The sequence below is a fragment of the Pinus tabuliformis genome, chromosome 7 (genome assembly GCF_031772625.1).
Source record: "Pinus tabuliformis cultivar Carrire ecotype Pingquan chromosome 7, CPIR1, whole genome shotgun sequence".
Taxonomy (NCBI): Eukaryota; Viridiplantae; Streptophyta; class Pinopsida; order Pinales; family Pinaceae; genus Pinus; species Pinus tabuliformis.
The window spans coordinates 867760739-867821686 of NC_142293.1; the positions used below are offsets into that span (position 1 = coordinate 867760739).

Here is a 60948-nt window from a genome sequence, read left to right on the forward strand (position 1 = left end):
GACAGCATAGGATGAGGCTCAGTAGCGGAGTCAACAACAACACAATTTTCCTAATAGATAGTTGCATAGAGAGTTGATTCAATGTTTTTTTATTTCATTTTTTTTATGCTTCTCAGTTGCGGCTGTTGTAGTAGTAGAAAAATAGTGAGAAGTGTTGCATGCAATACATTCCACAGGTGCAGGATAAGGGTGGTTGATAATCCCTTTCTTGGTGAGAAGGAGTGTTGAAAACGAAACAAGAAAATCTCAATTTGACTTTGTCTTAGTCAAACTAGAGAAAACTCGAATTTCCACATCAGTAGAAAGCTTGGAGGTAGTTAACTGAGGTGACATGGAACTTATCACTCAGTTAAATCAAGTTGGAGGGCTTGAGTTCAATAAAGAATGAGTGATTGATAATTTGTAGCAATCTAATTCAGTTATATTAAGCTATGTTCAATTAAACTAGTTCTAAATGTTTGAAGAACTAGTGGAAGATCAGTTTTGTAGTGTGACTTCAGCCTAACTCAATGATCCTCTAGTTAACTAATCAATAAACCCAAAATAGCTAATGCATGCAGAGAATTCGAGTTATGAGTTGAAGTGGAGATTCAAGTCAGTGTAACATTAGTTGTGGCCTATTCTAGAATGTACATGTGTTGCATGAAATGAGACACTCAACATTGGCAATTTCTCAATCAATTGGAAGAAATTTCCTAAATAATAGGGGCCTAATTACCAAGGAATTGCACAAGAAAATAGGGGCTCAAGCAGAGGTAGAAATTAACCAAGTATGGGTCAGAGCTTCTTAGTGAGAAGAGAGATAGGTTATCCAGTTGCAGGGTGTGCTCAGTCGATAAAAGTAATTGTAATACATCTCTATTCATCATATTAATGCAAACAGGCATTGGGTTTTAGCAGATTGCTTTTCCCGGGAAAAATATTGTGTGCATGTGTGTTATTTCTCATTGCATGTTTGTGATTGATGTTCTAAATTATGAATTACTTTCTGTGGAGTAGTATAGTAGGTTTGTGTCTTGGGATTTTAATTAAAACTTCATGAGCAATAGTAAATCTACATCATAATTTCTACATGAAACTGCACTACAAAGGTTTGAAGAGGGCGAAAATTGAGTCTTGAGTGCAATTTTGACCTTGTAATGTTGTGAAGAAGGCCAAGATAGCGATATAGAGCTGATCAAGAGATTAGGGAAGTGTTATACCACATCCTTGAGGTTCAATTCTATGATATAGAGCTACATAGAGGGTCCATATAGCATTATAGAGGCTAGAAATGGTATACTTTGAGGGAAACATCAAATTTTGACTAGAATTACATATGTAACACTACATTAAGGGTTAGTGATGTGATACAACAATGGGAATAGGATCAATGTTGTGCTATAAAAGGTTTAAAATCACTTAAAACTAGCAAGGAAACTCAAATAAAGACATTCACTAAGGATTGCCTCAATATGCTAAGAGTTGGAAGGCTTCTTTGTGCTACTGGATAGTTCAAATAGCCTTAGTCAAACTCATAATTTTTCCTCGGTTATCCTAAGTCATTGTAGGGATGATGATATTACACAAATGTTGGATAAACCTTTCCAGGTATCCTCTGAACTTGTTTGAAACGGTTGGCCCCTCAATTCCCTCTAGACCTAAAGCATTGAGAGGAATTGAAGAGGGTTGTGATAGGGGCTACAAAACAAATTTACTATTTGAGGTTGTCTAATACTTGTATATAGCTTGCAAAGTGTCCCAATCATCCATTTTGGCACTAGGAATACATGAAAATATTAACACATCCAATATATATTTTATAGCAAATGGGGACTTGTTATGATTTTTTTAAGGTTATTTTTTTGATTAATTTTAAGGATTTTTGATAATAATAAAAAAATTAGAAATTTTCATTTGTGTAAATGAGTGTCCACTGTCTCTCAACAATCCAAAAGGGTTGTTATATAATTTTTCATCTATATTTTTTCTTTCTCAAATTTGGTGGAATTCGCTTACATGTCCATTTTTGTGGTAATTCAATTAGAAATTTATGTTAGAAACCGTCTAGAATCATTTGGTTCTTTTGTTTGTTATTTCATTTTCATTTTCGTTGAACATTGGGGTTACTAATAATAAATTGGGAATGTAAAAGAATAAATTGAATAATAAAAAATTTTAAAATAGTGTAAGGGTTATTTTAATGAATAAAATATATATGACACTTTAGAACACAAAAAAAAGTCTAAGATATTAACATGGTCATCATTTTCTTTTATAGAATGTAAAATCCATAAGAAAAAATTATGAAACTAATATCTTTCTCACCATAAGTTATTTCTTTTATAAAATGTAAAATTTATAAAAAATAAATAAAAAATTCATCCATATCTTTCTTATGTTACATTAAATTATTTAGTAAAAGTTAATGTAATAGTAAATGAAGAGTAATAAAGAAAAAAATGTGGCAGCATAACTACATTGCTTTTGTCCCTTGAAAATCATGGAAATTCTGGCAATATTTTGATAAAATTCCAGAAAGATTTTTGTAAATCCAAGTTACTGTTGTCAAATTTCAAAATTTTGAGTGCCCCAAAAGTTTTTGATGGTGTTAAATCCATTTCCACTATCAAAAATATTATTAATTTCTTTAATTACTCAACCATCCTCGCCCACTTCACAAATGAATACAAATAAGCATGGTTTTTGCAACAAAAATTATATCTCAGAGAACGCAGATTTGCCATAAAAGTTACTGTAGTTCGTTTAACGACAAAAATTCATACAAAATAAAATAGCTATTTTCCCTTAGAAGGTCTCTTTGTCATCATCTAATTTTTCATGCTATTCGGTGTCTTAATTGCGATCACGAACAATCCTGAGATTCTAACTAGTAAAACATAGCGGATCAACACACAGCCCCGGGAAGAGGCAGTTTACTCCGCTTCTGTTGAGACGTGGGCCGTGGGAATAACTTTGACAAGGACTGCAGGTTGCATCTGACAATGGTATCTATGAAGGTGTTGATTTATCTGTGGTTAGGTTGTACAGACACATAGACATATATATACACATGAGGAATGGTGGCCTCTCTAATTGGGTTTTCAATTAATGTTTTATGATGTTTCAAAGTGGTTAACCGCATCCGGCAGTCCTCTTCTCATGTTCTGTGATGCTCTTTTTTTTCTATGTCACTCTCTTTTTTCAACTAACAAAATTTTTAGAAACCTTTTAACAACTTGGATTGAGTTACTAATCCTCGAAGTCCTAATATTCCCCCTCCTCCAATAGAAAAGAATCTCAACCACATTCTCTTATATGAGGTAGTGATCCAAACACTTCCCAACATGTTTGTCACCAGTCGGAGAAAGAGAATACGAGCCAATGCCAGCGAAGTGATGATCTGCAAAGAAGTTATATAAACGATCAACAAGAGGATCAATTCTATTGTGTACTCCCCAGGATTCCTAAGCTAAAAGGGTGGCATTAAAATCCCCAGCCAAGATAAGCCCACCAATATTGAGTAGATTGCGATGTTGTATCATGTCTCCAAAAATAGAACGGTTCCTACAGGGAGCATACAAATTAAGAAAATGGGAATGACATAGAGACCTCTCATGTGACCAGATAATAGGATGCCAACAATGAGATTATAAGCATGAAAATCCTCCCATTCCGGATCCCACATGGCTATAAGGCCCTTTGAAAGTCCAGTAGAATCCACACCAACTATGTGCCATGTACGAAAAATCTCGAGGAAGTGTGTGATTGCCCAAGACGAAGCGCCAAGAGATGAGAGTAATAGAAGGTCAAATGTGGCAGATCAAGTGACAGACACTGAGTTGTGTCCCCTTGAAAAAAAGCTTTTACATTCAAAATTAGTGATGGTCTAAAAGATGATATATTGCTGGATATGTTTGTAGAGTGTTGCAAAAAGCCACTACAAAATGAAAATGAATACATTTGCAAATAAAACAAAAACAAAATCATTGGAGAGTGCATTTGTATAGAAAAACTACGATGTTAGTTGCAGAGAAAATGGCTAAACGTGGATGCCCATCTGATCATGTTCGACATCATCCATAAAATTAATGACTCTTTTTGCTATTGCTACCTCAAGGAGACCGCAGAGAGATATGAATTCAGTTTAGTTGTTTTTTATTTTTAATATATATATATATATATATATATATATATATATAATACTTTAAAAATATAGTTTTGTATTTTTCATTTTATTTTAGTTAGTATAATTTTTTTATGGCTTTATATTTGTGAGATTTTTTAAAATAAGTGTTTAGAATATTTAATTAGTTGTTTGGTTCAAATTTATAAAAAACAATAAATTATTTATTAATTATTTTAAAAGGATAATAAAAGTGTTGTGTTTAAGTAGATATTTTTAGATATTATAATTTCATTTTTTATAAACAAAGAAATTAGTACATTGTAATATCTTGAAGGAAAACTAATAGTAAATATGCAAAGCAAATATAGACAAAAAACCATAAAACAGTAACAAATAACTAGATCACAAATTGATACCAAAACTGAGTTATTGTACTCTTTTTATTAATGAAAATGGGTGTACAATAAGGTGCTAGAAGTAGTGCACCTAGGCTTGCTCAAGGCAAGCTAGCAAAGCCGAAAATGACAAGTAAGACACCCTCTTCCAATTTACTGCTATGTTGCTCAAGTATTGTGTTGTAGATGTCTAGAAATACGCTCATGGCTGAATGGAACTGCTCTTAGGGCCTCCTCAGGTCCTCAAATAATTCCGATAAATTAATCCCAAGCTCTCCACCAATAACCCATAAAAACCCACGAACGAATTTTCCAATGCTTGACTTCAGAAATTTGGCCCTATTTCCCCTAACTCCTCTAACTGTTGGCTAAATTGGGACCCTTATTTGACCCCTCATATCTGCTTAGAAAATTCTAGGAATTTGGGATTGCGATCCTTGCCTAGAACCCAGAAAAACCCAAAAAGGGTTTCCCTTGGTTCCAACCTTAAGAACTTTACCCTTCATAGCCTAGCTTTCCTGCAATTTCGAATTTTGTTGCTATGACTGACCCTATTAATCTCTACTCTCGTAACTCCAACAATCCTCCTCAAATGGCCCCCCAAATGATCGCCTAGCACCCTAGTTCCAAACTCCACGGATAGTGATGTCCCAAAGAGTCTCACTCCAAAGACTACATAGTCATGGAGGAGATGACACAGTCTTGCATGTTATGAAATGAGAGTTGCGTGTAGAATGTTTCTCTTGTATGTAGCTTCCCTCTATACTCTTGAAATTGATGGTGAAGTAGAACTCCCTCCTTGGGCTGGCATTCGAAGTCCATCAAAGCAAGGGTTGAGATCTCCACTCGGAGACACTTGTGTGCTAAACAACACTGCAGCCTTGGCTTTAGCTCAAGCGTGCTATGCCAAAGACACAATTTCTGCATAGATGAATGAGTGACCAAAATGAGTGTCTCATGCTCTATTTATCAAGGAGCCTCCAAGATGCCCATGTGGGCCCAGCTCGACTTTCCCCCACCACCTTCACTCCATTGAGAGTGTGTTTCCCATGTGGGCCGCAATTTTCTATGAGTGGCCCCCACATATCACTAGTGGCTTGATTTTCTCCTCCATCCTCTAATGTTTGGCCTCACATTTGATCAAAAATACATGTAGGGCCTCTAAACCCACACTTCCTAAGTCGTAATGTGAACTAATTCAAAAATGGCCAATAACTGATATTTCCCTTAGCAATGTTGCTAAGTGGGAATATCACATACATTGAGATGGTACCCATTTCAATTTTCAACCATTATTTGAAATTTTTAGGATATTTCATATTTGATATTTGCAAATGCACCCACACTTAAAGGAATGTGTTGCAATTTTAATACATCTAGTAAACATTGAATGTATGATTGTTTATTCCTAATTGGTATTTATAACAAGAATCTTTTTCCCCATATACAAACCTCTTTTTCTTTGCCAAATTCACATGGTGAGTGCTTTTTCTTTGTATTTTCATTTTCATAACCATAAAGAAAACATAGGCCTGATCTTTTAGCTAGGTTTTTCTGCATGGGGGGGTGTGCGGGGTTTGCACAATACATCTTGTATTCATTTATGTGAATTATGTGTTTATTTCTTCTTTCACTTTTATATTTCAATCATTTTCATAAATTTGGGCATTAAGTTTAGTAATAATAGATTTGAGATATAATGAAATAGATTCAAAAATAAAATATTTCAAAATATTACATTAATTTTTTTTTCTAATGAATGGAATATTTATAACACATTGGAGATAAAAATAAAAAAAAATATCCTAAAACGTCAACATAGTCTCCATTTTGATCATCTATACTACAAAGTACAAAATCCACAAAGAAAACTTTATATTTGTTACCTTCCTTAGAAAAAATTATGTAGAAATACTTCTTACAGATTCATTGTAATACCAAGCAAAAGATATTAAAGAAATACAAAATCAAATTATGAAGATAACTTGATGAAGTTAAGACAAAACTAGAGTATATTTATTCTCATACAATAAGAAAAAACACGGGGCCTTTTCTTATACCATGGGATTAAAACCTTTTATATTGTGAAAGTGAACATACTTATTTTTGATTTAAGAATTTTCTTAGTTTTTATATGTCAATCTCTTGTTTATTTAATAAATAAATAAAAACCCTTCCAAAAACCTTTTTGATGTCTTATATATTCAAGACACATTGTTTATTGGCCCTATTTCTATGTGAATTGCAATGGTTGGCTGAAAGGTGGGATTTTTTGTTGCTGGTAAATTTCTTTTATATCGTGTAGAGCACTACTTATGTTGCAAGAATTGGAAAAAAATGAACACATATAAAAAAAATGTTGGGGAGAGCATTTGTATAAAAAAATTGAGTTATAAGCTGTAAAGGAGTTGACTAAACATGGATGGTCATTTATTCATGTTCTACTCGATCCATAAAACTAGTCACCAGAAACGTTCCACCTAAAAACTCAAGTGCTTCCTTTGAGAGTTTTCCAGTGGTGTTATTTAGTTCTCAGAGAAAGTGAGTGAGTGATATCTAGTTAAAAGTAGAAAGAGCATCTCTGATGTTCTACATGATTTTCTATAAGTAGATGTTCTTGAGGGAGATCCTATTGTTTTCATATTCAATAACTATGTTTAGTCCTTTTAATGTTGTTGCTTCTAGGAGAGTGCAACGAGCTATGAATTTATCTTGGTTGTTTATGTTCCAACCAAGGGCATATTTAAATGTACACGAGAGGACTATATGATAAATAGTACCATTCCTGCTAGACACATGAGTGGATTCCCTTGAGCTTCACCATTGAAGAAACCCCATGATGGATAACCTAGAGTGAGTGGTGGCATTATAGGAGCATGACACTTTTTAGATTTTGGTTCAACCATGTATTCTTGACACAATTTCTTAAACAGTCTTGTAGTGACCTCTACAATGATTTCCCATGGTCTAAAAATATTAATGTTCTTGGCCATTAGAGTATTTATGAGGATACATGGTCCGAAGTGGCTTAAAAATTAACACATTTATTTTAAACTAATGCACACTTGGTTCTACCCACAGGGCTTTGGATTTACGGTGAATGGGTGTACTGTTAAGACACTCCTTGCGATAGGTCACCAGTTCAAATCCATCGTGGGTGCTTAGGTAGTATTATATAGAGAAAAAAAAATGCACACTTGGTTCTAAAAATAACATGTATGCACTTTTCTATGCATAAAAAAAGATATATGACATCTCATTATTTCATGGACCAAGATTTCCATTGGAAAACTAGTTACCAATATAGACGTAATGCAAGAGTGTCCTTCATAAAGGTTATCAACTAATCTGGTAAAGGTTTCCAACTCTAAAGGCTTCAAATATTTTATGGCCATTTAGTTTTAGAGGTAAGTCAAATTTTTTGTTCTATTTAAAAAATCAAAATTTTAAAGGGTTTTTTTAAATTGCAAATATATTTTATATCATTTTAATAGCTGAAAACAGAGAGACAAATAAAAAAACCAACCCAATAATAGAGTCACAAGAAAACATTAACTAGGAGAAAAATACCAAACAACAAACACAAATTATAAAAGATTTAAATGAATTAAAACTATTGATTGAAGAGCTTTATAACAAGAGGGAACCATCAATAGTTTTATTCGCTACGTCCGTTAACATCATCATTACCTCTATTTACCATGCCCATCATCGATTGAAAATTATGATTGAATATAGGAGTAATATGAGAGAATTATACTCACTGTTATCATTGAATAATAAGCTAAAGATTTGAATATCACCAAACAAAAACTTGTGGGGTTATTTATTGAACCAATATTCAACCAAACCTATGATCCTAGGAAGAGATGTATTTGCAATGATTGGTGTGCATTTGATAGATGGAAAGATAACTAATTGGGTCAATCATTTATGTTTTTTGTTAAACCAATTTGTTATAATACAGAGGTACCATTGTATTCTCTTTGCAAATAATAGGCCATGTTTACAATTAACCTCCATGTGGACTATTTTAACATTAGAGATTTCCAATGGGTTTGCTTTGCCTCCCCTTAGAATCAACCAAATGTTAGGCATAATCCATTCATATGGCCACCTACTCCTAGGTGTATGCCCAACCTCCCATAAGCACTTAAGCATTTGGATTGTTTTGACGACACAAGCACTATGATAACGTGTCTCACATGTAGTATAGTGCAATATAGTTCACTTGTGTAGCCTCCAAATGAGATACATCAAAGGATTATCTTAAATTTTTAGGTGTCGACTCTTTAGGACACATTGATTATAGACCATCAACTCCACATTAGTAGGCTAATGATTCTGATTTAAGTCGAGTAGAACTATATCTATGATCTCATTGTAGGCATACTCGCAATGGCTCGATGGACAATCCAATCCATGGAAATCTTATTAATCATCTTCGTAAAGTTTTTATTTGATGTTAAGTCATTGGTTATATATTTAATTGTACAATTGACAAATATTCAATAAATGTAACTTTAAAATACTTCTTTTCACTATTATTGTTTTAGCATATAGAGATGTTATGAGAGAATGACTATGAGAAGATGTCAGTTCCTTTAAACTTGATGTCACCATGGATGCAATATTTGACATTGTGGCACCTCTGCACAAGTATTTAAATAAATTTATGTGTGCCTATTTCAATGATAACTTAGCAAGATTTTAATTTTATTTTTTTTGGTTTTAAATTTTTTCGTGTTTTTTTTAATATTAGGCCCTTTATATTGCTATAAAAAAAGTATAGACAAAAGTAGTGCAAGCTACTATTATACCACTTGGGATACCATACTAGTGGCATAAGCTCACAATTTTATAGTTGCATATCTCATAGGCTACTAGATTGTATTTTAGACTATAAAATGTACCAATAAAAAAAACACAAGATAATAGACATGATGATGGAAGAGCCACAAAAGAAACTTGTCTTGAAACATCAGGTTCACTTGGTCATTACTCTATTACAGAGTCCATCGAGTTCATTGGGTTCGGTTCACTATCATTGTCCGAGGAAGAAAAATCAAAGTTTTTCAATTTCTTGGCAATTATAGAAATTCTCCTATTTTATCCTATAACACATGTTTCATTGAAATTGGAAAAATTATATTACAAGGACTTCAACAATAACACATTTCATGAAATTTGGAATTATATAGTGGATCTAGAATTTAGAACATTAACAAGACTAAGTTTGAAAATTAGTTAGTTCACTACTTTGAATATATCTATTCATCATTTTTTTCAATAAAATTCTCATCATAAATTATATAAAACAAATTTATATAAAATTGCATAAACAAATCTTTGACATCTTAATCTAAGACTCCTTACATTAATTCTTCTAATATTATTTATGGTTCCTATTAAAAATTTGGGTAATCCTTTTTTATGAAAAGGATAATAATTATGTATGTTAGTATTATGAACTAGTTTGGATATAATTTGATATAGAAAATACCATATTGTCACAGTTGTTTTAATATTCTAGTATAAGGTTGGCACAATTTTGAAGTGTCAATAAAATTTATTTAATAATAGAAGTATACCAATATGTTTGTTACCATAACAACTTTAATTCTAGGTACTATCGAAAGTTTTGTTTGCATTAAGTATCATATTTATTATATTAGGAGGTTGAAAACATTTTATAATTGACAAGAGAAAATATTATATAAGACTCATTTTATGTTTAACTTTTTTATTTTAACAATGAAAACCAATTATAAGATAGAAATTATAGAAAAATTCAATTTGGAAAAACTATATCACAAGGACTTCATAAAGATCAATTATTTTGTAAACCAAAAAAAACAATGAAATGAGTGCACCAAGGTGGGAAAAATTTTGTTGCGCGCCCATGACCTAGCCTACACCTCTGCCTCTCGCACTGCCTCCTACAGCTGCCCTGCCTGGTAGCCTGCTGCTATCAATCTGCCTCCCTTCCCCCTGGCTTCCTTTTGGCTGGATCCTATCACGTTGATCTCTTCCTTGCTCCAGGCTTGATAGCCTTATGCTACTGAGATTTCCTCTGCCCAATGCCTCACTAGTCAAGGGACGTATCTCCTTCTCCAAATGAAGAATCCAACCATGAAGCAGCTTTTTCCTCCTTAATAGCAGATCGTGGAGCTCCAAAAGCCAGGCCAGTTGCAAGTAAATTTGTCGAAAAACTAGATGAAATTCCTGAGATATCTTTACCTCCAACTCTACCTCAAAAAGTAGCGATTTCCCTGGTCGAACAGGGACTGGTTGGGCAGTTCACAGGTCTGTGACCCTCCCCCAGAGCAGTCCAAAAATGGGTGGAGAGAAACTGGAGCACCAACATACAAGGGAAAATTGCAATCAGGTTCTGTGGAAGGGGATACTACACATTTTTATTTGAATCTAAAGAAGACGGGAATCTTATCTTCAAGAATGGACCATACTTTATGGACTCAAGAGGCCTATATCTAAATAGGTGGTCTCCAGACTTTGATCCTGAGATGGACATACCAAACGCAGTGCTGGTCTGGGTTAGGTTGCTGCATCTCCCTCTTCATTGCTGGGGGGATGAATCAATCAAAGCTATATGGAACACGGTGGGCAAGTATATTGATAGATGTGAACCAAAAGACAACATGCACACTTGTGCCAGGATCTGCGTGGAAGTAGATATGGGAAAAGGGCTTCTGAAGGCAATCAAACACAAGGTGGATCAGTGGATGCACATCCAACAGCTGGACTATGAACAAATCCCCTTCAAATACAAGGTATGTCACGAGTATGGTCATTTTGCAAATAGGTGTGGCAAACTTAAGGAAGTGGAGATGGTTGAGACAACAGAAACCCATGAAAACAACTGGGAACAAGTGAAAAGGAAGAAAACTAGTAATAAACAAACTACCCAAAACTATCCTCAAGTACATGGGAATACTGCTACTTCCTCAAACCCCCTCATCAACCCTGATTCTCCAGTCGAACCATCTTCTAATCCCTTCAAACTTTTGGATGAAGATCCTCCATCTCCTCGTTCCCCTCCCCAGTTCAATGCTACTACTAGTGCTTCCTCCCCACCCCCCAGCTTCTTGCCTCACCCACCCTCCATTGATAAAATCCTCACTAGAAACAAAGTCAAAGAAACATCCAATGCTTTGGAACAGCCAAAAAAAGCCGGGAGGAAATCCAACAAGGAACTTAGAGATGAGGCCACAGCAAAGGATATGGCTATCAGAACTCAACAGCCAATGGACACTTTCCTTGGCAAACAAAAAGGGAGTGGGGAGAAAATGCAACCAAAGTACAAGGTTGAAAACCACCATAAACCAAGTAAATAATGATCTTGGTCTCTTGGAATAGCAGGGGGTTGGATTCTATCTTAAAACTCAATGCAACAAGAGATCTAATAAAGCAAGAATAGCTGGATATTTTAATGATCGAAGAGACCAAAATCAATAACCAAGAGTTTCAAAACTTGATAGCAACTCAAAAAAATTATGAAGGAATAGCAACAGACTCAAACAGAGCCTCAGGAGGCATTGATATGTTGTGGAATAAATGGAACTGGAAAATTATCAGCCAAAAACTGAACAACAGCTGGGTCAGGACAGATCTAACAAAGAAGAACACAAATGTCAAATATACGGTCATAAATATCTACTCACCAAATCACTATAGAGACAAAGCCTTATGTTGGGAGTCTCTAAAAGAAGAGGTACAAGATGTTCAGATAAACAATCTAGTCATGGGAGGGGATCTAAATCTGATTCTGAATATAGAGGAAAAGCTGGGAGGCAGATTCATAGGAGATCCATCAAGAGCAGTCTTGGAGGATATTATTGCTAAACATAAGTTGCTTGATATCCATCCCAGCAACGGAAAATTCACATGGAGCAACAAAAGAATGGGTGTTCATAACATAAAGGAAAGGCTTGACAGAATCTTGATTCAGGAGGATATAGCAGCAAGCTTTTTGTCCATCAAGAGCAAAATCGTGCATGCCTTGGCATCCGATCATAAGCCGTTTGTGCTCATCCTGGACAAGTGGGAAAATCAGGGTTTGACCCCATTCAAGTATAGCAAAATTTGGGACAACAAGGAAAGCTTAAGGAATTTAATAAAATAAAGCTGGGATGCAGAGGTGTTGGGCTCCCCACAGTACATTTGGGAGACCAAGCTCAAAAATGTGAGAGAAAAAATAAAAACGTGGGCCAGAGAAGAAGCTCTCAGGGACAAGAAACAAAAATCAGAGTTGCAAGACAAGCTGGAAAAGTGGAACAAAGAAAAAGAAAGTCAGCAAGTTACTGAACAAGACAAAGCCCACGAAACAGAAATGTTTGTGGCCCTCTACCAACAAAATAGAAACGAAGAGGAGGAACTTAGACAAAAGTCCAGATGCCTTTGGATCCAAGCAGGGGACAACAACATTGCCTTTTTCCACAACAACCTCAAGATTCGACGAGCAGGCAACCAAATTGACAAAATCCAAGTGGAAGGGCAGGAAATCAAGGGGAGAGAGGAAATAAAAGAAGCAACGTTTAACCACTTTAAAAACCTCCTCACAGCTAGGGAGCAGCAAGTGGATAGCGCTGATTTTCTTCAGCAAATTAGCAGCAAAGTTAGTGAACAGCAAAACAGTGAGCTTGAGAAGGAGGTAATAGTGGAGGAAATAAGGGAAGTTGTTTGGAGCATGAATCCAGAAAAAGCTCCAGGCCCCAATGGATTCAGCATCGCCTTCTACAAGTGCCATTGGGAGACAATTAAAAAATATCTGGTACGTATGATTAAGAATGTCTTCAAAAAACACAAAGTGGGGGAAAACACGAAAATTTCTCACTTGGCCCTCATCCCTAAAGAGCCAAATCCTATCTCCTTTGATAGATTTAGGCCAATTTCTTTATGTAACTCCTCATATAAAATCATCACCAATATTTTGGCAAACCAACTAAAACAAATCCTTCCTTGTATCATTTCGGAAAACCAAGGGGGCTTCGTCCCAAAAAGGCAAATAACTGACAATGTAATCCTCATTCAAGAAGCCATCCACAGCAGCATCCAAAACAATGAAAGAGGTATGGTTATAAAGTTGGATATGGCTAATGCTTTTGACCGTGTTTGCCATCGCTTTCTTGTTGCAGCTCTCCAAAAGTTTGGCATTTCAAACAAGTTTATTAGGATCATTGAAGCATGCATCTCCAACCCATGGATTGCAACATTGATTAATGGAAGGCCCAGTAGATACTTTCGCAGTACTAGAGGACTGAGGCAGGGATGCCCGCTCTCCCCATTTCTTTACATCATAATGGCAGAAACGCTTAGCATACAGCTGGAGAATCAGTGAATGAGAAGGGAGATTACTGGCATTAGAATTGCTCGAGGTGTTAAAGAAATTAATCACTCTCTCTTCGTTGACGACACCCTCTTGATTGGGGGCGCATCTAGTATAATTTCTAGAAGGTTCAAAAAGGTGTTAGATGACTTCCTAGCTGCCTCTAGAGGTCTTTTGAACAATAAAAAATGCAGAATATACACCTGGAATGTGCCAAATAACATCATGCAAAGGATATCCCAAATACTGGAAATTCTAGTACAGTAAAAATGGAGCCATTTCATATATTTGGGGTTACCATTGGCCAAAGAATGGATTAAGATAGACACCTGGAATAAACAAATTGAGAAAGTAAAAGGGAAAATCCAAAGCTGGGGGATGATGTGGTTAAACTTGATTGGTAGAACCATCTTAATCAAAGCTCTCCTTTCGGCTTTACCAATCTATCATTTTGCTTTAACTTTGGCTCCAGCTAGCATTCGTAACAAATGGAGCTTATAATCAGAGCCTTCCTTTAGTGGGAGGGGCGAGACAAGACTCCAAAGAGTTCAGCTTGGTTCGGTGGGATCAAGTGACTCTTCCCTTCGAATATGGAGGTATCTCCATTCACCTCCCAAACATAACAAACAAAGCTCTTGGTATTAAACTAGTCTGGCACATGCTAATTGGGCAGGATCAGTGGTGGGGAGAAGCCTTGGCCAGGAAATATCTCAACGGGCAGAGGTCCTCGCTGATTAATGGGCTGATCTTGGATCGTCCTTGTACCCAAATCTGGAGGCTTATTAAAAAAACCATTCCCCACATCAAAGATCAATTCTCAAGAAATCCTGGAAATGGAGAAAACACTTCCATCTGGAATGATCGAATTATGGGAACAACACCATTAAAAGGACATCACAATCTGAATGATCTCCATGACTAGTTGGAGGAGAAGGGTATATCTTCCTTATCCTCCATCTCGGAGTGGGATCAAAATAGATGGACTGCTTGGAAAAAGCCTCCTTTACCAAATCGCCTCTCTGATCAGTGGGAAGAATTGAAGGCCCTGCTATATGGCTCAGCTCTGATAAACAAAAAGAATAAGGACAGTTATATTTGGGACCCCAGCAGAGGAATTTACACTGTCAAATCTGGTTACAACTTCCTTCATAATTATAGCAACTATGATAATTGGAGCCTCTGGCCTGCTGTGTGGAAGAACGCTTGTCTTCCTAAAATCAAGTTTTTCGCCTAGACCCTGCTAAAAGGGAGGATTCTTACTGCTAAGAATTTGAGGAAAAAGGGCATTCATGGGCCTTCAATGTGTGTTCTTTGCCAATCAGAAGAAGAGAGCACCCAACACCTCTTCCTGAACTGTCCCATAGCTAGACAGTGTTGGAAGCAAGTTATCAGCCCCCTCGACTTGAATATTGAGTCAATTGTGCAGCTGTCTCCTTTACACAAGAACTGGGCTCACAGCTACCCTTATGCTAAGCGAAACAAGGCTACTATTATAAGTTTTTGGAAGTGTCTCCCCTCACCACTTTGCTGGCACATCTGGTTGGCAAGAAACAAGTGCATCCCCAAGGGCAAAAAACCAAGTTCAGGGACTATTCTTTCCAAAACTTGGGCCCAAATTGCGGAAATGATCAGCTCCAAAGGTATGCCACCCCTGAATCAAACCAGTTGGACACAAGTAGAAAAGGATTTGTACAATAAGATCCCTATGGATGGCCTAGCCAGGAATTATATACCGAAGAATGTTGGAAACAAGCAAGAAAATTGGAAGCTACGGGGTAATGAAAGGGAAATAGAGGGGTGGATCAAAAATAAAAATAAAAACCCACATCCTCTTCTTTGATGGAGCCTCAAAGAACAACCTCGAAAAAGCTCGGGTAGGTGGGCTAATTTTGGATTAGCAAGGTGAAACAATTTCAACGTTTGAATGGGGGCTAGGAACTCTATCAAACAATAGAGAAGAGGCTTATGGTTTGCTAATGGGAACCAGCATCCTCACAAAGCTCCAAGCAAAAGATCAAATTATTATTGGAGACTCTACTATTATAATAGCAGCAATGGATGCTGGAAGAGAATTTGAAAATCAAGCCTTGAATAACATAAAAAGAATTATTGATAATTTCAACCTGCTCAAGGAAGTTGTCTACAAACATGTGTTAAGAGTTCATAACCAAGCATCAGATGCCTTAGTCAACAAGGCAGTGGACAGAGGGGTAGGGACAACAAGAGAAAATAATGATGTCTATGAAAAACCAATACCATAACCAATCTTCAATGGTGATCTGGCCCATAATACAAGATGTGGGAAAAATCATCACACATTTGAAAAAAGAGGAAATTAGTACAATGCAGACTCAAAGCGTGATTATCCATCAGATGGTTGACATAAAAAACAAAGAAAATCCACCTAGAGCAGCGCGGAAAATCTCCCCTGTTCAAAACAGTAAGCAGAGTATCCTTATGTCAAAAAAAATTTGTCCTCAAGACATGACAGAGGTTGGTAAAAGTCTCATCAAGTGCATGGGATCTTGTTTTGTTCACGAATTGCAATGACTTCACTGTCAGGAGGGTTCACAAGGAACTCCATATCAAATCCTATTAGAAGCAATCCTCATAAGAAGAAGTATCTCACAACGTTAGTAGAAGTTCTTCAGGTCACAGTGTCAATAATAGGAGGTTTTCGGGGAGTATCATAAGCTCCCTCTTTTCCCATCTCTGCGTCAGCAGAGGTATCATTGTTTTGGTTATTTGGCTTAGCAAATTTTCAGCTAACATCCTGTTTTCTCCTGTGGTTTCATTTAGCATTGTTCACAGGGTCTCTCAAGCTTCTTCAGTGGCATTCTACTTTTTGTCCTCCACTCAATTCCTCTTCTCGTCCCTGAAACTTCATTCAATATCCTAGTCACTCCTCTCCCCCTTCTATCATCGGACCTGTAGGGTCCAAAATTATATGTGATCTCTCCATCTGGCTGACTCTTCCCTGTTGTCTCATCCTATCTCATTTAAGTAGCTTCACCCTTAGGCAATGGCTCCAGTTATTCTTTAATGAAGGTCTGCATTCCAAGCACTCCTCGGGCAACTTCAGACTTTCGAAGAAAGAAAAAAATTCGGCCAAGAAATTGAGAACTGCTGCCTCCTACCCATTCACGTTCAGAAGACCTCAAACACAGAACTGCAATAAGGATAAGAAGAGCTCCTCCCCTGTTTTCAATATGTCTGGTAATCCTTTGGAACAGATTGAGAACAACAATAGTTGCATGCTCTGCAGGGCAAATTGCTTCATGATTGGTGCTTCATCAAAACTCTCAACGAGCTCAGGGCTGAAATGGAAACTGAAAATAAATCCAAGAAGAAAAAGTTCAAGAAGCAAAAAGCAGAGATCAAAGGGCTAAAAGAAAAATGTCAACATTTGGAAGAAGCGGTGAGCTTCATAAAGACACTGAATCAAAGCAAGCAAGGCGAAGCCTCGACCAAGCTCAGTAACAAGAAAGACAAGCCCCCAGAGGATTCTGTTAATCATTTTTGGTGACCTCTTTGATAATTTCCTATGCTATGTAAATTTTGCTTACTGTTAGGACAATTCGTCTGACAATATAGTTGCTATGTATTTCAAATACTAAGAAGCAAGACCAATGATTTGGAGGACAAGACTGTGTTCCCCTTTTGCACCTCCCTCACCAATATTCCCTCTTCACATGTACTGGGACCTTGTCCCCCCATTGTTGTTTTATAATATATCAGTACCCGATCTTGTCCAAAAAAAATAAAATTGTAAACCAAGCTAGATCCATCTTAAATCCAAATCTACCAAGTGCCAAGAATGATCAAGTCTGCTCCTATATCATGCCTAAGAAATATTGAAATAGAAAAAGGTATCAATATACTTGAAGGGAAAATAATCATATGGAATATGGCGTATAAGTTTAGGAAAATTTATGGAACTTTAAAGACCAACATGGAGACGGAATGTACTTCTCTAAATATCTTTGAGAAAACATAATCCACTAGTTGCGTATGAGCTTTGCTGAGAACGGATTGGCTACCTTATGAACTAGAACAACAATAAAATTAAGGTTTATGTTCTACTTTAATATATTTGTGTAATTTCGGTGAATATGATCATATATACTTTTGTGTTGAATTCATAAGGCCATTTATCATGAAATAGGAATTGACCTCAATTGTAGATTTATCCGCAAGCTGGAAGCATGACATATGTAGCTTAGTGGTAGAGAAGCTTGTAGGCTTAAGGCAAGTCCATGTTTTGATTCGTAGCCTTTCTAGTCTCAGTATGGTATTAAAGCTAGGTGACTAGGAGGTATTACCTTGACATGCAGCGTTGGATGTGGCAATCCACACTTGTACAACAAATTATTTCTTCTTATGAAATGTGTATGTGGCTTAGTGGTAAAATAATTGTCTACATGGGGGTTATGTGTATCCCAGTGGAAGATGAGCATATTGGCTAGGGGTAGGCCCTAGGTTCAATCCCCAACCTTTCCAGTATCAAAGATGTGTGGCTAAGAGAGTCCTAACCCAAAGTGTGGGTTAGGGGTGACTCTTAGTGGTAGAATGAATTTCTAGCGGGGGCTATGTCCTATGTGTATCTTAGTGGTAGATAATTCTAATTTCCATGGGTAGGTCCTTGGTTCAAATCCCAACTTGTCTAGTTTTCAACATTGTATTAGAGGAATTGTGTGGGTTGGGGGAGAGTGTAGGGTGTATCAATTTGAACTTATATAATTAATTTCTAAGTGTGTCTACCTTGAGGAGTGCTTGATGTGGCATGTCAAAAATTTCTACATCAAACCATTAAAGGTGCCCTTGATGAAAGGGGTATGTAGCTCAGTGGTAGAGAAGCTTGTTTGCTTTGGGTAGGTACCCAATTGAACTTGTAATCTTACTTTTTAACAAATTTTAGCTCTAATACATATAAAAAATGATAAATATTTTTAAATTGTCTATGATTATTTTAAAACAAGAAACATAATATGGTGAGGTCCAACAAAATTTTAAAAAAAGTTGTATAGAAAAAGTGTGCAACGAATACACCATGACCATGTGATAGAGTGGGGGGAAACAAGGTATAATTAAGAAAATAGATGAAATGGAAATTCAAGTTTCTATATTTCTTAATTTTGGTTCATTATAAATACATTAGTTCAATGAGTCAATACTAACAGGCTAATAATTAACAACTCTATCATCTCTCGCCTTGAGAGACCAAACTTATGGTAGGAGAAAATTTGGAGTGTGTTTGGATGTTAAAGGTTTTTAAAGTGTTCAAAGTGATCCTCGTGTTGGATGCACAACATGCCCTTTTGCTAGGAATTTGTAATTTAATTAAAAAGTATTGAGAGTTCAAAAAAAAAATTATAATGCATGTGCTGAACGTTGGAACAATATTCCTGCAAGGTTATGAATTAGAATTTGCTCAATAAAATTGAGGCCTAAGAATTTTTTTTTATATTTTTTATATTTTTCAAGTGTAGGTTATAGTCAAGGTTGAGGTAGTTTGTTGAGTTTCATTTCGTTTGATGAGGAAAATTATTCTTTTGAGTACTAGTGGTCTCTAGCTTCTCTTACAGTGTTGTTACCAACCTTTTGACATTATCACAAGTTCATCCTTGATAACTCACATATTTTGTTTAATTTTTTAGAAAAGTTTAGAGTCTTATTTGTGTATTCCCTTTTGGAATATAGGTCAATAGTGAAATCGGTTTTACATTCTCCTTTAAGATTGAAACTATATTTTAATTCAGAATTGAACCACTTTTTGTTGTTGGGTATTGGCATAAATGTTTGGTTGAGTGTAATAATTATATGTTCTATTATTGTATCATTATAATGTTATTTTCTTCTTATATTTTTTTTCTGGATATTTACATGCAGGTCTGCAACCACCCGTTCCTTTGTTTCTCCTATTTATGACGAAAATGTGCCAACAAGATTACTTTTCAGAGAGGTTTTATTTGGTACAACATCAAAAAAATTGCATGACTTGCGCTTCATTTCATGGCTTTCTTTTGTACTTTCTATATGAATCATTTGTATACCATTCATAACTTTCTATATCTGGCAACTGTCACTTATGAAGAGCCTTGTGGAGGCTCAGAAACTGTTTCTGACTTGTAACTCTAGGACATATATTTCTCCAGCTCTTTTGTTCATAGATTGCTTGCATGGATTCCTTGTGTTAGCTTTAATTGTATTTATATTTTTGTGTGCAACCTATCTACGTGAGTTCTTTAGACAGCTTCATGAAATTGAGAGGAAAAACCCTCAGTGGGAAGATGATGGCGTCAACTGGAAAAGTGGGGAAAGTAGGAAGACGTCTACCTATACCAGATGGAGCTCATATTCTTGGGGGAAATGGTGAGGGTGGTGAAGCTGGCTAGGAAAACATTAGTGTTGGGAAATTGATTAGGAGAAATGCACAAAATTTAGTGGCTCGTGTGGAAGCGCAAGTTGCATGGTTTGAGGAACATGTTGAGAAAATGTTTAATGGTGGAGATGATGCATATGGTATTGAGGATGTGCCATTTGTTGAAATTGTGGGGATGCAATGTACCATGTTTCATTTGCTTGAAAATGAAATAACAGTGAGTCCATTTCCCTTATGAGAAGGTTGTTAAATTTAATTATTTTGGGAAAGTTTACATGTCCCATTAAATTTCATATATTTCCCCTATATGATTTAGATCCTTTTTAAATGACAATTTTGTTTGCTTAGCATTTTTAGTTAAATGATTTTGTTGAGATGTTTACCTTGCAAGTGTTGGCTAGTAACATGGTATTTCTTGGTGTTGTAATATTTCTACCTTTTCAACTAGGACAGAAAGTTCTTTCCATTACATCTCAATGTTTTGTCACTACATCTGGTGCATTACTTACAACAGGAATGTCTAGTGATTCAGGATTAGATTTGGCCTCTCTTCGACATCACTTTAAAGAATAGTCTCGATTCAGTTGAAAATATGTCAACAAGCGCCCTGACCAAGGAGTTTCTTCAATGGAATATGAGCATTGGTGTGCTTCAATCTGACGATGGTTTAAATTTTACTAAAACTGGGGGATTAGTGGAAGTGTTGACAAAAGCCTTTCTTTATTCTTTACGATTTTCTTATTTGCAAATCTTTCTATTAGTTACATGGTTATTTTGATTTTTGTTTTATGTTATATTGGCTTATAACCTTGATATGCTAAAATAGAGGTGAGCCTTTGACAATGAGTAGATCTATGGTATAGCTTCAGTGGTAGAGGTTTTTCCTCCTCTTTCAAGGTTGTTGCTATATAGAGGAAAATACATTTTTCACCATGGTTAAGGTTTCTTTTCTTTCATTAGTGGAGATTGGCTTTTTCCCTTTATTATGTGGTTGGTGGTTGGATGTGTCCACCATTAGAATGCCTGGAACAACATTGTCTCATAGGGTGGGCTTTTCCTTGGAGTCACCTTTAACAAGTTCATTCCTTCACTGGCTTGTTTGGATTTTGTATATGTTACAAATAAACATATTTGTCAACCTTCTTTGAGAGGTTTTATCATTCTTTCTAAGAAAATTGTTTACTTCATGGTCTAATTTTGTAGCAAAAGTTAAATTTATTTACTTTTAGTTTTTATGTAGATGTCTTTGAATCTTGCAAAAAGACTGATGCATTGTGATTAACACTATATTACATATTTCAAGTATCAAATAACATGCTTGTGTGATTTGTTAATCAACAAGTACTTTGTCCTAGTGTCCTATACTTTCTCATAAATCCTACTGATCCAAATTATAATCCATTCCAAGATCTCATTAATGATCTAATACATAAACATGCACGAAGGATATTGCTATTTATGTAAGATTGATTGTCTTTTTGATATGCCTACCAATCAAACTTGCAATTTTTTTTGCACCTTCCCTATACCATTTGGATACATCGTATGTTGATAAGTAAATTTAAAATATGTTTTGTTAGTTAGTATTATTGGTTGCTGGTTAATGTGAGTTTATTTCATCAAATAGATTTGACCTGTTAATTTTGAATTTGTTGTATGATGTCATATCCATTTATAGAGATCCCAATAGAAATGTTTTTTTTTTCATATCTATATTCAATTTTCCATTGGTAACTTCAAGCCTTGAGAAACTTTTAAGACTGTTCTTTTCCACTGGTTTTTGTTATTGGTTGGATGCTTGGATTGTTTGACTTCTTCTTGCCAAACCCCAAGGACAAGAATGCTCAAGATGGTTTGAATGGTCAATAAATAATATGGGTAAGATTACAAGATGTTCATCATTATCGTTTCCAAGAATAAAATCACCATAGATTAGACTTCGTGTTGCCAAGAATGTTGGGAGGATGGTACATGAAAATGAGGGTGCGACTTTTGAAGAGAATGATGGAGATGAACAATATGATTCAAAAGAGTAGGTTTCTTCCCTTGGAACATCCTTTTAAAAATTAGTTCATTTATTTGTTGTCTAAAATATTATGAGGATCCTATTTTGCAGCAATGGACTTCCTTAATTAAAGATCATATTTTTAAGAAACTAAGTATGTAGGAATTATTTGTTGACAATAATGTATTTGTAAATTCAAATTCTTTCAGTAAAAATCACATGAAAATTTTTTATTCTACATGTTTCAAACCATCCAGTGTGGTTCATCATCTTTGTCCTGATGATGAACCACACTATATGGTTCGAAACGCATAGACTCAAAAACTTTCATGTGATGTTTTACTGAAAGAATTTCAATTTACAAGTGTTGATAGTACTAGACCCACCAACATTTAGGGGATCTCCATAATATGAAGTCCCAATTAGACCTCAGACCATTTGGTGTAGGAGTCCCATCCGGAATATGTCTCAATTGTTGATGTAGTGGATTTTAATGATTTGATTTGGATACAATAATGCATACAGTGATCTATTATGACTTTCATGAGAATATGTGTGTGACCCTACACAAATTCAAGTGCAATGCATGAAGGTTCTACCACATGAAAGGGAAAGTAGGTGAGCCCCTTAAAATCCTCTAATAGTACACAACTTGAAAGGAACACATGAGCATAAATGACATCAAAAGCTAATATGAGAAATAATTCACAAGTTAAGAGTGATGAATTAAAACTACAACACACATTCAACAAGATTTGTACCAATGAAAATGAGATAGTTCATAAGCATAAGTGTAAATTAAATAACATACATTGCAAACATAACAAGATTAGTCCTACTATATTACAACATATGCATGAAAATGTGTCGTATTTAAGCTTTTTATTAAGTGAAAGTTCCAATCATACATATACCATTGATAGGCCACTAGCTCCAATAGTGGAACGTGAAGTCAACATCACTTGCTCCTCCAAATAAATATACTTCCTCTATGCCATGGAGAATCCAAAGCTCTCACAAACTCCCAAGCTCCTGATTTTAAGCCTAAGCCTAGCCAAAATCTTGGCTCCCAAAATCCCTTTACGTGAGTTATGAGGTTATATGTATAACAAGAGGGGGTGACTCTTCACTTCCCCTTTGTGACTCTTTCACTTCCCTCATGACTATTCACATTCCAATATTGAAACTCTGAATTCCACTTACAAATTATTTACAAAATAATATTACAATTTACAAACGTACCCATATAAGACAAAATTCGGTAGACTCAACTAGATAGCCTAATAAAAAAAACACTATCATGCTTGAGTTTGGGGAAACTCTAGCTCAACAACTTCCACTTGATGTCTTTCATTCATGTGTCGGTGCCAAGCTTGGTACTATGTGATGACATCCCCAAAATATCTGATGGTGTCTAGCTGGAAGTAGACTCTAGCCTCCATGGCATCTGGGTACAATGATTTGGAACTAGTTTGAACTTCCTTCTAGAACATGAGTAACATTATTCTCACTTGAATATGGACACTAATTTAGTTATTCATATTCTATCTATTCACCTCCAAATACTCCTTAGTGGTGATCTATCTAAGCTGCTCCAAGTATTATTTTATCTCCTTCCAAACCTGATTCCTGGGATTGGCTTCAGTGAGTGAGCCAATTGATGGGATCATGTGGGACTTCACCAAGAAATCCAGATCATTGTATAACCATGCATATGAGGCATGAATGTTACCAATGAATGAGGTGAGTTGTTTATTTTTCTATATCAGCATCTGAACTCTTGCTTTCTGCAGCTCCACCTCTTGCTTCATTTTCTTCCCTAGGTAAAGTAGTTCCATTTTGTATCGCATTAACCATTCATGCATGATGGCGATTATAACTTGCACATTCCTTAGATTTTTGACAAAAAATTTAGAATGTTGCTAGAAGCCATGCAAGTGAACAATTTCCTTATGCATGGTAACAATCCTCATAAAGATTCGGCATGGTCTCTCCATATGTTGATACTTCACTCAGTATCGATGCCCTCATTTCCTTTAGATGGACCTCTGTGGAAGTTTCCTTCTAATTTGTTGTGCAGAGTTGTTCAGCCTCTTGCCTGGCACCCTACAATTTATTTTCCAATTTATTGTTCTTGGCCATCAAATATTTATTGTTCGACTTTTCTGCACTTGTGAATGCCAATTTGGTTGTGAAAATGGCATTGAGATTCTTCCCGGTGTCTACCATAATCATCCTTTCTCTAATGAATGCAGGAGATGTGAGGTCATCCAGAAAATGCTTCTTACGTGCTTGTACAATATTCTTTTGGAGTTCATAGTATGACATATTATACGTGTCTATAATTGGATCATCATCAAGAGGAACAACTTCCCCTTTCTTACCTGGAGCTGACTCTGTTGTTGGAGGTGGTGGAGAATGAATGGTGGCCTATTGTGTTCTTAGCATTAGATTAACATATTGATTATGTAGCTCTGGTCCCTCCTCCATGTCTATGATCTCTATCCACTCTTCAACATGCTGATAAAAAATCATGTCCTAGATTTTTCCGCTCTCCTCCTCTGCTGGTTTTCTGTTTTGTTCTTATTCTTCAACTTGTTTCTATGTTGTTTCTTCTATTATATCTCTTCGCCTTTCTTCTTCTTCCTGCTTCTCCTTTTCTTCTTTTTCTTTCAATCTACTTTTATTCCTCCAATCTCCTTTGTTCTTCCCGCTTCCTTTGTTCTTCTATTGGCATCCTGTGTTTCCTCTTTGCCTATGTTGATAAAGCTACTTTCATAATAGTTGGATCCGCTTTCATATTTTGGCTCCGTTCTCCCCTTGGGATATAAGAAAACTTTCTCTTTCCCTTATCCTACGTGGGGTTTCTCCCTTCTGCTGGCACCACTTCTGTAGTAGATTTTTTCTACAAAGTCACCTGTGAAGTTCTTGCAAAACTGACTGGCTTGTGGGACTTGGAGGAATTATAAAAATTCTTCCATAGATCCTCCTTAGGCCAATGAAATGTCTCACTAATCCACTGGAAGTGAATTCTCACACAATGGTCTCTGCAAATACCATGGGAATCATATGGATTAAAGTCTAGAGTACCAAATGCAAAATCCTCTATTACCTTTCCTTTAGTATTTATGACTTTCAGGTTCTTCATCCTGTACAATCCAAATTTCATTGGAACAGTTGGTGAAGGTGATTTCTTCTTCCTGTATAAATCTACTGATGACCCTATGGAAAAATTATATCAAACTTCTTGCATGACAAACTTGTAGTATATTCTGATCTCTAAACACTCTAAGGAATGTGCCATCACGTGAGGAAAATCATTCTGTGATCTTTGATATTGCTTCCATTTCCCCATGTGACATTCAAGGTGGTTCTTCCTCAAATATCATCTTGTATAAAGGAATGAGGATGTGGTGAGTTAGCTTCTCCATAATTACTTTGTGGCTACAATTTGAAAGCAGTTTGAATTGAATGTGCATGGCAGGGTCTCGAGGTGTCCAAGTCCATTTCATGCCATGGAATGCATTGTGTGCGTAGATTACATCCAGTAAATATGAAAACATGTAAAATCTCACTTTCCCTCCCTTGGGAGGATTTAGAGTATTTGCTACATGAATATCTAACTATCAAGGCAACAAGTCTGACGAGTTGAATGGATTCCCCTCATTCACAACCTAGTTCAATCATATTTCCCACCCTTCAGGAAAGGTCTCCATGCTCCACTAACCGTAGATTCTGCAAGCTATGATGATAAACAATTGATAGGCCCTCTCGAGAGATTTTGTCCTATATTTGTTGGTAAATGTTTGTCAAAACTTTGATGGCTCTTTAAAACAACCTATAATAATGTATTTCGTTCCCACATAGTTGTTAGTGGCATATAAGTATGAATCCATGAGTTTTTCTGGCCAAGGCAAATGGTAAATAAGACGATAATTTTCTACCAAAAAAGTAGCAAGCTTTTTTCCATTGGCTTTGTTCAAAGTCATAGTTTTCACATCAATATGTGAAACAATTTAGCTGATAACATATTCACATGGGAACGTTGGATATCTGCATGAAACCCCATGTAGACCTCATTTCTGGACATTAATGTATACATACCAATCCTCTAGATCTGCTTGGAGCTCTTTACTGAAAAAGCTTCGTTCAATTTATGCCATGTAAGATCTTATTCCTTTTCCACAAAGATTTGAGTGTCTGAGTATACTGGAAAGTTTACTTGCATGCTCTCAACAACTTCCCTGATATCTCTTTTTGTGGTACCTTTTGAAGCAACTCTCTTGGGTTCCATGATAACAATGACTGCTAGAGAGAAGTGCTCAACAAGCACGATACCCGTAGGAGGAAAAGGAAATCACTGCATGATTACATTAGATTTTGCAATTCAACTTTCAATGTAATATTAGGCAGCAAACACATGGCCTGATGAGAGAGATTACACAATTCTCATGAAAAAGGGAGGGACATTGGCTAAGGGAACTATGCATTTCATAGCCTCAACAGCCAACGATGCAGCCTGAGGCTTGAAACTGTGCAATGCACAGTTCACCTTGGAAGTGACAGGAAGAGATTATGCATTTTGCAATCTCAGTGGACAAGGTGGAAGTACTAAGCTATGGGACTTCGCAATGCACAGTTGAGCTACCCTATACTATATATTTCATAGTCACAGAGGCCAAGCTCTCAGCTTGAGCCTTGGACTTGTGCAATGCCCAATTGGGCAAGGTAGTGCATGGCCAAGTGAAGTGCAAATCTCCCCGGTGAGGGTGTAAGAAATAAGAATATCTAAGTGATAATGCAATTTAAAGTGAATATATGTCTAAGTATGTATAGATTAATGTGAATCAAGTGTTGAAACTCAACAAATAGAAGGAAAAAAAATGTTCAAGGAGAGTTGTCAAAACGATGATCACCGATGTGCACAAACAAGAAACCTGATGCAACACTTATGAAAAGTGAATGAAAAACTAAATAAACACTTCTAAAATATAATACAAGTTAAAACGATTAGAGAAATAATGAATATAAACAATAAAAACAACACTCATAGAAGCGAAAGGACAACAAGCGACAAAGAAAATGAAAAAAGACGATAAAAGAGAAACTCACCCAAAAAAGTGGCGTAAACTCCCCTGAAGGCTCCTTGATCTCCTTGGGAATTCTAGAGCTCCAAGGTCAAATTTTCAAATAGTATCTAGGGGTTTCAATTAAATAGATTTGTGTGGATTAGGGTTTATGACGTGCATGCCTAAAATCAAGGAAAAAGTGACACTTGGTGGAAATTTCTAAAAATGATTATTGTGCCACCTTTAGGAAACTAATGATGAATCCCTATATTATTGATCTAATTTAGAATATTAGTTTGCAGGGCTAAGATTTTCCTCATATTATAAAAAAAATTATTTCATTGTGCTTAAGGCTCATGAATTTTTGCAAGTAAAATGAAGAGTTTTTATGTTAAATTTATGAAAAAATTAACATAAACCAGAAACTAAATGATAGCATAAACATGTATAAAACATCATCAAAAATGCATTACAACAAGCACATGATAAAGGATCTCACCCCTCCTGGGCGACGTCTCCTTGGTCCAACTTCCAATGGCTTGGGTCTCTCTATTATGATGAAAAGTGTAAAAATTTGTGTATACAATGCTCAAATGCTTCTAAAACCTACCCCAATCATTCTAGCATACTAAAAAATGGCCATGTAGCCTCTTTTTACATTCAATATGGTGGAAAAATGAAGAATTTATGACTTCTCCTAGTTCTCCCGCTATTTGTTTCACAAATTGCTCCACATCTGACAGGAACCCACAATTTTGCTCCAAAAATCCACTAACTGAGGGATAATTTTGCCGCGTAGCGAGCCATAATTTTTCAGCACCGACTGTCCATCATAAATTGCAATCAGAAAATTCTAGAGGGTCTTATGGTCTATGAACACGGTGAGCGATGTGCGATTCCAATATGATGGACCCGACAAAACATTAACTACAACCTACAACCTTATCGCATCCGGGATATCTCAATCAGCGGAAAACAGGGGCATTAGATATGGAGGACTTTGCAGCATGCTGCAATATGAGATTGTGAGATCACATCACAACCTGGTACCTATTGGTGGCCGATTCTATAATGCTGACCCTTCACTGATCTGCGATTGTGATCCATCACATTGCACCTTCAATCGATTCTTGAAAACCTTCCCACCTGCCTAATCACATCGCACCCTTCCCTACTTGGGGGCCAATTTTTAACGTTGAACTACTTGCGATTTCAATTTGTGACATGCGGGGGCCTAGGGGGGCTTGCCACTTTGTGCCTCCTGATTTGCTAAAGGACCTTTCCACACCATTCAATCCTGCCATGTGAGCAAGTCAAACTTGAACTTTGACTTACTCTAACTTCTGCATACAAGCTCGGATTTGAGTGTCGTTCACACTATTGGAATCAGAATGATGATATCTTCAATTTGAAGCTAAGTTTAACAAGATTCTAGCACTTTTATTTTTGAGCCTAATTTTTAGCACCTGATCACTCCTCCTTGTTGGAAGCCTTTTGGACCCCAAAAGGATCCCTTTTAATTGTTCAGCAAGTGAGGGTTTTAGTTCCCTCACCTTTCCAACCTCTATCCATTTGGATTTTTAAGGAATTGTACCCTTCAGCACCATTCAAAGATAATCAAGACTTCCCCTTTTTTATGTCCTTGTTCCTATGTCAAGTATAGTGTCTTGTTGAAGCACATCAAGGAATTGTGGACAAAAGTCTTCAATAGATGGAATTTGAATATTCCCTCCTTGATATTCAATCAAAGGAGGCTCATACAACCTTAAATTCTCAACATTAACAATAGCATAAATTTGCATATATGAAGGAAAATCCATCCTGAAGGCATTGTTACGAATCTTTTCCAAAATTCTGAGTGGACTATATCTAATTAGTTTGAGATTTTTACCTTCTCGTTGGCACCTCTCTTCATTAATGTGAATCCAAACTTCATCACCAACTTCGAACTTGTGATCTTGATGATTCTTGTCGTACCTTTCTTTGTACTTGCCTTGGCTTTTCTCAAACTGTTCTTGAACCTTTTGGTGTACTAATTGTATTTTTTCAATGAACTTTCTTGCTTTCTCTATGTCTCTATGGCCTTGAATAGTAACATCTTTGCCAAAAATAAAATAGGAAGGATATTTAGGAAAGTATCGCATGCATGCCTCAAATGGAAAAGTTTGAGTGGAAGAGTGCTTGGCTCGATTTTAAGCATGCTGAATATAGTGACACTGTTCATCCCACAACTTAGGATGCTTACTGCAATACCCACGCAGAAGATGTATCATTGTTTTATTCACTACCTTTATTTGACCATCTGTTTGTGGATGAAAGGTTGTACTCTTTATTAATTTGGTGTCGATGAATCCCCAAAAGTTTGACCAAAAATTTCCCACAAAGCGAGAATCTCAATCACTAACAATGGATGTGGGCAATCCAAAATGCACCTAAACATTCTGAAATAATAACTGAGCAGTTTGTTTAGCGGTAACTTGCTTTTTACATGGCATCAAAATACACATTTTTCTAAACCTATCCAAAACTACATACAAATAATCATGACCTCTTTTTGATAATGGAAGAGCTCCTACAAAATCCATAGGAACACTCTCCCACGGCCATGAAGGAACCGAAAGTGGTGTGTACAATCCTTACTTCCTATAGCTAGGCCTACTAATTGCACATAATGAACATCCTTTAATAAAATGAGACACACTTTCAAGCATACGAGGCCAATAACAATACTTTTGTAGATGTGCACCATCTTACTTACACTGAAATGACCAACGATAAGAGAAGTATGCACCTCCCTTATGATGTTAACTCTTTCTCCCTAAGGAATACAAAGCTTACCAAGATGGTACAATAAGTTATCATGCAAATGATAATCCAATTCCTCTACTTGGCTACCTTGACTCAAGATTGCATAAACATCCTGAAAGTCATTATCTAATGCATATTGCTTAATATAACTTTCATGTAAAACATAATTATGCTTGATTAAAGTAGCTGCATAACAATCAGCCTAGAAAGAATATCAACAACTTTATTGTAGATACCTTTCTTATACCTAATTAACAAGTAGAATTATTGAAGGCAACCCATCCATAGGAAGTGCCTTAATTACTGCAACTTTGATTGAGATTGCAAGTATTGAAATGGTTGATGATCAGTGTGAATGACTATTTCCTTACCCATCAGGTAGTGTTCCCATTTTTTCACAATTTACACCAATGCATACAATTCCTTGTCATATGTAGGATAGTTAATCACTGAACCATTAAATTTTTCCGAATGAAAATGGATAGGCTTACCATGTTGCATGAGGATTGTAGCGATAGCGTAGTCACTAACATCTGTTTAAATCTCAAATGATTGTCTCAAGTCTCGAAGTGAGAGTATGGTAGTTGTACTGGTCTTTTCCTTCAATGCATCAAAGGTCTTTTTCTGTTTGCCTCCCCATTGAAAATTATTTTTCACGCTGGTCAATGTATACAAAGGAGCTGCTATAAGAGAGAAAATAGCAATGAATTTCTTCCAATATTGGGTTTCTCCCAAAAAAATTCTTACCTCTGTAATTGTCTTAGGCCATGGCCAATTCACAATGACATCAACCTTGGAGGGATTTATTTTCAACTCACCTCCTCCAACAATATGACCCAAGTAAACCAAAGAAGTCCTTCCAAACTCGCATTTTGACATCTTCATATACAAATTTTCATTTTTCAAGACATCAAGTACTTTTCTTACATGCATGACATTTTCAACACAGGATTTACTGAAAATTAAGATGCCATCTAGGTATACTATGACAAATTCAACAATAAATGGCCTCAACACATCATTTATCACATGCATGAATGTAGCAGGAGCATTACATAAACCAAACGACATAAATAACCATTCAAACAAACCCTGTTTTGTTTTGAATGTTCTTTTCCAAATGTCTCCTTCAACTATTCTAATTTGATGGTAGCCACTTCTTAAGTCCATCTTAGTAAAATACTTTGCATCTTTCAATTGATCCTGTAAATCATTTATTTGAGGTAGTGGGTAACGATTCTTTACCGTAATTGTGTTCAATGCACAAAGGTCCACACACATGTGCCATGTTCCATCCTTCTTTGACACCAAGACAATAGGTGAACCACAAAGTGAGGAAGATGGTATTTGCGTCTTAATTTCTACGCTTTCCATAACTAGCATCCTGTACATGCTTATCTTAGGAAGAGGAAAATCGTGTTGTAACTATATCTCATGTTAGATTCCTCTCTTGGGAGGAAATCCCTTTGGTTCCTGCAAAATTTCATCATATTGGTTAACTACGTCAACCATATCAAATTTCAAATTTGAATCACAACCTTTAAAAGATTCATTATCAACATCATTTTTGGGTTTGATCATAAGAAGCACAAAATTCTTGCTCGAATTCATCATTCTTTTCATCTACCCTGCATTAACAAGAGAAAGGTTTTTTTTCTTATTCTAAGCTCTCACAATATATTCTACTCCATTTTTTAATAAATGATATTTGTTTTCATGTAGATGGAAGATAGTGTTTATGTCATAAAGGTAGAGGCTAGCCAAAACGATGCCATAGATATATAGCGACATAGCGTAAAGATCCACTTCATCTATGAATTATGCAGCGATAGAAAATTCCAGTTTACACTTTCTCGTAACCTGCAATTGCGCAATGTCACATACCCATCCAAGTGCATATAGTTTATGATGTCGAACAATTTCCATATTTGAACTCTTGACAATGTTTTCAGAGATAAGATTGGCTTGAGAGCCGCTATTGAACAACATATCAATCTTGTTATGTTTTGAGATCACCCTTATGTGAAACAATTTTATTCTCCTCTTTTCATTTGGAGTTTCATTTTGTGAGTCTGAAGAACTAGTGCTGGCAATGGATTCTTTCCATTTTAACCCCATGACTGTGATTTTAGTTTCATCACCTGAAGCAGATCCCAAATCTTGTTGAGTGGTTGCGGTTGTCTTCTGTTTTCCCTTGTTGTTTCTTTTTGGTTTCATTTTGGGATGAATCTTCCAATAGTGAGCTTCATTTTGACCCTCTCGGGAATAGTGTTTGCATGTAACTTTCTGTCCTTCTTTTTTGATAGATGTATTTTTCTTGGCATTTCCTTTGAAAGCATTTTCTTTTCCCTTATTTTGAAATGGATTTTTACTATCTTCTTCTGAGGTGTTTTTCCCTCTTGCCTCAAGATGAGTGTCTTACACACACACATCATCTATATTATTGGGATTAAACATTAAGATAGCATTCCTAAGGTAATTTTGTAAATCCCCTATGTACTTCAGAAAAGTGTCATGTGACTGCAAATCTACACCTAACATCACAGGCCTTTTTTTGAATTCTTGGATGTAATCTTGCACAGTTTGACATTTAAGTTTTCTAAAGTTTTCTGAATTCATAATGGCTTTCTACATATAAGCTATAGGGTAGAATTTTTTTTAATTGCAACAATGAAATTATTCGAAGAAATTGAGATCTTAACATGATTTTTAATCTCCTCTTCGATCTTTGATTCACACCATACTAGTGTTGCACCCTTCATTCTCAAGGAAGCTAACTAAATCTTTATGTCATCCTCTTGAAGGTTTTGAATCCTGCAATAGACCTCTAATTGGCGAATCCAATTATCAAGCTTCTCTGTATTCGCTTCATCATTATACATGGGCAACTCGAATTTAACATCAAGTTTTTGAGAAGGTGATTTACCAGTTCCTTTTGAAGAATGATGATGAGTATGAGTAAGGGTTGTATTAGTGGAAGAGTGTGAATATGCTCGTAAAGAAGAATATGAAGAAGATGGTGGAGAGGGTGGAGACTTTTCTCCATTTCCATTACCTCCTCCTGAAGTGCCTTCTCCCTTGAGAGGTGTGGAACTTTCTGCTTGCAACCTTCTATTCTTCTCTTTATAGAGGACCTTCACCATCTCTGTCACATAAAAGAAAGCCTTTATGAAGGCCTTCTCATCTTCTGTCATGTTTGTAGCTTCTCATTCATGAAACAGGATCTTTGGAGTCTCAACAACAATTTGAGGCTAAACTGGTGTTGGAGATTGTGGCAACCTTGCTCTCCTTCCCCTTTACCCAACTTCAGGGCTTCCAACCAGCTTTCCTTCACCACTTTTGAGTTTTAACCTTGTAAGCATGCCATAAACTTGGAAACATTTAAACCCTCTTTCCCAAAGAAAACCTCGTGCCCTAATACCAAATTGATATCATTTAGAATATTAGTTTGAAGTACTAAGATCTTCCTCATATTATAACAATTTAATAATGAAGAGTAAAATGAGGCGTTTTTATGTTAATTTTATCAACAATTTAACATAAACCATAAACTGAACAACAACATAAACATGTACAGAACATCATCAAAATCACATTACAACAAGAACATGATAAATGAGTTCACCCCTCATGGGCTAAGTCTCCTTGGTCCAGCTTCCAATGGCTTGGGCCTCTCTATAATGCTAAAAAGTGTAAAAATATGTGCTTGCAATGCTCAAATGCTTCTGAAACCTGCTCCAATCAGTCCAACATACTCAAAAATGGCCATGTATCCTCTTTTTGCATCCAATTTGGTGTAAAACTGAAGAATTTATGACTTCTCCTAGTTCTCCCTCTTTTCGTTCCAAAAATTACTCCACATCCGACAGGAACCCACAATTTCGCTCCAAAAATCTGCTAACCAAGCAAGAATTTTGCTGCACAGCGGGCCATAATTTGTCGTCACCGACTGTCCATCGCAAATCAAAATCAGAAAAGTCTGGCGGTCCTTATGGTCTGTGGACGCGGTGAGCAATGTACTATTGTGATACGGTAGACCCGATAGAACATTAATTGCAGCGTATAACCTTATCACATCTAGGATATCGCAATCGGTGGAAAACTAGGGTCTTGGATATGTGGAACTTTGCAGCGTGCTATGATTTGTGATTGTGAGATCGCATCAGTACCAGTTACCTATCGGGGGCCGATTCTGTAACATGGTCTCTTCGTTGAACTGTGATTGCGATCCATCGCATCATGCCTTTGGCCGATTCTTGAAAACCTTCCTACCTGCCTTATCACATTGCACCCTTTCCTTGCTTGGGGGCCGATTTTTAACACCGACCTCCATGTGATTGCGATTTTTGATGTGTTGGGGCTAATGGTTGCTTGCCACTTGGCACCTCCTCATTCACTGAAGGACCTTGCCACATCATCCAATCCTTCCATGTGAGCAAGTCAAACCTGAACTTTGACTTACTCTAACTTATACATATGAGCTCAGATTTGAGTGTCATTCACACTGTTGGAATCAGAATGATGAGCTCTTCGATCTGAAGTTAAGTTTAACAAGATTATGACACTTTTATTTTTGAGCCTAATTTTGAGAACTTGATCATTTATAGAGATTTCTTTCTTCACTTTTTTATTTTTTAATTTATGGAAAATATTCCATGCACACTACCAATGAATATTTCACAATTCCTGAGAACTGGGAAACTTCTCAGCTCAATGCATTGCATAGTTTCTAAGCACAATGGATGGATTTCATAGTTTTTTAGCATAGTGTTGGGTTTCCATCCATGACTACACAATTCTCAAGCTCAAGGATGAGCTACCATTCTAATTGCCCAATTTCCATCATCAAGGTTGGCTTGCCTTCCAAGATAGTGCAGTTTCTGGAGGCAAGCCTAGGACTGCTGCAAGGTCAAGTCAGAAGGTTAGCTTGTAACATGAAAAATTTAGATAGGTATGAAAACAAGCAAACATAAGCACCGATGAAAAGAATAAGTCTTGATCAAACCATGAATACTTGACGATAGTAAAATATAAGCTCCTATGAACAGAGTCGGAGGCTCCAAAATCAAAGCATAAGAAATATTTTGGAGGGTGGTTGTAGTATCTACAACACTTGGCACAACATTGGCAGAACCCCAACTCTGTGTATGGCCTTGTCTCATGCAGAACAAGTCTAATGCTTTTGGAAGTATTTTTCAGTTGACTAAATACCATAGCTTCTTCAATTAGCTTGTGTTAAATATATATTCCTTACCATTCTCTTCATCGATTACACACTTAACCAAGCCAAGTAAAAGTAAGTTGTTTCAATTGGTGATGAGGAGTATATAGATACACAAGTGAAAATAATTGTCAGAGTCTTAGTTTTCATCTTTGGTGTTGCTCTGCTACTAGTAGGCTTGGGAAATACCTTGATGGAGTCACTTTAGGAACATAAACATTTCTCTGATGCTAGTGACCTTGGACAATACTACATCGGAGTTGCTTGCTTCACCTCTCTACGCAAGAAGCATTTCTCTTCTTTCACCCTTATTTTATATTTTTTCCCTTTTTCATTTTTTTCAAAGAACTGTGCATAGGCACTTATTTATTTAATGAGGCAAGAGAGGGATCCTGACTTATTGATAGAAAAAGAGGTTGTCCCTCTAGAGAAGGATATTTATATATAACTATAACACACTTTTTAAAGTTTTCCTCCCCTCCTATTACTCTACTTGTATATATTTAGCTGACAAGGAATCAAAAAAAAAAATATCGATTAGAGTAGGCAGTACTAGTTATAGGTTCACGCATCGTGATTCCGATATGGTTTTCTCCGGGATAGAACGTATTTTCCATCAGAGTATCATCAACTAAAGGAATGCAAGATTCACACAAAGAGATGGAATAAATAGATAACCAAGCGTTGATAGTAGCACAACTTCATCTTAGACTTCACCATGCTTGCTCCAAAAACCAAACACGGTCTCGTGCGGAAGCTAGCCTACGACTGAAAAGAAATGAAAGAGAAGAGTGGAGCAAAAAGTAAATTAAAACAAAACAAAACAACGAAAACAAACAAAAATAGTCTTACTCCTAAACTAACCAAGAATAGGCGAGACCTACGTAAAATGAAATTTGCACTGTAACCATTGATGCATCGGTTGGACTATGTAAGCAAGGGAATGAATATCAAGAAAGATATTCAAGCATAGCATAAAAAAAGAAAGATAAGACAATACATATCAAGACATTCTAATTTTGAAAATGCACGCAGAAAAGTATGAAGAAAAGCGCATGTGAAGCATTGTACAAATGCATTATGGCGGTTAGAAACATTGCAACTCAAAGGAATGCAAAGACAAACTTCAAACTCTGAAAATGGGTAGACATGGAGAAATAAGAAAACTTTCACTTTTCAATAGTTCTCACCAGTATTGCTCCTCCAATGACTAAGTGATAGGATCGTGCAAGTCAGATTGAGTGTGCGAAAATTGTGAAACAAAATGATTTTCAATTTGTGTGGAGGAGTGATGAGGAGCCTCTAAAAATACGTTTCTATTCTGATTAGAATTGGAACTAGTCTCAAGACTAAGAGTACCTAACATAACCATCATCTTAGGCTGAAGTGCTTCGACAACTTGCGAAAGTTCCAAATCATCACATGATATGTCATCAAAGACCAGTGGCTTAGAAAAATCGACAATCTAACAATTAGAGCCTTGACGAGATGAATGGGTTAAAAGATCATGAAAAACACGATCAGAAAGTTCCAAATGAGAAACAAAGGCATCCTCTTGATCTGATGAATCATAAAGAGGGGAAGATTGAAAACAAGAAACTTCACCCTTTATTTCTTCAGAATGATGAGATGATAGATTGGGAAGAGAAAAAAGAGAAAATTTATCCTCTTTGAATTCGGCTAAAAAACTGGCATTCCATGATTTTTGAGAGTGATCGAAAGTAATAATATCATCAGAAGGTAATCCTTTGTAAGATTCAACAGGAATGAAAGAATCACAAAAAATGTATGGGTAATGAGGGAGAGGAGCATAAGGAAAATAATCAACCTTCATCATAAATTCTTGTTTAGATGTGGACTCCCACACATAGTCATCGTGAATGATATCGCAATTTTGATTCTCAACACCAACTCCATCCACAACTTGATCCTCATGAACATCAAAAGAAACATTCGAAATGGGTGACACAACAACTCACAATCCAAAGTACCAAAGGAACCAAAGGATGGAGGATGAGGAGATAACACTTCATCACAAACATCAAACTCACAGTTCAAAATTGCACTAGAATTCTGAGTATGTGGGGTGGGAGAAGATGGCGGTAAATCAGTAGATGAATTCTAAATTTGTCCTACCTCAACCCACAGAAATGGATTGCTTGATTAGAGGAGAGGGAGAGTCACTTGGTACAACAACCTCGTCTATTGTAGATTTAGAAGCTCTAATACCGAGGTATGTTGAGAGAATTTCGAAAGATTCATATTCGTACAGATTCATCGAAATGTGAACAAGAAATTTTAACGTGTCTTTCAATAAGGGCCAATCAACATCATCTTCGTAAAATTCAAAACAAAAATAAATTGAATGATCGTAAAATTCATCAAGAGATTCAATAGGTTCTTTTCGCAATCGCATAATTTTGATAAACATATATTTATAATCATATCTATCAAAGGTGCGGTAAAGCTCTGTGGAAAGGTGTTTGAAAGAGTGTATAGAGGTGACAGGCAATGTGTAACTCAATTCCCTTATGAGCCCTTCAAATGTGAGAATGAACAACCTACAATAAACATAATTGTAGTCAATAATGTTTTTGTGCAAAAATCGAGAAAACGAGAGGTGTGCTTGAAAAAGGTTGTTTCACCCTCGCCATTGAATTTAAGATTTGACAAGTCATCAATGATTCTCGCTGTCACTTTCAGATTTGTGGTTCTAGAAAAATATGTCGGTTTGTGATTTGGGGAGAATCCATTAATGGGCGTGGAAAGTTCAAACTGACCTCATCGGATAAGCTTGTCATCTGGCCCTCCTTCTAGCACCATAAATGTTGATAGTTATGAACCTACCAAAATTTTTCAGATCTTCCCATTATGAAGTCCCAATTAGACCTCACACTATTAGTGTAGTAATACCATCTGGAATATAGCCTGGTTTCGGATCAAGTGGGTTTTAATAATGTGTCTTGGCTACAATAACGAATAGAGTGAAGTATGATGACTTTGGTGAGAAGAAGTCTGTGACCCTACAGAGAGTCAAGTGTGATGCATGAAGGTTCTACCACTCAAAAGGTAAAACAAGTGAGCCCCTTAAAATCTTGTAATAGACTTACTCACCTTAAAAGGAACACACGAGCATAAATCACATCACAAGCTAATATGTGAAATTAGTCAGTTATGACTAGCTCTCATGGAAATGGTCATAGATGAATGACTTCCTTAACACAGTTGAATCCAAAAAAATAATATCTAATATAATTCACTGTGAAAATCCCTCAATAATTAAATTCAAAAGAGTGAAGGGAACTCTCCCTGAATGGTTCATGAGGCACAATACTTGTTAAGGTTTTGTAAATGTGGTAGCAAGCTAAGTGGGCTTGATTGTGGGGAAAAATCCATATTGAAGCGCCCCTGAGCGAGAGACGATCTAGGATGGGTGACCTCCCAGGAAATCCTGGTTACTAGGTGCAAGCCTCGGAAGTGATGATTGAGGCTACTTGATTCATTTCACTAGTTTCAATCCCACTTCTTCACCCCTGTGAGCATCACCCGATCCAAAGCGTGCTAAGTCGAATATTCAAAAATCATGAGAAATTAGTTAGTTACGACTACCTCTCATGGAAATGGTCATAGATGAATGACTTAATTAACGTTGTTGAATCCCAAAAAATGATATCTAATATAATGCACTGCAAAAACCCCTCAATACTTAAATTCAAAAGAGTGAAGGGAACTCGAATTGAATGGTTCATGAGGCACAATACTTGCTAAGGTTTTGCAAATGGGGTAGCAAACTAAGTGGACTTGATTGTGGGGAACACTAAATAATTAAGCGTGCTTGACCTAGAGGCAATCTGGGATGGGTGACCTCCAGGGAAGTCCTAGTTACCAGGTGCAAGCCCTGGAAGTGATGATTGATGCTATGTGATTCATTTCACTAGTTTCAATCCCAATTCTTCAACCCTGTGAGTATCACCCAATGCAGTGAGTGCTAAGTGGACTATTCAAAAGTCGTGAGACTAATGAGTGCTAAGTGGACTATTCAAAAATAATGAGAAATTAGCTAGTTACTACTACCTCTCATGGAAATTGTAATAGATGAATGACTTACTTAACGCATTTGAATCCCAAAAAATGATATCTAATATAATGCACTGCAAAAACCCCTTTAGAATTATTTCCTTCTTCACCACTCTGGAATGGCTTCTTCTTGCCTTCTTCTTGTACATTTTTCCCTCTTGCTTCTAGGTGTGTAGCTTGAACACAAACTTCATCAAGATTCATGGGATTAAACATAAGAATGTTGTGTCAAAGATAGCTATGAAAACCTCCTATATATTTCAACAAAGTATCTTTTGACTGCAAGTCTACTCCTAACATAAGAGCTCTTCTCCTAAACTCCTGAGTATAATCTTGCACATTTTGACCTTTTAACTATCTGAAATTTTTCCAATTCATGATATCCTTTTGCATATGGGCCAAATGGTAAGTTTTATTTTATAGAAGCAATGAAATCAGACCAAGTAATATAGATCTTACCATGTTTTTTGATCTCGTATTTAGTCCTTTCTTCCCACAAAATGAGTGTTTCACCCTCCATTCTCAATGTAGCCAACTAAATTTTGATATCATCCTCTTGAAGGTTCTAAATTCTACAATACACCTCCAACTGACAAATCCAATTATCAAGCTTCTCTACATTCACTTAACCATTATACATGGGCAACTCAAATTTAACATTAAGCTTTAGAAAAGGTGATTTACCAGTTGTTTTACATAATGCTAATGAGTATGAGTAAGGGTTGTTTTAGTGGAAGAATGTGAAGATGCTTGTGAAGTAGAAGATGAAGAAGATGGGGGAGAGGGTGGAGTTTTGTCTCCATTCCCATTACCTCCATTTGCATTACCTCCTCTTAAATAGCCTTCTCCTTTGGGAGGTTTAGAACTTTCTCCTTGCAATATATTATTCCTCTCTTCATAGAGGACCTTCACCATATCTGTCATATCAAAGAAATCCTTTCTAAAGGTCTTCTCATCTTCTATCATGATAGGTTCTCCTTCATGAGACATGGTCTTAGAAGACTCAACTGCAAATTTTGAAACTTTAGGATGTACTGGTGTAGAGGACTTTGGCAACCTTTCTCATCTTCCCCTTAAACCAACTATAGGGCTTTCAACCATCTTTACTTCACCTGTTTTGAGTTTTAGCCTTGTTAGCGTGACACAAAACTAGAAAACAATACTCCTTCTTTGCACAAGAAAATCTAATAAGCAAAAACCAATCCTCTGATACCAACTTGATCTAAAATGGTGCAGATTAGTAATGTTGTGCTAATTCCCCATTTAGAATAAAACCCAAGATGCTTATAATTTTCTTATCAAGTGCTTAAGGATTCACCATTTTTGCTAATTAACTGATTCCCATGAGATTTTCTTATGTAAATGTTATAAACAACGTTAACATAAAACATATGATGAGCAACAACAAAATAACAACAAATAAACATCAAAATACAACACACAACAAATAGAATTGATGAGGAGTTCACCCCTCCTGGTCTATGTCTCCTTGGTCCAACTTCCAATGCTTGGGCTTCTTTATTATGCTCAAAATTACAACAAAAGTGTGTTTAAAATTCTCAAATTGTCTTTGAAACCCTCCTAGTTCTCCCACTATTTGTTCCACAAATTGCTCCAAAATCGACATGATCCTACAAATTAGCCCCAAAAATGCTAACTGTGCAAAAATTTCACCGCACGTCGAGCTATAACGTGTCATCTATATGGCAAATCACAATCGGAAAATTTTGGTGCGCTTAAGGCCTTGTTAACTCAGCGGCAATGTTGCAGTAGCGATATTGCAGACCCGACGAGACATTAAACTGCAATTCATAATATCTCGCATCTGAAACTTATCACATTTCACAATTTGCGGATAACCATTGGCAGTCATAAAGTGGAACTTGTGTTTACCTGTGATATTGCATTGCGATCTGCGATCCATCAAATCACACCCTGGTACCTGTGAGGGTCGATTCTGACCTCTTTGTGATATGCAATATGCAATCACATCGCAACCCTGAACCTGTTGAGGGCCGATTTGTAACACCTTTTTCGCCTATAACTTGTGATTTGTGAAATGCAGGGGCCAATGGCAAACTGCCACTTGGCACCTCCTCATTCACTGAAGGGATTTTCCATGTCATCCATTCCTGCCATGTAGACAACTCAAACTTGAACTTTCAATTCCTCTAACTCTTGCATACGAGCTCGTATTTGAGTTATGTTTGCATCGTTGGATTCAGAATGACAAGATCTTTGATATGAAAACTCATTTTAACAAAATTATGACACTTTGATTTTTTAGCATAATTTTTTATCACCTGAACACCAAGAAGAATGGAAAGCATGTCACTAAGTGAAACTTAAGGAGTGGCTATCATCAAATTATAATTTTTGAAGGAGACACATCGAAGATGAAATTTAAAACAAAGAAAGGTTTGTTTGAATGGCTAGTTATTCTTTTTGGTCTTTTCCATGCTCCTACTACTTTTGTGTGTATGATGAATGATGTATTGGAGTCATTTCTAGATGAGATAGTCTATTTAGATGACATCTTAGTTTTCATAACATCTCTTGATGAACATGTCATGCATGTGAGAAAAGTACTTGATGTCTTGAAGAAATAACAATTGTTTTTGAAGATGTCAAAGTATGAATTCGGTAAAACTTCTTTGGTGTGCTTGAGGCATATTGTTGGAGGAGGTGAGTTGAAGATAGAACCCTCCAAGGTCAATGTCATGATGAATTGGCCAACGCCCAAGAATGTCACTGGAGTAATAAGTTTTTTGGGAGAGACCCAATATTGGAGAAAGTTTATTGGTAACTTTTCTTCTATTGCATCTCATTTGCATGCATTGACTAGTGTGGAAAAGATCTTTAAGTGAGGAGGAAAGCAACAAAAGGAATTTGATGTCTTAAAAGAAAAGATTAGTTCATCTCATGTACTTGCAAGTGACTATGCCATGGGCACAGTCCTCATGCAATATGGCAAGCCCATTTCATGTCATTCAAAAATTTTCAATGGTGCAGTGACAACGTTGCAACAATCAAGGCACTTTCAACAGATGGGATCCTTACAATAATTCCACTTGGTCAGCAGGTATAAGAAAGGCATGTAAAAAAAGGTTGATGATATGCTTTCTAGGTATATTGTTAGTGCAGTTACTTTAGTCAAGCATAATTTTATTTTGTAGGATATTTATGATCAGCAATATGCATATTTTCAAAATGTACATTTAAGCTTGAGTCAAGAGAACCAAGTAGGGGAATTTGATTACCATTTGCGTCATAATTTGTTGTACCATCTTGGTAATAAGGATGTCTATTGACACCTAATCATCAGGATTTGGTGAATAACTGAAAGTAATGTAAATAAATAATAGAAAATATGAATAGTCACAGGGAGATGAAATGAACAGTCTCTCCCTCATGTATATAATAATGACCAACCTAAATGCATATCAATGAATTGTTTTGACGAGTTACCTCCTGGTCTGACATGGTATTAGAGCCAACGCCATTTTTGGCTTCCATCTGCTTTATAACTCCTTATTCTACCAATGGTATTCTGAATCCTATGCAGAATGGCTAGCCTGGTAGCTCTGACGCTTCCACTAGCTTGAACGCATTATTCTCTATTATTCTCTGCTACGCTGCTCCTGTCGCTGCTCCACATACATTGATAATGCTATTGCATTCAATATTACCTTACCGCCATTGTATTCAATACATTGATAGCATTATTCTCCGGTCTTACCACCATTGTATTCAATTTCGCAGCCTTGGGTCTCCATCCCACGCACCAGAAACACAACATTATTGATAACGTTGTATAATACCACACTGCGCTTATTCAAGTATGACCACGGGAGAAAAATTAAAGCAAAGGCTATGAGACCAAGCATGACACCCACTCCATCCATTACATAAGGAACTGGGGAATTTGTTGCCGATATTTGGTTCCTTCCTGTGCTCATATCATTTGTCATCAAACAAATGATAGAGAACACTCAACCCAAAACTGATACCTTGTTCTGGTGATGGTGCCACTTGGACATGGTGTATGATGCTCAGAATGGTATCTGATGTGGTAAACATTGTTTTGAATCTGTTGTGGTATACATTGTTTTGAATCCACATATACCTCCCCTTCGATGTGCTCCACCCATGGCTCTATTGTCGCCATATAGCTGACTCCTCATATCTTATTACATATACCATACTCTGATATACCAACAGTCCTCCCACTCAGTCATATCTTTGCATGCCATACCACCATATGATATTATGCATTCAATGAATTTGGTTCCACTCTCATTTTAATACACTGTTGTTGTTTTCAATACATCATTTTTAATACATGTGTTGGCCCTCCTCCATACATAGTCCTCTGATACATTTATGTTGAATGCTATAATGTTGTTGGTCTCACAACAAACGTGGAGGTGAATGCATACAGCCTATAGTGTTGAATCTGGAATGAGAGGTGTGAAATGGTGCAGCTCACACCATTGGTCTGAGCTTGCATACCTTCTCTCTACGTTTCTTTGAGCTGACATACTCTTGGCAATCATGGTGGGACTCTCACCTCTAAACTCTGTGCATTGACGTGAAGCAATAGAATTTTTGAAGGGATTCATTTGGTAAACTCAAATACATCAAATTTTTTGAAGGGATTCATTTGGTAAATTGAATTTTGTTTTCATATATACGGTGGTCCAAAATATTACCATGCTATGGGTTTTTTTTAATATAACTATGGTGTAATATTACACAGACCACCAGTCCTCTATGTTTCATTATAATATTATCTTTCAATATAGTACTGTCATACTAGTGCCCCTTTGAATCCACCACAATGTTGTTTTCATATAACACGCTATTGGGCTCCCATAATGTTGTTTTCATAACATAGTTAACACTCCTGCGTTTGACTATGTTTAATATATATTGTTTGTAAACACCACCATGGGGCCTGAACACACTTTGATATCCACTCTAATACCTCTATCAGAATTGTTTTTTTAGCAGCAAAAGTTTGTTTTCTCCACAAAAGCGCATTTTTTTCCAGCAAAAGTATTTCTACAGCACTTAGATTTTACAATGCATTCAATCATATCTTCTTCTGAAGAGACTGTGTGCCTTGCTCATAAAGAAAAGAATCCTGCCCAAGATTCTTCCAGAGGAAGAGATGGTTGAAGAGGAAGAGGAAGATCTTTCAAAGGTAGGGGGGGCAGACACTCTCAAGGAGAAAAGTTAGATTTGCACTACATATGCTGCAAAAGAAATGGATCACACGATGCCTCCACATGCAACCTTGGTACAAAATTGAGCAGCAAAGAAACCAACCCAAAGGTAAAACTAATGACACAGACAAAGGTAAAGCACCTAAATCTGCTCATTATGTTTTGGCACAATGTAATATCAGAGTAAATGAAGACTTATTTAACGGTTCACTTACTTCTTGGAAAAATGATTGGTTGCTTGATTCAGGAGCAACTTGCCACATGACTCATAGAAAAGATTTTTTTTAATAATTTACTGACAATATTGATGGCATGGTATACTTTAAAAACCAATCAAAACCCAAGCCATTAGGGCTTGGCACAATTAGGCTTAATTTGCCTGGTCTTCCAGACTTTCTTCTGCATCATGTTCTATATCTCCCACAGCTAAAGGGAAACTTGCTTTCCTTGGTCCAAATCCACCAGCAAGGTCACTCCATTCATATGTTTGATGGCAAGCTTGAGGTGAGAAAATCATCTGACCACTCACTTGTCACGAGGGGAATAGAAGAAGAAAGGCTTCTCAAGCTGCAGGGTACCTCTGCTCATGCACAACATTTATCATACAATTATCAATATGAAGAAGGTACATTTCCATCAAGTTGATTATGGCATTTGAACTATGATAGCCTCCGCTTGTTGAAGAAAAATGGTGTTACTCGTTTGCCTACAATTCCTAGGAAACTTAAGCAATGTGATGCTTGCATTCTAGGAAAGCATAGAAAACAGTCTTTTCATGATTCACATTCAAGAGCACATAGAAAACTTGAACTCATTCATTCAGATTTATGTGGTCCAATGCCTGATCCTTCTGCAAATGGAAACAAATATATGATGACATTTATTTATGACTACACCAGAATGTGTTGGGTTTATTTATTGGAGAACAAATCTAATGCTTTTCAAACATTCAAGAACTTTCATAATTGGATTGAAAATGATGCACAATCTCATATTGGCTCTATTTGCACTAATAATGGAAAAGAATACACTTCAAATGAATTTGAAAACTATCTTCGCCAACATGGGATCAAACATCAAACAATTTTGCCTTATAATCACCAACAGAACGGTGTAGTTGAAAGAATGAATAGGACAGTATTAAATATGGTGCACTCCATGATGTCTTTCAAAAACGTAAAATTGATGTTTTGGGCTGATGTAGTTCTATGTGTTGTATATATAAAGAAGAGATGTCCATCTAATGCTATCAGAAACAAGACTCCCTATGAAATGTGGTATGGACACATTCCTTTGGTAAAGCATCTCAGGGTCTTTGGTTCCACCTATTATGCCTAGATACCAAAGGTACATAGAAACAAACTTGGTGCAAGAAGTTGTAAGTGTATCTTCCTGGGGTATTCAAACACCTCCAAAGCATGCCATCTCTATGATGAAGTCAATAAAAATTTTGTTGTATCTTGAGATGTAATCTTTCTTGAAACATCCAAAACTGACAATGTTGTTGAGCAGCAACTTGATTGCTTGGATAGATTCGCAAATGCGAAATCATTTCAATAATTTGATAATCAGATTCCACTTCTTGAAGGGGGGATTCCTATACTAGATCAACCAGTGTAATCTTCTTTTGAAGTACTCTCTCCCCCGCATGAAACTCCAACAACCGATGATACTTTAAGTGATGTGATTGATAGAATTGGGAGACTCAATCTTGATTCAATCCCAACTCAATCAATGGAGCATCCTGGACCATCTAAGAAAGGTCCCCCAAAGTGGCTGACAAAGACACTTGAAAGTGTTCATCCTGATGAGGTTGGAAAGACAGGAACTAGAAATTCAAACCGGCAAAATGGAGGTGATGTAGATGACTCTGATTCACCTATTGATATGGATGTTTCTTATGATTGTGAATTGAATTTGTCTACATATTTCGAACCAACTTCCTTCAAAGAAGCTTCTTCTCATGATGAATGGCAAGAAGCGATGCAAAAGGAGTATGATGCCCTGATAAAGAATGGCACTTGGAATCTGGTTGATCCTCCATTAGGAACCAAACCAATTGGCTGCAAGTGGGTCTACAAGAACAACTATAAAGCTGATGGCTCACTTGACAAGCACAAAGCCAGGCTTGTGGCAAAAGGTTTTGCACAGAGGGAAGGGGTCGATTATGAGGATACTTTTGCCCCCACAACAAAATGGCCTACCATCCGAACACTCTTTTCCCTAGTAGCTCAAAACAGTTGGAAAGTCCATAAAATGGATGTAAAATCTGATTTCTTGAATGGAGATCTAAAAGAGAATGTTTTTATGTCCCAACTTGAAGGAATTGTTGTGAAAGGACATGAACATAAAGTATGCAAACTTGTGAAATACTTGTATGGCCTCAAACAAGCACTGCGAGCCTCGTATGAAAAACTAACTGAGCATATTCTGAAACTCAATTTCAAACATTATGATCTTGATGATGAAAATTTTTTTGTCAAGAAGGTTGGAAGAAAAGTTGTACATCTTGTGGTATATGTAGATGATCTTTTGATTATAGGGAAAAATGAAAGCTACATTGAATCCATAAAGAAAGAATTGAGGAAAGGTTTTGAAATGACTAATTTGGGCTATGTTCATTACTATCTTGGTATTGAAGTAACTCAATATCTGAAGTCCATATTCCTTTCTAAAAAGAAGTACATTGGAGATCTATTGAAAAAGTTTGGCATGACAGAATGCAATCCTCTTACTACTCCAATGGAACAAAACTTAAAGCTCACATCCATTGAAGGAAAAGAATTTGAGGATGCAACAAAGTATAGGCAGCTTGTAGGAAGTCTCAACACTAACTACTACTAGACCAGACATTTCATTTGCCATTGGAATCCTCTCCAGGTTTATGCAAATGCCTTGTGAGGGACATTGGTCTACTACAAAATGAGTTCTAAGGTACTTGAAGGGAACTCAAGACTTTGGAATCAAGTATACACAGGTGGATGACTTCAGCTTGATTGGATACTCTGATTCAGACTTCGATGGAGACAAATAAACTGGGGTAACTACTTCAGGTTATGTTATGAGTCTTGGATCAGGAGCTGTCTCCTAGAGATCACGCAAACAATCAGTTCCATCAGATTCCACAACAGAGGCAGAATATGTGGCAATAGTTGAGGCAACAAAAGAAATTGTGTGGCTCAAGAAAAATCTTGAAGATTTGCAGGTAAAACAAGTACAATCGACTCCACTCATGATTGAAAATACCTCGTCAATAAAGTTGACCAAGAACCCAAAGTTCCATGATCGAACGAAGCACATCAATACTAAATATCATCTGATTCGACATCATGTTGAGGCCAAAACAATCCATCTCCGCCATTGTTCCACTAATGAGAAAATTGCAGACATCTTCACCAAAGTGCTTGGAAGAGAAAAGCTTGAAAGATTCAAAATGATGCTTAGACTCACCAACATCCCTTCAGATTAAGGGGGGAATGTTGACACCTAATCATCAGGATTGGGTAAATAACTGAAATTGATGTAAATAAATAATAGAAAATATGAATAGTCACCGGGAGATGAAATTACCAGTCTCTCCCTCATGTATATAATAAAGACCAACCTAAATGAGTATCAATGAATTGTTTTGAGGAGTTACCTCCTGGTCTAACAATGTTTCTATTAATGGTGACATGGACAAAGACAAGAAGTTCATTGAATGATTCCAAATGGCACCTCAACTAGTTCAAGATCATCTTGAAAAAATCCAAGGCAAGTACGAAACAAGGCGTGACAAGCATCGGGTAGATCACAAGTTCCAAGTTGGTGATGAAGTTTGGTTTCACATTAACAAAGAGAGGCTCCAAGGAGAATGTAAAAAACTGAAACCAATCCATTATGATCCTTTCAGAATTCTAGAAAATATTGGTGATAATGCCTTCAGGTTGGATTTGCCTTCATATATGAAAATTTATGTTGTTGTTAATGTTGAGAACTTAAGGTTGTATGAGCCTACTTTGATTGAAGATCAAGGAGAGAATGCATATATTCCTTCCATTGAGGATTTTTCTCCTGAATACCTTGATGAACTACATCAAGACACCTTTCTTGACAAAAGAACAAGGTCTTCAAAATGAGGGAGTGTGGACTACTTTCGAGTGGGGTTGAAAGGAACAAATCCTTCCAAGGCCAAATGGTTTGATATTGGAAAGGTGACGGAACTATACCATCACCTGTTTAACAATTGAAAGTGATATTTTTGGGTCCAAAATCTTCTAGTGGGGAGGAGTGATCAGGTGCTCAAAAATTTTCTCAAAATTAAAATTTGTTAGATTGGTGTGGAACCTGAACGACCGTGTCGTGCTCGTCATTCTAAATCTAGTGCAACTTGTTTTGTGTGAAACAAAATCCATATTCTCCCAAAAACATATTTTGTTCATTTTCAAAAACTGGTGAATTTGGCAAAATTGTGATACCCCAGTTAGCAATCCATACTGTTGATGTGTCATACTGACTTGATTAGCTTGTTCGGTGGACCAATCAAGTCACACCACTTGTCATGATTTTATTGGTTTGGTTGGCATTGATGTGGCAATGTTTTATTGGTGGCATGTTGGCCAACCACATGCTGCCATGTGGCCCAACTAGAGGCTACCACGTGGCAGCACAGTGGCCACCAAAATTTTTGGTCATGCTTGAACTCAACTCCGTAGGGATCGATACCATGACCTCTCAAAAAATAGTGCCATGCCCTAACCACTTGGGCTAACCATGGTCCTTGTTAACCATATGACAAAAACATATTTGAAATTGAAATTGGCAAAGGTGTTGGGGGAAGGGGCCAGGGCTTAGCCCCAACCCCCCATTAAATGTTTCCATGTGACCACTATGACGACCAAGGACCAAATATAGATGGGTTAGCCATGAGGGGGCAATCTTGGCCATATGATGTGTCAAAAAAATGGCGGACGAAGGAGTGGGGGGTTGACCGGTAGGGGTGGGTCATTGGCCTCAGCCCTCGGCACATGGCCCCTACGTGACCCTATTTTTCATAGTTAAGGGCTTGCTGGCCATTTTAATGTGCCCACGTTTTCCACCGAATTTTGGCTAAATTGACGCTATGTTAACAAAATTTAGGGCGAAATTGTAGGACCGATGCCAAATTTTGGGGAATTTGTAGAGCGAATAACAGGAAAGCTAGGGAAACTCATAACTTGTTGATTTTTTGTCCAATTTGGGAGCAGGAAAAGGTTAGAAATGCATTTTTGTGTCTTCTAAATCCATTGGAATAGGTTTCAAAGCCATTTGAGCACTTTAAATGTATATATTCACACTTTTGAGCATAATTGAAGAGGGCCAAGCCATTGGAATATGGACAAAGGAGACGTAGCCCAAGAGGGGTGAACTCCTTCATCATGTGTTGTTGTGTTAATGTTTATGGTGATTTTTATGCCTAATATATGTTGTTGTTCATTGTTTTAATTATTTTAATTTTCTCACGAAATTTACATAAAAACACATAAAACCTCATGGTTAACTTGTAATTTACCTCATAATCCTCAAGAACTTGTTTATGTTCTAAATTGGAATTTAGCACAACAAACACTAACTTTCCCATTCATATCAACTTGCTCCATTGAATTCGTTGTCTCCAAATGAGGCCGACTAAGGGTATATATACAAGTTTTATCATGACCTCTAGGTCGACATGATCTCTTGGATGGAAGCCAACTTCTTCTTCTAGATACATCTCTTTGTTGTAGGTCGACATCATGAGGGCTAGTGACAAGGTCTTGGAGCATGAATTTACATAGACAAGTGTGACTCTTTACAATGTGTAACATGACAATGACTCTTTTATTCTTTTATGACTAGATCAGAAAATTCCTATAGGCTCTCAATGGGATCCTTGACTAAAAAATAAAATATCTTGCTCATGAAACCCATGATGGAAGCATTACAATAATTTTATTTTTCTTCTTTTTAGCTCTTTACATAAAAACACAAATATATGTCATTATGAAGACCCAAACTAGTTACAGTTTTTCAGCAAGAAGTCATAAGGTGAGTTTGAATCCATCCAAGAGGGGAAGAAGAAAGAATTTACCAAAATAAAATGCTTCAATTGTCATGAATTCAGGCACTATGCTACAAAGTGTCCACACAAGAAGTCTAGCAAGAAGGAGTTTGCAGTAGCAACATCAAGTGAAGCATTGGCTTCACAGTTTGAGCTATATTTCACCCTTATTGTATGCATGGACTTCATGAACATTAATTATTTTCTAAACCAACCTATATCCATCTTAAATCCAAATCTACCAAGTGCCAAGAATGATCAAGTCTAGAGTTGAGATGTATCTAAGTTGGTACTCTTGCAGTCTATAATATATTTCCCCAATCCTTTAAATAGAATTTATCCTAACAAACACCACTGAAAAATATCATGGTCTATGGAATACCATGGAATCGTAAACAATCATCGATAAACCCATCAAATGATTTCCTCAAACTTATCTTAACTATTTTATTACGTAAAAATTCAATGCAAACCTCTCCATATCCTAGTAAACATTGACATTTATGGGCATCAATGTTTACATGGGGTCCTACCATATTGGGTTGTATAGCACCTTTGGGTGAAATCACCATATTAATTGAAGATACAAATATTTTTAGTAATTTCAAACCAATTAGTAACCATGAATAGGCCAAACATGGGACTACTATGCATAACAATAGTAATACACACTAGTCACCTGAAAGTAGCTCTTAGTAGGTTAAATCATATTAGTATGTCTAACATCAAAGCGAGATATTATATTTATGGATAATAGACCATATCCGTTGATGTTTAATTTTTGTTCCTATTGATTCTCATCCCCAAGTTTCCCATAACCCAAGGAGGTCAGTGGTTGATCAAAATATGATGGTGTTACCAAGATCTCAATGTAGGACTTGGCACGGAGTGCCTCCCTTGCAAATTTTGCATTGAAACTACTCTACTAGAAAGTTACACTATAATACGTTTTTTATCTTAAATTTTCTACCACTTAGTGCATTTAGAAATTTTCTACCCCGTGGACTTTATTTATACAAATTTAATAAACATTTATAGTGATATTAAAACGTTTTCATTTCTTTTGTTATAGTGATATTAAAATGTTTTCTTATTTATATATTTATTTTTCATGGATTGTGTGAGGGATTTTCTCAACATTAACATTTTTTTCATGACATTTGATACAAAATAAATAATTTATATTTAAAATTAATTATGTACTTTAGCATTTCATTTTTCATTATAATTTCTCATCATTTTTAATAGGTTTATTTTTAATCCTATGTAATGTAAAAGTTGCCCATTTTATTAGAAGAAATTAGTTAATATGCTATTGTTTCTTTATCAATTTATTCATTATATATTATTATTGGTACAATAACCAGCCTAGATCCATCCTATATTCAGATCTGCTAAGCACCGAGAGGGATCAAATATTATTTTACTCAAAAAGAGGTTTGCATCGTGAGAGATTTGATCCCTCTCAGTGCTTAGTATTTCCAGATATAAGATTAATCTAGGCTGCTCCTATATCATGCCGAAGAAATATTGAAATAGAAAAAGGTATCAATATACTTGAAGGGAAAATAATCATATGGAATATGGCATAAAGTTTAGGAAAAATTATGGAACTTTAAAGACCAACATGGAGATGGGAAATACTTCTCTAACATATCTTTGAGAAAACATAATCCACTAGTTGCATCTGAGCTTTGCTTAGAAGGGATGGCATACCTTATGAACTAGAACAACAATAAAATTAAGGTTTATGTTCTACTTTAATATATTTGTGAAATTTCAATGAATATGATCATATATACTTCTATGGTGAAGTCGTAAGGCCATTTACCATGGAATGGGAATTTACCTCAATTGTAGATTTATCCACTAGCTAGAAGCGCGACATATGTAGCTTAGTGGTATAGAATCTTGTAGGCTTAAGACATATCCATGTTTTGATTCATAGCCTTTTTAGTTTCAATATGGTATTAGAGCTAGGTGACTAGGAGGTATTAACTTCACATGGAATGTTGGATGTGGCAATCCACACTTGTAAAACAAATTATTTCTTCTTATGAAATGTGTGTGTGGCTTACTGGTAAAATAATTGTCTACATGGGGGTTGTGTGTATCTCAGTGGAAGATGAGCATACCAGCTACGGGTAGGCCTTAGATTCAATCCCCAACCTTTATAGTATCAAAGATATGTGGTTAAGAGTGGCCTAACCCAAAGTGTGGGTTGAGGGTGACTCTTAGTGGTAGAATGAATTTCTAGAAGGGGGTAAGTCCTATGTGTATGTTAGTGGTAGATAATTCTAATGTCCAGGGTTAGGTCCTTGGTTCAAATCCAAACTTGTCTAGTTTTCAACATTGTATCAGAGGAATTGTGTGTGTTGGGGGAGAGTGTAGGATGTGTCAATTTGCACTTATATAATGAACTGCTAAGTGTGTCTACCATGAAGGGGGTAGAGAATCCCAGTAGTAATGGGTAGGTCACCAATTTGATTCCTAGATGGCCTAGTTTTCAACATCACATCAAAGCTAAGTGGCTTAGAGGCATTGGCTACAAAGTGGCTTAAGAGGAGTGTTGGATATGGAAATTCGAACTTCTATGATGAATTGTTAATTGTGCCCACTATAAAATGGACATGTAGTTTAGTGGTAGAGTGCCCTATTGGATGGTGACTTATATCTCAATGGCAGGGCATCTCATTAGTTGTAAATGTGTAATTGCCTTAAGTTTGAACCAAAGTTTGCCTAGTTTTCAACATGGCATGAGATCTTGGTGGCTAGGGCTCCCTGGCTGATGTTTTTCTTGAGGCTTAGTGTTGGATTTGGAAAACCGCACTTACAGAGAAACTCAGTAAGGGTGCTTAACATGAAAGGGGAATGGAGCTTAGTGGTGGAGAAACTCTATAATAGGGCGTAGCTCCAAGTCTGATGCTTCTATTTTCCAATTTTTAACTTAGTGTTAAATCTAGGTGGCTAGGAAGCCTCATCTATGTGCCTTGAGGAGTGTGTGATGTGGCATGTCAAAAATGTCTACATCAAACCATTAAAGGTGCCCTTCATGAAAAGGGTCTGTATGTCAGTGGTAAAGAAGCTCGTTGGCTTTGGGTAGGTACTTAGTTGAATTCATAATCTTAATTTTTAACCAAATTTAGCTCTGATACATATAAAAAATGATAAATATTGGTAAATTGTCTATGATTATTTTAAAACAAGAAACATAATATAGTGAGGTCCCACAAAATTAAAAAAAAGTTTGTGTAGAAAAAGTGTGCAGCGACTACACCATGACTATGTGATGGAGTGGGGGGAAACAAGGTATAATTTTAAAAATATATGAAATGGAAATTCGAGTTTTCATATTTGTTAATTTCCGTTCATTATACATATGTTAGTTCAATGAGTCAGTAGTAACAGGCTAATAATTAACAACTCTATCATCTCTTGCCTTGAGAGACCAAACTTATGGTAGAAGAATATTTGGAGTGTATTCAGGTTTTCAAGGTTTTTAAAGTGTTCAAAGTGATCCTGATGTTGGACACACAACATGTTATTTTTCTAGGAATTTGTAATTTAATTAGATAATATTGAGAGTTAAAAAAAACATTATATTGCATCTCTTGAATCTTGGAACAATATTCCTCCAAAGTTATGAATTAGAATTTACTAAATAAAGTTGTGGCCTAATAATTTATTTTTTATTTTTTATACTTTTCGAGGTTAGGTTATAGTCAAGGTTGAGGTAGTTTGTTGAGTTTCTTTTTGTTTGATGAGGAAAATTATTCGTTTGAGTACTAGTGGTCTCTAGCTTCTCTTACAATGTTTTTACCAACCTTTTGACATTATCATGAGTTCATCCTTAATAACTGGCATATTTTGTTTAATTTTTCAGAAAAGTTTAGAGGCTTATTTGTGTAGTCCCTTTTGGAATATAGGTCAATAGTGAAAGAGGTTTTACATTCTCCTTTCAGATTGCAACTATATTTTAATGCAGAATTGAACCACTTTTTGTTGTTGGGTATTGGCATAAACATTTGGTTGTGTGTAATACTTTTATGTTGTATTATTGTATCATTATAGTGTTATTTTCTTATGATGTATTTTGTTGGATGTTTATGTGCAGGTCTGCAACCACCCCTTCCTTTTTTTCTCCTATTTATGCTTAAAATGGGCCAACAAGATTAGCTTTCAGAGAGATTTTATTTGGTACAACATCAAAATCATGTCATGACTTGCACTTCAATGTGTGGCTTTCCTTTGTACTTTCTATATGAAACATTTGTATACCATTCATAACTTTGTATATCTGGAAACTGTCTTTTATGTGGAGCCTTGGGGAGGCTCAGAAACTGTTTCTGACTCGTATCTCCATGACAGACATTTCTCCAACTCTTTTGTTCATAGATTGTTTGCATGGATTCCTTATGTTAGCTTCAGTTGTTTTTATATTTTTGTATGCAACCTATATACATGAGTTCTTTTGACATATTCATGAAATTGAGAGGAAAAACCCTAAACGGGAAGATGATGGCATCAACTTGAAAAATGGGGAAAAAGTAGGAAGATGTCTACCTATACCAAATGGAGCTCATATTCTTGGGGACAAGGATGAGGGTGGTGGAGCTGGCTAGGAAAACATTGGTGTTGGGAGATTGATTAGGATAAATGCACAAAATGTAGTGGCTCATTTGGAAGTGCAAGTTGCATGGTTTGAGGAACATGTTGAGAAAATGTTTAATGGTGGCGATGATGCATATGGTATTGAGGATGTGCCATTTGTTGAAATTGTGGGGATGCAAGGTATCGTGTTTCATTTGCTTGAAAATGAAATAATAGTGAGTCTATTTCCCTTATGAGAAGGTTGTTAAATTTAATTCTTTTGGGAAATTTTACATGTCCCATTAAATTTTATATATTTCCCCTATATGATTTAGATCTCTTTTAAATGACAATTTTGTTTGCTTAGCATTTTTGGTTAAATAATTTGGTTGAGATGTTTACCTTGAAAGTGTTGGCTAGCAACATGATATTTCTTGGTGTTGTAATATTTCTACCTTTTCAACTAGGACGGAAAGTTCTTTCCATTACATCTCAACTTGTCATCACTACAACTAGTGCATTACTTACAGCAGGAATGTCTAATGATTTAGGGTCATATTTGGCTCTCTTTGACATCACTTTAAAGAATAGTCTCGATTCAGTAGAAAATATGTCAACATGTGCCTTGACCAATGAGTTTCTGCAAGGGAATATGAGCATTGGTGTGCTTCAATCTGACAGTGGTTCAAATTTTACTAAAACTGGGGGATCAATGGAAGTATTGACAAAAGACTTTCTTTCTTCTTTACGAGTTTCTTATCTGCAACTCTTTCTATCAGTTACATAGTTTTTTTTCTTTTTGTTTTATGTTATCTTGGCTTAATAACCTTGATATGCTACAACAGAGGTGAGCCTTTGACAGTGCGTAGGGTCTATGGTATAGTTTTGGAAGTAGAGGTTGCTCCTCCTCTTGCAAGGTTGTTGCTATCTAGAGGAAAATACTTTTTCACCATGGTGAAGGTTGCTTTTCTTTCATTAGTGGAGATTGGACTTTTCCCTTTATTATGTGGTTGGTGGTTGGATGTGTCCACCATTAGAATGCCTGGAACAACATTGTCTCATAGGGTGGGAATTTCCTGGGAGTCACCTTTAACAAGTTCATTCCTTCAATGGCTTGTTTGGATTTTATATATGTTACAAATAAACATCTTTTTCAACCTTCCTTGAGAGGTTTTCTCATTCTCTCTAAGGAAATTGTGTTCTTCATTGTGTAATTTTTGTAGCAGAAGTTAAATTTATTTACTTTTAATTTTTATGTAGATGCCTTTGCATCCTGCAAAAAGACTGATGCATTGTGATTAACACTATATTACATATTTCAAGTATCAAATAATATGCTTGTGTGATTTAAGTACTTCGTCCTAGTGTTCTATACTTTCTCATAAATCTTACTGATCCAAATTATAATCCATTCCAAGATCTCATTAATGATCAAATACATAAACATGCACAAAGGATCTTGTTGTCTATTGTTGTTTATGGAAGCTTCATTGTATTTTTTATATTCCTACCAATCAAACTTGCAATGTTTTTTGCACCTTCCCTATACCATTTGGATACGTAGTATGTTGATAACTAAATTTAAAATATGTTTTGTCAATTAGTATTATTGGTTGCTAGTTAATGTGAGTTTATTTCATCAAATACCTTTGACCTGTTAATTTTTCATTTGTTCTATGATGTCAGATCCATTTATAGATATCCCAATAGACATGATTTTTTTTTCATATCTATATTCCATTTTCCATTGATAACTTCAGGCCACGAGCAACTTTTAAGACTATTCTTTTACACTGGTTTTTGTTATTGGTTGGATGCTTGGATTTTCTGACTTCCTCTTGCCAAACCCTGGAGACAAGAATGCTCAATATGGTTTGAATGGTCAATAAAGAATATGGGTAAGGTTATAAGATGTTCATCGTCATCGTTTCCAAGAATAGAATTACCATAAATTAAACTTCCTGCTGCTAGGAATGTTGGGAGGATGGTACATGAAAATCACGGTGTGACTTTTGAAGAGAATTGTTATGAAACCGGCTCAAGAAAAGATAGAAAAGATAGATCAACGCCTTAGAATTCAGCCTCTTCGAGGGGGCAACCTCCTTTACATTACATAAATGAACAATTATTGTCTGATTCAAATGAAAAGACCTCCTTTCTATATATAGGAGTCTAAGGGGTCATAACATAATCAAAGTCGACATAACAATAATAATGTAAGGTCACAATAATAACAATAGTGGGCTTCTATGGGGCACAATAGTAACAATATGGGCACTATATGGGCACATCAATATAATAAGTGGGTTGTACTAATAACAATAAGGGGTTACACTAGTAGTATAGCGGCCTAACATGCCCCTCTCCTTCAAAAAGCGTTGTCCTCAATGCTTGAGTAGTTCTTGATGCTTGTGTATAAAATTCTTATCCTCCCATGTGGAATCTTCGCCAGGTAAGTTCTTCCACTTGATGAGATACTCTGAAATTGATCGATTTCGTAGCTATCGAGTTCTTGTTTCTGTGACCACTCTAGGTTCCAATATGATTTTTCCTTCCTCTTCAATTTCTAGCAATATTGTTTGAATTGGGATCTTTTGCAACTTTTGAATAATTGGCCATACTTCTTCGTCCTTCTTCCATTCATCCCTTAGGCCCCTATACTACTAGTGTAACCCTTGTAGGTTGTGGAAGGCTAGGAGAAACAACACTTCCATTGTTATAGTTGTGAGGGGTAGACTTCCTTGTTGCCATAATTTTACTTTCCAATATGTAAAAAATCTCTTTTACTCTTTCCAATTGTTGTGGTGTTGCTCTAAAGAAGGTGTTGCTCTTTGTATCCTCATAATATGCTATTATTTCCTCCGTGAAAATTTACCACGTAACAAGTTGTTTACGAGAACAAAGCCCTTTATACCATAAAAATTGATCTGATTCTAAACATGAAGATGCAATACATACCTTTTGTAATAGTGGTACACCATGTAGATCAAAATATTTCTCCATCTGTCGTATCCAATTTACCGGATCCTTGCCATCAAACTTCCTCATATCACCTTTTCTTGATTTTAGGAGCTCGATATTGAAATGGCTATAACTCTATAATTTCAGTTCTTCTAGTTCTGAAATTAAGACCTGTAGTAGCTCTCTATTTCCTCTTTCCAATGCCACTGGTCTTATCCAAATTGGATTCTCCAAGGAAGAGTTATGCGAAATCTCCCACAATGACCTGATTATAGACCTTTCTAGAAGAGCGAACTTGTATGAAGTGCCACGTGTCACTGTTTCGACCTTTGGATTTAAAAAATATATACAAGAAACTACAGTCCATCCTCTTTCTATACCTTCTTACAAAATTTCAATCTGATGCTCAGAGAGAAAGTTATGATGATTCTCCCCAGGTCACTTGTTTAGAATGTAATTCAAGAGTCTACAAAAATACCAACTTCCTCAGATCATATCTCCACACGTATGGCACTAAAAGCTCTGAAATTCAGATCTGAGGTTCAGTGCGATTTCATCTCAAATGGGTTTTTTTATAGCTTCTGAAATGTCGCAGAAAAAAAGTTATAGCGAAAATGCCATGATGACCTATTTGGAGCAGCGAAACCCTAGAATCCAAAGCTCTAATACCAAATGTTAAGAAACCAGCTCAAGAAAAGATAGAAAATATAGATCAACGCCTTAGAATTTAGCCTCTTCGAGGGGCAACCTCCTTTACATTACATAAATGAACAATTCTTGGTTGATTCAAATGAAAAGACCTACTTTCTATATATATGAGTGTAAGGGGTCATAACATAATCAGAGCTGGCATAACAATAATAATGTAAGGGCACAATAATAACAATAGTGGGCTTCTATGGGGCACAATAGTAACAATATGGGCACTACATGGGTACATCAATATAATAAGTGGGTTGTACTAATAACAATAAGGGGTTACACTAGTAGTATAGGGGCCTAACAAGAATGATGGAGATGATTCAACAAGATGATTCAAAAGAGTACACTTTTTCCCTTTGAACATCCTTTTAAAAATTAGTTCATTTATTTGTTGTTTAAAATATTATGAGGATCCTATTTTGCAGCAATGGACATCCTTAATTAAACATCATATTTTTAAGAAACTAAATATGTAGGAATTATTTGTTGACAATAATGTATTTGTAAATTCAAATTATTTCGGTAAAAAATCACATGAATTTTTTTTATTCTATGTGTTTTGAACCATCCAGTGTGGTTCATCATATTTGTCTTGATGATGAACCACACTAGATGGTTCGAAACGCATAGACTCAAAAAATTTCATGTGATGTTTTACTAAAATAATTTCAATTTACAAGTGTTGATAGTGCTAGACCTACCAACATTCAAGGGATCTCCCTGATATGGAGTCCCAATTAGAGCTCAAACCTTTTGGTGTAGGAGTCCCATCTATAATATGTCTCGCTTGTCGATGCAGTGGGTTTTAATGATGTTCTTTGTATACAATAATGCATAGAGTGATGTATGATGACTTTCATGAAAATACGTGTGTGATCCTACACAGATTTAAGTGTGACGCATGAAGCTTCTACCACACAGAAGGAAAAATAGGTGAGCCCCTTAAAATCCTCTAATAGTACACAACTTGAAAGGAACACAAGAGCGTAAATGAAATCAAAATCTAATATGAGAAATAATTCATAAGTTAGTAGTGATGAATTAAAACTACAATGCACATTCAACAAGATTAGTAACAATGAAATTGAAATAGTTCATAAGCATAAGCATCAGTTAAACAACACACATTTCAAACATAACAAGAATAGTCCTACTATATTTACAACATATCCATGAAAACGTGTCGGCTCTGAGCTTTTTATTAAGTGAAAGTTCCAATCATACATATTACATTGACAGACGACAAGATCCAATAGTGGAATGTGAAGTCAACATCACTTTCTCCTCCAAATAAATATACTTCCTCTATGCTACAGAGAATCCAAAGCTCTCACAAACTACTAAGCTCCTAATTTTAAGCCCGAGCCTAATCAAAATCTTAGCCCCTAAAATCCCTATACATGAGTTATGAAATTATATTTATAACAAGAGGGGTGAATCTTCAACTCCCCTGTGTGACTCTTGCACTTCCCTCATGACTCTTCAACTTCTTTACAAAATGACTCATTACATTACATCATGAATCTTCACATTCCAATATTGAAACTTTGAGTTCCACTTACAAATTAGTTACAAAATAATATTAGAATTTACACGCATACCCATATAAGATAAAATTTGGTAGAGTCAACTAGATAGCCTAATAAGACAAAACACTATCATGCTTGAATTTGGGCAAACTCTAGCTCAACAACTTCCACTTGATGTCTTTCGTTCATGTATCAGTGCCAATCTTAGTACTATGTGAAGACATCCCCAAACTATCTTATGGTGTCTGGCTCGAAGCAAACTCTAGCCTACATGGCATCTGGGTACAATGATTTGGAACTAGTTTGAACTTCCTTCTAGAACATGAGCAACATTGTCCTCACTTGGATATGGACACTAATGTAGTTATGCATATTATTTATATTCACCTCCAAATATTCCTTAGTGGTGATCTGTCTAAGTTGCTCCAAGTATTCTTCTATCTCCTTCCCAACTTGATTCCTAGGTTTG

At 36.2% G+C, this 60948-nt stretch overlaps 2 pseudogenes; both read left to right on the top strand.

The window, feature by feature from the left end:
• Positions 1-12265: 12265 nt before the first annotated feature.
• On the top strand, positions 12266-22100 carry LOC149250387 (putative E3 ubiquitin ligase SUD1; annotated as a pseudogene).
• A 95-nt stretch (positions 22101-22195) lies between these two features.
• Positions 22196-57361, top strand: LOC149250388 (putative E3 ubiquitin ligase SUD1; annotated as a pseudogene).
• The last annotated feature ends 3587 nt before the right edge of the window (positions 57362-60948 follow it).